Genomic DNA, 60,948 nt, shown 5'->3' on the forward strand with positions numbered 1-60,948 from the left:
CTGCACAGGATTGTGCTGTGAGTTTCATAACTTCAGGCAGTATCTATGTTGCTTAGGTCATGTAATATCATTGCATTATTGTGTTGAGACTGGATTTCACAGCTGGCTAGCGGAAATAAGCACTTGGCTATCAGGATCCACTCAGCAGGCTTCCTTATCATAAATACTTGGCCATATATATACACCCATCTCATTAATCTGAAAACTGAGAAGTAATTCGTCTCCAAATTCTCTACAATTTTCAGTAACCAGTGTGATAAATATAACCCACATGCTGTAATGCACCAATTGCCACCATTATACAGAATGAAAGGGACAAAAAGGCCATCTCCAACCGCCCCAGCTTTCTATCAGCCACAGTCCAAACACCAGCATGTCACAAACAGAGACCAGGTGCTCTGCAGGAAGCCGCCAGCAAATATGTAGCTAGGGAAGACTCAAGAGAGTGAGCCCAGCAAGACCTACGAAAGGCGCAAAGTAATTGTAACCTGCTGGGACAGGTTACACCGACCTGGAAGAAAAATCATACAGAGGTAGCAAGCTGCCTTATACGGAGTCAGACGATTGGTCCAAGCAGCCCAGTTTTGCCGACAGCGGCTCTCCAGAGTTTGAGGCAGGGATATTTCCAGCCTTACCTGGGGATGTCGGGGATCGAACCTGGGACTTTCAGGCATGCAAAGCAGGTGCCCTGCCACTGAGCTACAGCCGCATCCTGCCACGCCGGTCTTTGCTCGCTTCCATCTCCGACAGCCGAGAACTCGCCGCTCTCCAGTCCTCCCCCCACCCCCTCCACGCCCGATCCGCCTGAGGCGAACTCCGCCTTCGGGGATGGGCAGGAGCGCAAACGCCTTCTTCCCAGGCTCCGGATTCTCCGGATGCGACGCCCTGAAGACCGCATTTGCGCCCGCCCGGCACGGGACTGCTGCAACGAGCATGCCATTACCCACGCTCTCGCCGCCCTTGCAGAGCGCGCTGCGCCTTCGCCGCCGCCGCCGCGTCCCCCGCTGGCTGCGTCCGGAGAGGCCAGGTCGAAGCAGCCCGGCGGCGGGCGAGGGCGGGCGAGGCGGCGGCCCCCTGCCTCCCGCCGCCCCGAAGCACCTGCCCGCAGGCACCTCCCGCCGCCCAGCCCTGCGCGCTCGGGCTCGCCCAAGCCCTCGCGGGCGCCCGGGCGCTCGGGCTCGCGTGGCGGCGGCTGTGGCAGCCCACGCGCGGGAATAGCCGCCGGCTGAGCCCGCTTGCCACAGCGTGAAGCCCCCGCCTCACCTTCTTCCTCCCCGCTGACACCGCTCTGCGGGTCCCGAGCCGGCGGAGGCGGCGGCGGCGGCTTCCCCTCCCGCTCCCGCTCGAGAAGCATGCCCGCGCACTGAGCACAGCCGCAGCCCGGGAGCGCCTTCCCGCTCGAGCGCGGGGAAAGACTGCTGGGTTGCTGCCGCCGCCGAGGTTCGGCGCGGAGCAACCTGCGCGAGACCAGAGCCCTCGCCTGGCTCGGCAGCCCTTGTCCGCCCGCCCACCAACCCCCGTGCCGCTGATGGCCATCCCTCGGCGCCTCCTGCTGGCCCGGCTCGGGAAGCGCGGCGCTAGCCCGTGAAGGGGGAGACCTGGAAAGACCGGCACCTGCGGAGGCAGAGGAGGTGCATTTCTCCCCTTGGGGAGGAGGCGGGAGGATCCGGGGAGGGGGGCGCTCGCTCGCTCAGCCATCCGGACTCAAGGCTTGGAGATGGGGGGGGGGGAGGGTAGAGATGAAGAACAGGGCTGGCCCCTTCATGGTCTCTGGATGTAGACAAGGGAGACAAAGTTTGGGAGTCCAGACTGACAGACAAGCAGCGAAACTTCCAAGTCCTGTTGTGCTGCTTCTTTATGGCCTGCAAGCAAGGGGGTTGTTTTCTTGCAGACAAGTGGCTCTGTATCTGATGGTAAGAGGCCATAATGAAGACTGAAAAAAATGGGTACAGCAAAGTACAATCCTGGTTTGCCAACTCTGGTTGCTGAAGGAGGTTCCCATGCTGGTTTGTTGCATTGATGGGAGAAGTTTTTCAGGTATCACTTCACAATACTGTGATGGTCAAATTGCTGCGCAGTATATCTCTAAAAACAGATATTGGGGATAGGGATGTCAGAGAATTTCGCCACGAATCTCGGGGAGGCCGAATGCCAGCACATTCAGCCCCCCGAAATTGGTGGCAAAACGGTCTGCCCCCCCTGCCCCCCCGGGACGGGACTTACCTTGGGCGAATCCTCCTGGTGGCGGCAGCTCCGGCGGCGGTGGTTGCGGTGGCTGGTCTTCCGACCGGCTACTGCCGCCGCCATTTCCAGTAAAAACAACAACGACAACAAAACGTGGTAGGCTACGTAAAGATTTACGTAGCCTATTATGGCTAGATTTTTAAAAAATACCGTGATAGGCTATGTAAATGTTTACGTAGCCTATCACGGCTGAGTAAAAAACAACAACCGCGCATACACAAATGGCGGCGCCCATGGGCGCCACCATTAGCGTTCCTTATTTTGGCACGTCTAGTCTACGTTAACATTTACGTGGACTACGGCGAAAATAAGGGGGACGCAAATAGTGTAGTGTCTACACTATTTGCATTCCCCTTATTTTCGCCGTAGTCTACGTAAATGTTTATGTAGACTAGACATGCCAAAATAAGGAACGCAAATGGCGGCGCCCATGGGCACCGCCATTTGCATATGCGCTGTTCTTTTTTTTTTTTTACTCAGCCGTGATAGGCTACGTAAACATTTACGTAGCCCATCACGGCTGACTGCAGGGACGCAAACGGTGGCGGCTACAGCCGCCGCCATTTGCGGGCCGGCCGGCCAGGATTCAGGGGTGGAGGGACGGAGCGCCTCCCCCCCACCGCAAATCAAATTTCATTACAGGTAAGTGACTTTCGTACATCCCTAATTGGGGAGTCTGAGATCAGGAGCTGTCAATCCATCCTAGCTTGTCTTAGGGCAACTTAGCATTTGTGCTTTGGGGCTTTGCTTCCTCTGTGTGTTGGGGAGCACTGTGCAGAAAGCAGGGTATTATTCGTGACCACTTTTACCAACACACTTCTTTGGCTGCCTTTAACTACTGCTATAAACAGAAAACAGTTGATAAAATTAGTCATGGTGTCCCTCTTTGCACATGCAAAGCTGCCTTCCTTTTTAACTGATAAAATGAAGTATAATTTTTCTCTCTTGTAAGTTTGAGACTAGGACTCACCTTTATTTATTACATTTCTATACTGCCCAATAGCCGACGCTGTCTGGGCAGCTCACAACAAATAAAATACAAAATGATAAAACATAATATACAACTTTTAACAGTTTAAAAGTACCATGTCAAACCAAAGGAAAACCCAGCAGCAGCAGTTACAGCCCAAGGAAAGCCTGGGCGTAACGGTGTGTTTTCAGGAGGTATTTAAAAGATGTCACATTTTCTGGCTCCCAAATTGCACGAGGGAGGGTTTTCCAGAGGGTGAGCGCTGCTGCAGAGAAGGCCCGCTGTCAGGGTTCTTCGTGGCGACATTCCTTTTATTTTGGAATGACCAGCAAGGCCTCCTCTGATGATTTAAATGTCATCTGGGTACATATAAGGGAAGGCAGTGTGCTAGGTATCCTGGTCCCAAGCTGAATATATACCTTAAGGGCACAATCCTATGCATGTTTGGATAGAAAAAAGTCATATAAGATGCATAGGATTGCACGCTTATCATACTAACTAGTATGATCTAATGTTCATTTCTTGGCACTATGTATCTTGCCTGGTAAGCTCAGGCTAAGTGACCTCTTTTATCTATTCTGTGTCATAAATCATGATCAACTGGGCTTAGATCCAAGAAATGGAGTGCAAGTACTAGAACATCTAGGGCTTGCCCTGTAATTAATACTTCTTAGTACTTAATTAATGGGAGAAATCAGCGTAGCTACATCTATTAAAAAGGAACAAAGTTTCACAAAGGCTGTAGTTGAAAGAAAATGGAATAAATACTTTGGTAAAGAAAGATTTAATGTGTAGAAAAGATTCATGGGCTGAAAGGTACAACAGTTATAACTTAACTATAGGTGTACGTGGGCTCCTTTACCCACTTGATATTCTTACAGTTAGAGCTTAATGTTTAATTCCATTAAAATAGGTATTTTCCTGTTCGGTCTTGCTCAATTAGCTTTTACATCACTGCTAGCTCACATGCCTTGTAGATTCAATGCAAAACTGTTGAGGCATTTAGAGAATTCTGTATTATTAGCAAAGCACCTACTACTTACAGGTAATGTCAGGTTGGGAGGCAGGAAGGTCTTTGCCATGGCTGACTACAGCAAGGATAATCACAAGAAGCCCTTATGATGTCAAGTAACTGCTATCTTGAGAGCTTACAGGGCTAGGCCAATCCAAGCTTATTTATTTATAGAACTTTCTGTGTAAGTTTGTAAATAAATTTGCCAGATTTCTCATAGAGAGGACGTCAGTCTTCCTGAAATGGAACAGCTGCTCAACATTTACCCGAAAATGATACATATGCTTTTAACTCCTCATAGAAAGTACCACGATCATGTGATTTCATCTTTAGGTGCTGGCACAGCCAAATGAAGAATTTTATAGGCTCCATTTTAAAATGTGAAAATACAAAACAGGTATAATGGCAAGGCTCAATTTCAAAAACATAGTAGTGCGCCATTAAGTTAATCAGATATATTTAAATATTTTGATTTTTAAAATTGCACATAATTAGGAAACAGATTTTGATTAAAACTGTTAACAATTTTTAATTACTAAAAGTATGGGTATCTTCTGACAAGAAGCATTTCTCCTGAATGCTTCTTCTAAGATGGTGCCTGCTATGACAATGTATCATCTAAAGGTAGCGGGATAATGCTTCTTCATAACTATTTTCTTCATAACTTTTGTTTCCTCCATACTCAAATATATACCGATGTTGAACATTAATCCCGATTAATCATCTTAATCAAGTGACTGTGACACCTCTGCTAAAAACTGCAGTGGCTCAGGTCCCCCCAAAAAGTTAGCCTCTGAAAGCCACACCATCTGCCCAAAGAAGCTTACGGCTGCAATCATATACATGCTTATCTGAAAATATGCCCCACTGAAATCAGTGGCACTTCCTTCTGAGTAGACATGCATAGAATTGCTCCATAAGCATGTGCAGATGAGTGGTGGAAGACACTGCACAGGCTCAGAGGAGCTTTTCTTTGTTGTTACTTCAAATATCCTTATCAGCTTAGGCTGGTATACCAACGACGCCCTTATCTGGACAGAGATAGCCCAGCTACAGTCATCCATGCTCTGAGAACTTCTCGTCTGGATTACTGCAATGCATTATACGTGGGGCTGCCTTTGAAAACGGTCCGGAAACTTCAGCTGGTCCAAAATAGGGCAGCAAGATTGTTAACAGGGACTGGCCTGTGAGCTCATATTATGCCAGTACTTTTCCAGCTGCACTGGCTGCCAGTCCATTTCCAGGCCTGATTCAAAGTGCTGGTGTTAACATTCAAAGCCCTTAACAGCTTGGGGCCAGGTTACCTGAAGGATCGCCTCCTCCCATATGTGCCTGCCCGGACCTTAAGTTCATCATCAGCGGCCCTTCTCCGTGAGCCCCTGCCAAAGGAAGTGAGGCAGGTGGCTACTAGGAGGAGGGCTTTTTCTGTTGTGGCACCCCGGCTCTGGAATGAGCTCCCTAGTGAGGTTCACCTGGCGCCTACATTGTATTCCTTTCTGCACCAGGTGAAGACCTTTTTATTTTCCCAGGCATTTTAGCTTTCTGAACTTTTAGCTTTGCTGTTTTAAATCTGTATTTTAAACTCCTGCACTGCCGCTAGGTTTTATGGTGGTTGCATTGTTATATTCCCCTTCATGGATCACTGCCTTGTTGTGGCGAAGGGGCTTGCGTAACTCAGTGAAGCCATAAGCTATGCCGTGCAGGGCCACCCAAGAAGGACAGGTCATGGCAGAGAGTTCTGACAAAATGTGGTCCACTGGAGAAGGAAATGGCAACCCACTCCAGTATTCTTGCCAAGAAAACCCCATGGAACGTATCACAAGGCTAAAAGATATGGCGCTGGAAGATGAGCCCCTCAGGTCGGAAGGTGTCCAATATGCTACTGGGGAAGAGCAGAGGGTATTTCCAAGTAGCGCCAGAAAGAGTGAAGCAGCTGGGCCAAAGCCGAAAGGACACTCAGCTGTGGATGTGTCTGGTGGTGAAAAGAAAATCCGATGCTGTAAAGAACAATATTGTTTAGGAACCTGGAATGTCAGATCAATGAATCAAGGTAAGCTGGAGGTGGTCAAACATGAGATGGCAAGATTGAACATCGACATCTTGGGAATCAGCGAACTCAAATGGACAGGCATGGGCGAATTTAATTCAGGTGACCATCATATCTACTATTGTGGGCAAGAATCCCTTAGAAGTAATGGAGTAGCACTCATAGTCAACAAAAGGGTGGGAAAAGCAGTACTGGGGTACAATCTTAAAAATGATAGAATGATCTCAGTACGAATCCAAGGCAAACCATTCAACATCACAGTAATTCAAGTCTTTGCCCCAACCACTGAGGCCGAAGAAGCTGAGGTTGATCGGTTCTATGAAGACCTACAACACCTTCTAGAACTAACACCAAAAAAAGATGTCCTCTTCATCATAGGGGATTGGAATGCTAAAGTAGGAAGTCAAGAAATCACCGGGATAACAGGCAGGCATGGCCTTGGTGTACAAAATGAAGCAGGACAAAAGCTAATAGAGTTTTGCCAAGAGAACATGCTGATCATAGCAAACACTCTTTTCCAACAGCACAAGAGGCGACTCTACACATGGACATCACCAGATGGTCAATATCGAAATCAGATTGATTATGTCCTTTGCAGCCAAAGATGGAGAAGCTCCATACAGTCAGTAAAAACAAGACCTGGAGCTGACTGTGGCTCAGATCATGAGCTGCTTCTTGCAAAATTTCGGCTTAAATTGAAGAACGTCGGGGAAACCACTAAACCGTTCAGGTATGACCTAAATCATATCCCTGATGAATATACAGTGGAGGTGAGGAATAGATTTCAGGGATTAGACCTGATAGACAGAGTGCCTGAGGAACTATGGACGGAGGTCCGTAACATTGTTCAGGAGGCAGCAACGAAATCCATCCCAAAGAAAAAGAAATGCAAGAAAGCAAAGTGGCTGTCTGATGAGGCTTTACAAGTAGCTCACGAAAGAAGGGAAGCGAAAAGCAAGGGAGAAAGGGGAAGATATACCCAACTGAATGCAGAGTTCCAGAGAATAGCAAGGAGAGACAAGAAGGCCTTCTTAAATGAACAATGCAAAGAAATCGAGGAAAACAACAGAATGGGAAAGACGAGAGATCTCTTCAAGAAAATTGGAGATCTCAAGGGAACGTTTTGTTGAAAGACGGGCATGATAAAGGACAAAGAAGGCAGGGACCTAACAGAAGCAGATGAGATTAAGAAGAGGTGGCAAGAATACACAGAAGAACTATACAGGAAAGATCTGAATGTCCCTGATAGCCATGATAGTGCGGTCACTGAACTTGAGCCGGACATCCTAGAGAGTGAAGTCAAGTGGGCCTTAGGAAGCATTAGTAACAACAAAGCTTGCGGAGATGACAGTATTCCAGCCGAGTTATTTAAAATCCTAAAAGATGATGCTGTTAAAGTGCTGCATTCAATATGACAACAAATCTGGAACACTCAACAGTGGCCACAAGACTCGAAAAGGTCAGTTTACATTCCAATTCCAAAGAAGGGCAACGCCAAAGAGTGTTCAAACTACCGCACAATTGCGCTCATTTCACATGCCAGCAAGGTGATGCTCAAAATCCTACAAGCTAGGCTTCAGCAGTATGCGAACCGAGAACTACCGGAAGTACAAGCTGGGTTTAGAAGAGGCAGAGGAACTAGAGATCAAATCGCCAACATTCGCTGCATCATGGAGAAAGCAAGAGAATTCCAGAAAAACGTCTATTTCTGCTTCATTGACTACGCTAAAGCCTTTGATTGTGTGGATCACAACAAACTGTGGCAAATTCTTAAAGTGATGGGAGTACCAGACCACCTTACCTGTCTCCTGAGAAACCTGTACGAGGGTCAAGAAGCAACAGTAAGAACCAGACATGGAACAACCGATTGGTTCAAAATTGGGAAAGGAGTACGACAAGGCTGTATATTGTCACCCTGCTTATTTAACTTATATGCAGAGTACATCATGAGAAATGCCAGGTTGGATGAATCAGAGGTCGGAATTAAGATTGCCGGGAGAATTATCAACAACCTCCGATATGCAGACGATACCACCCTAATGGCAGAAAGCGAAAAGGATCTCAAGAGCCTCTTGTTGAGGGTGAAAGAGAGTGCAAAAGCTGGTTTGAAACTCAACATTAAAAAAACTAAGATCATGTCATCTGGCCCTATCACTTCCTGTCATATAGAAGGGGAAGAAATGGAAGCAGTGACAGATTTTACTTTCTTGGGCTCCAAGATCACCGCAGACGGTGACTGTAGCCATGAAATTAAAAGACGCTTGCTCCTTGGGAGGAAAGCTATGGCAAACCTAGACAGCATAGTAAGAAGCAGAGACATCACCTTGCCGACAAAGGTCCATCTAATCAAAGCTATGGTTTTCCCAGTAGTAATGTATGGCTGTGAGAGCTGGACTATAAGGAAGGCTGAGCGCCGAAGAATTGATGCTTTCGAACTGTGGTGCTGGAGAAGACTCTTACGAGTCCCCTGGACTGCAAGGAGGTCAAATCAGTCCATCCGAAAGGAAATCAACCCTGAGTGCTCATTGGAAGGACAGATAATGAAGCTGAAGCTCCAATATTTTGGCCACCTAATGCGAAGAGAAAACTCCCTGGAAAAGACCCTGATGCTGGGAAAGACTGAAGGCAAAAGGAGAAGGGGACGGCAGAGGATGAGATGGCTAGATAGCATCACGGATGCAATGAATATGAACTTGAGCACGCTCCGGGAGAGCGCAGGACAGGAAGGCCTGGCGTGCTATGGTCCATGGGGTCACGAAGAGTCGGACACGACTGAACGACTGAACAACAACAATTGTTATATTGTGGTTTTGATGTTCTATATATTTTAAATTGCTTTATTGTGTGCTGCTCGGTTTCAATTTTTGTGAACCGCCCAGAGAGCTTCGGCTGTTGGGCGGTACAGAAATGAAATGAATAAATAATAAGATAAATAAAATAAAATACTCCAGCGCTCGGCCTGGATGGCGAAGAAGGGATTCTTCCGAGGATGCCCCGCGGCGCCAAAGCGAAGGGGAGTCTCAGGCGGCAGAGGGAGCTGCGGAAGGAGGCGCCATCCCGCCCCGGGGCCGGGAGAAGGCGGAGCTGCTGAGCAGAGCGAATACAAGGGCGAGGAACAGCAACGCCGCGGGAATAGGGAGGCCGCTGCAGCTGCCGAGGCCATGGAGGAGTTTCACCCGCATAACGACGAGGTAGTACGAGCTTTCCGCTCCCTCCCCGCTCAGAGAGCGAGCGGGCAAGCAGCGCTGCCCGGGAATCCCTCTCGTCTTCCCTCCCACCCGGCGGGAGGGAAGGAAAGAAGGGGCGTCCTCGTGGCTTTCCCTCAGCCCCGGGCCGGGCGGGCGGCAGTCGTCGGCGCGCTTTGGCCGACAAGGCCCGGAATCCCCCCGCCGAAGCGGTGCCTCTGAGCGGAGGCCGCGCCCGCCACCGGACGTGTTCCTGAGGCAGCTTCCCCCCTGCATATATCGGGTTCCCCCGGGACGCGTTGAACTACAACTCCCAGCGTCCTCCAGCCAGCCCTGGCTGGCTGGAGGACGCTGGGAGTTGTAGTTCAACGCCTCCCGGGGGAACCCGGCGCGGGGAGGCTGTCGCAGGGCCTCTGAGGCGCGTGAGCGCTGGCTCCCGCTCGGCAGCCACCCGCCTCAAAGCCAGGGGAAAGAGGGCACCCTGGACCCAACAGCGTGGCTTCCAGCCCCGCTCGCCCAACCCAAGCTGTGGTGCGGGCCTCGATGCAACGTCAGCTGCCGGTTTATTGCTTTATTTGGGCGTGAGGCTGGATCCGCCCAGAATACTGTCGTTCTCCCCCTCATAATCTCCCCGAGAGTCACGAAGGCTGCGTCGTTGAACTCGTACTGTTGCAGCCACAGCCCGGGGCGGGGAGGGAGGGGAAGAATGTCCTTCTGTAGTGCAAAGGAAATGTCAGTACTTGAGGCCGGGTTGATGCCTGCGGCAGGATCAAATTATAACGCTGTTGAGAGGGGGTGAAAGGGGAGGCTGGTGGATCCAGTTTTGGTGGAGCGGAGATTCCGTTCTGGGTTTTACTTGCAACCAGCCAGAAGTCTAAAGGAGCTACCCAAGGTGCAGAGCCCGATCCCCAAAATGGGTCCAGCACCTAGGATAGCTCCTTCGGGCTTCTGGCAGGTTATAACTAAAACCCAGAATGGAATCTCCACCCCACCGAAACCGGATCCACCAGTCTCCCCTGGAGGTCGCTGTAACGCTTCAGCTTGCACATGAGAGAAATTACGGGTTGTTTGAATGCTCCCCTACCAACAAAACCTTCTCGCAGGTAAAAAAGCGATGGTGTCAAAAAGGAGCCTTCAGTCTAGCATTCTCCCCGGCCTGCTGGGGTGAGCCCAAACAGATATGACTTTGAATCTGTGTCAAGCAACTTTTTTTGTTTCTCATTTTTCTTCTAGAGTAGGCACAGGAACTCCAACTTGGTTTTAAAAGCCCCCACATATCCTCTGTGCTAGGGTCCAGATTGGGGCCTCTGCGCTTCATCTAGAGTGAAAATGGAAAAAAAAGTCATAGCTGTTCGACAGGTTTAAAGTCACATCTGTTTTGCCCTGTGTCTATGCATGTGTGCAGGGAATCTCTTTAATGTGGCAGTATTCAGACATGTGATCCCCTCTCCTCCCTTACACACCTGCAGTCCAGGAGGAAACACCGATTGATTCTGTATAAGCTGGGTCTAGTTTCTATTTTTAAATTGCTGGAGTTCACACTCTTGTACCTGGAAGCACTGCCTTCCACAGTTTCTCACGGGGGATCCCCCATCTCTTCCTTACGTTTTGTCTATCAACATGGCCTTTAGTAACCTTTCCAGTGAGCTCATGATATATCTACAGACACAGAATATCGACCAATTCTGGTCATGCCACAAAGCCCGCAGACAGTGGACCCTCGCTTGGATAATGTGGTTTGGTAGATTGGATGTAGGCCACAGATTCTGAAGTGTGATTTTCAGGATACAATCAGAAATAGTAGATTTTATATATATATATATATAGAGAGAGAGAGAGAGAGAGAGAGTGTTAAATTATGCATTGGGGAGATTTAACAAGTAGTTCATTTTTTGGTAGATACAATAACTTTTATCCAGTTGCAGTATGCATCAAATTAATGATCTGGTGATAACAGCAGAATTGATGGAGATTATGAATATATTGATTTTGCATTTGGGAGATTTGTGTGTTTTTTGAGGCGGGTTATCTATCCCAATTCATTTTTTTTCTTCCCAAACCAGTGTGATATTCTGTAATGTTCTTGTTTATAGTTTGCATTTTAAATTCTATTTTGTAAACTACCCTGGAATCCAATTTTCTGAAGGGGGGTATCAGAAGTGTTTTAAATAAAAAAAAATCTTTTATATTATTATTACAGATGATCTTCAACACTGAAGAAGCCCACAATATTATTAAAGATGTAAGTTACAAATTTTAGTATATTTATATGTTTTGGCGACAAAATGCATTTTGAGGTGAGCATTGTGTTTTTTCCTGTTTCCATACTAAAAGTAGGAATGATAGCTTTATGCTGCAATTTGCCTGAGAGCAAGTCTCATTAAACTCAATAGACATGTATAGGTTGCACTAAAAAGTAACCTATATGTACTGAATTTTGGGCATTTAAGGTTTTTAACATCTTCAGGCCAAGTCAATGGCTTGGATCTTAAATTCCCATGACCAGAACTCCACTCACAGGACACGCCTGTTGGAAGATGATGGTTTTTGTTGATTCCTAGCCTGGGCCCTCCAAAAACCTGCTTCAGAGGCTGGGGGTACCCTCCAGATCCATATGGGATGTGGTGCTGGGGGCTACAGAGAGAAGGGTGAATCTGTGAAAATTGCCTTCTCCCAATTAACCTGTAGGAGGCTCTGCTTGATCAGAGTCCCTTCCTTGAATGGAAGGAAACCTTCCATTCACAGAAAGGCAACTCAGAATCCAAGGCGAGTTGTTTTAATAGTATTGCAGTGCTAAATAGTAATACACGTTCCATGAATTAAGCTCAGGACATTTGTAACGGAGGCTGAGGTTGAAATCCTGCATGGTTCTGCTGCTTAAGCTGCACTGAAGTTACTGAATAGGATTTGTTTCTGCAGTTGTAGTGATGTGCCTCTGCTGTTGTTTGAGCATAGGGCTGCAGCTGTGTTACATTGGGATTACACCTGGCATAGTAGCTGCCCCAGCAGGCCAAGGCAATAGGATCACTGTCTGAACTTCAGTTTAGCAACAACTCAGAACTGTAGTGTTAACAACACCATATCCAATATAGTGGGACATGTTAGTCATGCTGGGACACAAACTCAGATTATTTCCTGATTTTCTTCTGTGGTTTTTTTCTATTAATGTTTGCTATTTAATTTTTACTACTAAGAGGGAACAGTATAGGTAGCTCACTGTAACTGAATTATGTTTCCCAATTTAGGAGCTCCAGGCAAGGAAGAGAGACACATGAGAACCTTGGGTTACTTGGCAAACCATTGTGAGACTGAATTAGAAGTGTTTGTATTTATACTTCTCTCAGTATTTGAAATATTTATTCAGATTTTTTAAAACATGCATTTTGTTCATTTTCAGTGCATCGAAGGTGTTCTGGGCAAGGCGGATTACAGTCATGAACATGTCAATCAGTGGACTGCAGCTATAGTAGAACAATCTTTAACTCATCTGGTTAAACTGGGGAAAACCTACAAGTACATTGGTAAGAGTCAGTGCGTATACACAGTTCTATTATTATATTTGTTTAAATAAAAATATAAGTAATTGATGGGAGAAATTAATTCCAGGCCTAGTTTTATGTGGTAGAATGAGTTACCATAGAGGTAATAAACAAGGTTCCATGCACTTTCTTCCATGCACCTTGGCACTCTCCTGATGTTTAGGGCTACAACTCCCATGATTACTGGCCATGCTGGTAATCTGGCCATGATGGGTGTTGTAGTCCAAAACATACAAAGGGTACCACGTTGCCTACCCCTGTGTATTGTTTTGATCCATTTTTAATTTTTACTATAATAAAATGGGATACAGTGGATAGAATCCTGTATTCAAACCAAGGAGGCCGTAGCTGAAATTTCAGCTTCCTATAGACCAGGATCTGTAAAAAACAATAAAAGGATTACAGATAAGTTCAGGTGAAATCAAGGAGACTTGCTTCAGTTAATGGAGGATCAGGATATAAAATGCATTTAAATTTTAAGGAAACAATTATGTACTTCATGGGACAGACTCAAAGATAGCAGATAGAGAACAGGAGAAAGGGCACACATAAGTTGCAAAGATCACTAAATCTGTCTGGCTGATATTATGCCATTGTAGAAAAGAATGGTTTCCAGCCAACATGGATACCAGATTCTCCAGTGACTGTAAGTTCAGGTCAGTGATAGTCTGTGGAATGCTTAATTTTATTGACATTCCTGTTACAGCTCAATCCTATAAATGTCTACTCAGGAGTAAGTCCCACTGAGTTCAATAGGACTCACTCCTAGATAAGAATATATAGAATTGCAGCCTTAGAAATCATTGTGTCTACTTTAAGTATAGCAATGTCCACAGTGTAACTTATCCTATCTCTTGCTTGGCTGCTGTGCCTTCCAGATGCAATAAAGTTGTGATTATTTTGAAAGGAATTGAACACTACCAGGAAGATCTCTTTACCCGGAAGCTGTTGATTACCCTATCAGAAAATGCTACTGATCATCCACATCAAAAGATTAACCACACAGTGGATTTTGAACAGACTCTGGATAGGCCTAGACTCTCAGAGTTGCTAAAGGAAACATTCCACCTGTTTTTAAGAAGGAAGAATGCATTTCATTGATTGCATATTCTTGGACAAAGGACAATTTAAAGAAGAAAGCTTACAGTTTGCAGCTCAAATATTATAGCATAATTGAACAGATTTAGTTGTTGGGGAAAAGGTGGGAATTCTTTACACATACTCTGCCACAGGATGACTGTGGCTTGTCTCTCTCCCCAACTACCACACAGCCCTTTCAGTTCTATAACACCTTCATTAGGAAAGTCTACAGGTTTGAATTATATATCTGCTTCTTGCTTCATTAATGAGCACTGGATTTTGTTTCATCAGTAACCTGTGCAGTGATGCAGAAGTGTGGAGCTGGTCTACATACAGCAAGTTCATGTTTTTGGGATACTACGACTGATGGTAAGTGGCAACTCACAGAAGTGAAGTAAATTGTTCCATGAAAAAAGCAGCACCTTTTCACTTGTTATTATTGTAAAACATTATGTAGCAGTTGAAAGGCTGTTTGACTTGGCAACTCTAATAGAGCCACCGGGTTGTAATCAGTATTGCCAGAAGTTAGGATAATTTGAGCTACACTGCATTACATATAGTCACATGTACATTTCCTCTGACTTTTTTTTTTATGACAAGTAGATGCAGGATGCCATACTTGGAAGTAGAGAAAGATATGCACATGGGAAAGAAGTAATTAATCCTTTCCCTGATGGCTCTGTTTCAACTCAAAATCACATACATTCCTGCTGCTTGTCACTAAAATAAGTTATTGGAAAGTTATATGCAAGTGTGTGTAATATGTCATTTGGCCCTTGGTGTTGTGCCAGAAATGTGTTTGAATAGCAGTGGAGATACCTGCTCTTTGAAACAAATATGTCCCCTTCCCATTTGGAAATTTCTGTAGATTTAGGGGAATTCACAGGTAGTAATTATTTTATAATTTGCAGCATATCTGTCTCTTATCCTGTTATAAAGAGACTGATCAGGTAAAGCAAGGAAAAGTGAACAAATAGTAGTATTCTTGTAAAAGTAGAATAAGTTGCCTTGCAGTGCAGTCCTGTACCCATGCGAGGTTTGGATCCAATACAACAAGACCAGAACTCATCTTGTGCTATGCTGTGCAGTGGCAGCAGAACACTGGGTTGCATGCAGAGCTCCCAGCATTGGTTGTATTTATTTATTTTTATTGTATTTGGGCAATAAATAAATTGATATGATAAAATCAGACTCAAGGCCGCTTACAAATTAAACTGGTAAATCACAGCAAAAACTAAAAACAAACCTAAACATAAAACAAACAGTTTTGGTGCACTGAGCTGCCCCTGGTGAGTTGGTGACAACAATCACCAGCACAAGAGGTGGGGGGTGGGGGGAGCTCTGTGATGCTTGAGTTGGTCACCAAGGGACTTTTCTGTAGCAAGGAGCTGGAGAGGATAGCAAGAGTTGCCTGTGGCCCTAAGAAAGCAGCCCTGTCAACTCATAATTAGCACAAGAAGTACTGTAGGGAGGAGGCTCTCAAGTACCTCCAGTACCTGCAGCGGTGTGCCTATGTACACCAGTTGCTGGGGAACATGGGTGGGAGGGTGCTGTTATACTTGTGTCTTGCTTGTGGTTTCCTGGTCGACAGCTGGTTGGCCACTGTGCGAACAGAATGCTGGACTAGATGGAGCCTTGGTCTGATCCAGCATGGCTCTTATGTCCTTAGTAGGGAAACCTTTAAATAAATTACAGGAGTGGACAACTTGGACTAGGTCACATGGTCACTGACAGACGCAAGTTCAGTTTATGAACAGAATCCAGGCTCTAGTGTGCTTTTAATACTATTTGATCATGTTTTCTATTAATAAAGCACTTTTTCCTGAATCTCAGCTTTCTAATGTGCACCATAACACTTAAATTGGGACCAAGAGCCTGATCTTAAAGGTGTTTACTCAAAAGTAAGTCCCAAAGAGTTCAAAGCCATTTACTTCCTAGTAAGCAGGCTTAGGATTGTAGCTCAAATCTGCCCGCAAATCAACATATGCCAGTTTCTAATAGGGGTTATATTCTGTGGGACATTTTTTCAAATGAGTCTTGGTCAGTAAATTGTAATCTTAAGAATGAAAAGAGAGCATGACCACTTTTTCTTCTTATTCCATTATAGGTACCTGCACCGTCAGATGGGAAAACCGAACTATGAACTGCGTCGTCAATGTCTTTGCTGTAGCCATTATCTTGTAGCAAACAGGATGAGCCACACTAAGTTACGCCAAAGCCTTTAAGATCAGAAACTATCAAATACTCAGAGCACATTGTGAGGATTATTAGATAATAATACATTTATGCACTAGAGAAAGAGACGGAAAATGTGCTTTTAAAAGGTTCCTGAACAACCTGTATATATTAGAGCAAATCATAATATTCAGTTTAGCCTTCTAGCAACTTGCTAAAGACAGCTGGAAAAAAAGACAAAGTTTTAAGTGTTCCAGAACAGTGAGTCTGTCTCTCTCTCGGCCCGCCCCCCATGCACACACCCACGCACACCTGGAAGAAGTGATATAATAAGAATATGCACGTTTGCACCAAATTACCATTGGCACTTAATACACGGGGAGTTAAAAGAAATGTAATAAGTAGGGGGAAGCAAATATAAGAAACTGACAGTGCACCTTGTGTTGAGTAACAAGTTAATGTTTTTGAAATGGAGGTTTTCAAATTGTGTTCCAGGGAACCCTTGGAAGCTTATTAGTCATTCCTCAATATAATGGCAGATAAGTTTCAGCTTGCCCCCTGAAATCTGGAGTTGCAAGGGAGTGTTGTGTGTTCTAAGGCACACACTTGGTTGATCCAGGTTGATAGTGAAGCTCAGCTGGGACACTGGACAGTGCCTCATGTGTACTGAATGAACACACTAGAACACATCCCAGCATGAAGGGATTCCATGGCAGTTGCCCAAGGCTCTTCAGTAGAAAACCTGATGTGAGAAAAGTTCCCTGAAGGCAGTGAGTTTGAAAACCACAGCTTTATTTAATAGTTCTTGTAGTATATAATTTATTTAATTATGCTTGCAATATATATCAAGCAGGGTAAAAGAGAAGAAAAATGGACAAGTTTTAAAACTATGTTTTCTATTTTATGCGCACAAAACATTTAGCGGTTTCGAAGTTTGAAAACCACTGCTTTATTTAATTGTGCTTGTGATATATAGTATATTCAGTAGTGCTTGTGATATATAATATCAAACAGGGTAAAAGAGCAGAAAAAGTTTTAAAACTGGATTTCCTGCTCTAGAAGCCAAAGTATCTATTTTACTCATAGAGGGCATGAATGTTCTGCAAGCGAATGTAGTTGTCATGCTGGAATCTACTGCCAGCAGTGCTTAATTTTGTACAATGGCATAGTTCTTAAGGCATATTCACCAAACTGGGGAAACCTGCAATGTTTGATTCAGTGGCTGGAAGCTCAGTCCTAAAATGTGGTGCACCAACAAATGTGTGGTAAGGATGACAAGTACCTCCTGCTGCGTCAGCACAAAATCACAAACCATGGGAGCAATATAATAATGTTATGGTGCCTTTACAGGCAGGTCCGCATACACAGTTATATAGGACTGGAATATAAAAGTTAAGGAAAGTTCTCATGATATCAGGTTGTTACATATCTTCAAGGCAGTCGTTTTCAGTTAAGGGCCAGCTTTTGACCTTAGACATTCTTGAGTAGGATTGTGCCTTAGTCATTCAAATCTATATAAAAGTCATCTTAATAGATACAGCTTGGAAATACATACATGGGGTGGGGGTGGGGGTGGGGTGGGGTGGAATTGTTTATACACATAGGAAGCTGCCTTATGGTGAGTCGGACCACTGGTCTACCTAGCTCAGTATTGTCTACACTGATTGGTAGTGGCTTTTCCAGGCAGGTGTTTTTTCCAGCCCTGCCTGTTGATGCCAGGGATTGAACCTGGGACCTCCTGTGTGCAAAGCAGGTGCTCTGCCACTGAGCTGTGCCCCCTCCCCAATATCTTAAGGTGCACTTAGAGTATAACTGTGTATTATTTACAGATTAACCGTGGCTACAATAATATGAACACTTACTTGGGAGTAAGTCCCACTGAAATTAGTGGGACTTGATTTCACGTAACATGAATAGGGTTACATTATACATCCTTGCTTATGCCTGGGGTTTTTGACCTATGTTGTTGGTTAAAATAAGGCTACAATGCTATGGCTATTCAAGAGTAAATTCCATTGCACATAGCAGAACCTACTTCTGAATAAAATATGCATAGAATCAGCAGTATGTCTAAGGTTTCCAAGTTGTACAAAAATTAGAAAATGTCAGTAAAATTGATAATTCTGTTAATCTGAAATATAAGCACCTCTGCAATGTATTTGGGTTTCAGGGTCTTAGTTTTTCAACAGTTCATACAAAAATTGTGTCATTTTAAGTCTTTTACTAGAACTTGAAACCTATACTGTTGCATTTGGGGCGCAATCCTATGCATGTTTAGACAACAAAAAGTCTAAACATACATAGACTCGCATGCCCCAGCCAGCCATGCTAGGAGTTGTAGGACTTTTTGCCATCTAAACATGCATAGGATTGTGCCCTAAGCTTAATAAGAAACTGCTATATGCTGTTTTGAGTTGTGGTATATGTTTAGAAATGGTTTTGGCCATTGGAATGGATTTGCTTGAATTACCGTACCATTATAATATTTAAAGCACCAAAGGCTTAGTTGGTTTTGTTGTTGCATAGTTAATCAAATAGCAAGTATATATCAAATTATTATAGTATAAACAAATATATTTCTGTACTCCTGAAGTGAATACACATATCTGCAACTAAAATGGTTCCATGTGAAGTTTGATCACAGTTCTGGATTCAGAATTTGTTCTTTTTCTAGGCATAGCCTATTCATCTTTTTTTTCCTGAAGCAGCAAAAGGCAATCTTGAGGACAAAGTGTTTTATGGGGGGTGGGAACACAGTGGAATAATAATTGCATGGGTTAGAGAGAATTGGACAAATGCAATTTTCAGAAACTCTATAACCAGAAAATAGAGAGAAAGTGACAATCTCTTTTTCTCTCTGTCTTGGTAAACGTTTGTTGTATAAACGAAACTATATGTTATTATTAGCCACTGTATTTCAAGATAAGTTATTCTGAGAAAACATTTCTTTACGCAGAGGTTCAAAAATATACCACTATGCTAAGATTGCACTAGAAATTATGCTGATACTAATTTGTTTTAAAATAGCTACATTTTGTTTTTATAAAGAAAAATTAAGATGTCTGCCTGAGCTGTATTCTGGTTTTTGTACAAATTGACTGCTGAAGTTCTTAAATATGGTATTTTATCTTCTCAAATTATCCTCTAGTCTTTTCTTGACGAAGGATCAGGCCTTCATCATTCCACTGGCCTGGTTCAGACAATCATCGTAGGCTAAACAAGCCACCATAGCTTGTTTCAGTTGCAACACAGTTTGTCCCGGGCCTGATTTGCGTAATCACCCACCTGGCCACAGCTTGTGTCATCTGAAATCAGGTGGTATGGCTTATTTGAGGGCAAAACAACCCTCAAATAATCCATGGGCTGTAGTTGGGTTATTTGATGTGTTTTTCCCCCTCAAACCACGCTGCCTGTGTTTGGAAGACATGACAAGTTTCAGCCGGGCAGGTGATCATGCAAATCGTGCCTGGCATGCACTGCAGCTTAAACAAGCCACAGTGGCTTATTTAGCCTACAGTGATCATGCAAACCAGCCCACTGTGTTAAAGCAATTCCTCATTTAAAATATTCCTGACCCTTTTTGGGCACAAACTCTGGGAAGTTCTCCTGTACAGGCCTCACTGAAGTGAGTAGGAGCCTTGTGACAATGCTACCATGGTGTTAATTAGCTCCCATTCATTTCCGTGAAACTTGCACAAGAGAATATCCCAGTAGATTGTACCCTATATATTTAGCACATGGCTCATATATTAGTACAGACTGTTTCGTACTTAGTGCAGAAACAACAAAAGAGCTCTGATTCTCAACCTTTCTGAAGCTGGTGCCACTTCCATGCTTCCCGGAGATGCTTACTTTAGTTCTGTACCATCAGAGTGGAGCTAAAATAAACATTTCCTCATACCAGAAGAGAATGTAAGTCTGTTTTTCAGGCGTTCAGCTTTGTCATAAGGAGCCTCCTTAAGGTTTGAAATCAACAGTTTTCTCACCAGCAGATGAATCCCAAGTTTGACAGTGATAAGAACTTTGCCAAGCAGCACTCATTTGTATCCTTGGAATCTGGATAAGCTCACATGAAACGTGAGGGGACAGAACCACACGAGCCCAGTGCAGGGAATAAGGCTCCTACTGAAGTGAATTGCTTGCTGTGAATATCCCTACCGCTGGACATTAGCCACAAAGCTTGATACACAGAACCTCTTGTTTGCATTGTAGAAAAGGTTTCCACTCTGCCTTCTGGTTTGATTGAGATGCTTATTGAGCATGAACAGGGAAACTCTTATGCCTCCTCAGAACTCGCCACCACTCCCACTTTTGGGAGAATTACCAATCTGAAGATTGCCCAAGTTGCCTTGAAGTCAAAGTCAGCCTGTGACACCCTGACCTAGTAGGTCTGCTACTACCTCTCAATTCAGCCTAACTCCTGAAAGAAAGGAACTCCCTAGAGGTGCAGGTTAATTTTCATCCAAGGAGGCAGAAACTCCCAACTAACTTGCTGTTTTCCCCTTGGTCAAAGTGAATAGCGTGAAAGTGCGCTCTGGCATGCAGGAGAAAGATGTGGGAGGGATTTCCAGTCTACCCCTTGGCAGACAGAACCATCAGAGGAGAATTCCTCTCTCTGCATATAGAGCGTGCTTGAAACAAGACAGATTGCTATGTAATGGGAAAGCTAGGTCATTCTGCCAGCTACAGTATTTTTTATTTTTTTTTAAGAGATGGCCATTTTATTCCTGGGCCTTTCTCTACAATAATTTTGTGGCTGCTTATATAGTTAATTTCTTATGCAAACAAGGAATGTTAAAGGAGAAGAGCAGTAAAGAATAACAACTGCATTGTCACCATGATTGAGATGATCATTTCTTCAAGTCACGTCATTAACTACGTCATAACAGCAAGCGTCCCTCCTCCATCTGGGCAGTCTGTGTCATGGTGCACATTTGACATAAGAATATATTTTAGGATATTGCTACTGGCATTGAAATGCACAACTCCTTGTATTTCAGTGGAGCACTTCCTATGAATGCACTGATCATAAAATACAGGTTTAAGTAAAAAAGAATTGACAGCACAATCCTAGGCATGTCTACCCAAAAGTAAGCTGCATTGTGTTGGATGGAATTTGCTCCCACATAAATGGAATTTGCTCCCACATAAGTGTGCATAGGATCGCAGCTTAAATAGTGTATGTTGCTTTCAATATCTTTTCCTGCAGAATATAGAAAAGAAAAAATATTTTCAGATGCTTCTGCTGAAGACCTGCAGAGTTGTAAAGTTTGATAATGTGTGTAGGAAAGGTTTCACGGTACAAATCAAGAGCATACAGTAGCCCATAATTATTAGTTGTGATTCAATGCTAGACATTTCATCTGAAAGATGTTAACTACTGGGCTTTTAATAATCAAACCCAGAAAAAATTTCCATTCACTTAAGTATTCTGGACTGAGAGAAACTTTTCTCTTAAGTCATGTAAATTCTCATCAATTGAGGTAATATAGATGTATTAATATGGAGAAATACAGTTACATTTTTTTTCATAGAAATTAGACTTCGGGGTCTCATTACCGCAGTATTTGCACCCTAGTTTCCAATGGGAACAGGATGGAAAGAATTTTGTCCTGTTTCCCTCTAACAAATGAACATGACTTTTTCTTGCCAACCAGCAGGTGGCATCAACTGTTAATTGTTCCTGTTGTTACCCTAGCAAGCCCATCCTTGATCTGGGGCAGGCTGTTAAACAACAACAACAAAGGGCGCATGGATTTGTTGCATGTGGGTTAGGAATTGTACCTTTCATATCTACGTTCTTTGAAGCATATTGTAAACCTAGGTGATATAGGCTAAAGTTACACGGTTATTTGCATACAGAGGAGTCAAAGGCCCTATCTTACAGTTGTTGTTGTTAACATTTTTATCCTAACCTTCCTCCAAAGAGCATACAAGATTCTTCCCACACTGTTTTATCCTTGCAACAACCCTGTGAGATAGGTTAGGCTAAGAGTAACTGGCCCAAGATCCCTGGGAAGTGTCACAGCTGAGTGGGGACTTGAACTCAGGTCTCCCCAGCCCTATTCCAACACATTAATCACTACACCATGCTGACCAGCTGAATGTTATCCACTCCAAGACTTTGTACTGGAGACTTTCAGGGGCCTTCTGGTTCTAAGGTAGAATGCTCCTGCCCCAACTCCTAGTAATCAAGGCTGTATTTGGGGATCGATCTTAATACTCTCCAGAGCAAGAAGAAGAGCATTAGGGATAATCCCTGCTGCCAGTCCTGGCTCTGAGAAAATACAGGCAGTGGAGGATCACTCCTGGCACTTGCATGAGGGCATTAGGGCCGCCTTGTGTCCCACTGATCAGGACAGGCAGCATTTATGAATCACCAAAAAAGAGGGCATCAATTTGCATAAGCTAATTTATATACATATAAATTAAATATAGATGCAAATTTGCATAAAATACGCATATGCTTGTTTATATACTTCATTATACATTTGCATGTGCTCATGTAATTTATTATGAATCGTGTAGATGGAAGTTTAGAAATAATTATTATAATTTAAATGGGAATACAGAGCATCTCACCATAGCATGGAAGACTATGATCAGGTAACCTGTGTGCCTGCCTGTTCTGGCTACTGCCCTAGTGCTAACTGTTGATGAGTGTTGGTTATTAGTAGGGATGCACGAAAGCCACTTACCTGGTCTCGCAGCTTGCTTCGCAGTGGGGGGGAGGCGCTTCGCTGCTCCCCCCGAAGTTCAGGCCGGGGGGGGCTTCCCGCCTCGCCAGGCCAAAATTCAGGCCAGGGAGAAGCGCCCTGTCTCCCCGGCCGCGAACTTCAAAAGAATTTTAAAAAAAACCGCCCCTGTGATAGGCTACGTAACGATTAATGTAGCCTATCACGGCTAGATCTGCAAAGTCAGCCGTGATAGGCTACGTTAATCGTCACGTAGCCTATCACGGGTGACTTTGAAAAAAAAAAAGGCATACGCAAATGGTGGCCCCCATAGGGAGCCGCCATTCGCGTTCCTTATTTGGTCCCTGTAGTCTACGTAAAGATTTACGCAGACTACGGCGAAAATAAGGGCAACGCTATTTGCGTTGTCCTTATTTTCGCCATAGTCTACGTAAATCTTTACGTAGACTACAGGGACCAAATAAGGAACGCGAATGGCGGCTCCCTATGGGGGCCGCCATTAGCCATACGCGCTTTTTTTTTTTTAAGTCACCCGTGATAGGCTACGTGACGATTAACGTAGCCTATCACGGCTGACTTTGCAAATCTAGCCGTGATAGGCTACGTTAATCGTTACGTAGCCTATCATAGGGGCGTGTTTGTTTGTTTTTACTTTTCTTGTAATGGCGGCGGCAGCAGCCGGTCGAAAGACCGGCTGCCGCCCCCGCCCCTGACAAAGACCTGCCGAACTGCCGCCGGGACCCGCCGCCGGGAGGGACATTCGTGAAAGGTAAGTCCCATCCCGGGGGGGGGGGGGGCGGGGGGGCGGAGAATTTCTCCCCGAACAACCTTCGGAGGACCGAATGCGTTGGCACTCGGCCCCCCGAAGTTTCGGGGAGAAATTCTCCCCCATCCCTAGTTATTAGGGGTCTTTACCTTCAAACTGGAATTGGGGTAGGACAGCCCTTAAAACAGATGACTATCCTCTGTAAAAGGGGACACATGGCTACCCTACCATATGGCACAAATGTACTCCTGTGATGCAGACAATTCCTCGGTGAATTTCTTTAATGTAGGAGCTAATTTGTTGCTGTCCCTTGATAGGTAGTATAAGCACACCTAGTGATACAAGAGGTCCAGGTGGGAAAGGAAAACTTTAAGGAAAAAAATGGCCTTTTTTTCCTTAAAAAAACTGATGGAGAAAATGTGGGCCCTGCAGTGAAGCAAGGAAACACCTGCTGCTGCTGCTTTGGGGAAGTGGTTGCTCTACAAAATTACAGATTGGAAATGATCACACCAACAGGAGGCCTTTCATCACTCTTTTGGTTTCATCGCTCCTCTTGCAAGCAGAAAGAGGAAATATATCAGCAACTAGAAGGGTTACGCCCTTCACTGCCCCACTGACATCAGAGCCACCAGCCTCCACTAGGCCTCTGTGGATCCAAAGCTACTCCCAATCCATCCTCGATATGCCCCAACGCATTCCCCTTTCGCCTCTACCCATGCCAGTGCTTCACTGCTTCGGAGGGGCACAGAGGCTTCTTCAGGGTCTGGGAAGGGGCATCCAAGGCCAGATCCCCTCCTCTGATGGCAGAACTCTGCCCGCTGCGGGGAAAGTTTTGAACTATCCAATGTTCCTTGGCACACCCTCCCAAGGATCATAGGATTAAAGCCTAAAACAATAACTCAATAAAATAACACCACAATTAAAATATCAAACCACAGAGTGAAAACTTCATTTCCAGTTTTGAACATCTGGCATATGAGTACTTAATATACAAACGATTAAAATGTCTGATACTAGGAAAATATCTTTTCATTTGCCCTGTCTTTAGGTTCTGCTGAATTTTATGGTTTGTTTTTAACAGCTGCTTTGGCTTCTCTAGTTTACTGTTCTTGTTTGTTTATTGTTACATTGTATGCGTGCACGCATGGTGTTACTCTGTTGTAAACCACCCTAGAAGTTTTACCGAAAGGCAACATAGAAATATTTTAAATAAATTAGTATGAATAAAATAAAAACTAGACATGGTGATGACAGACCTACTCCAATCCTACATAAAGCAGAGGGGCAAAGTCCATGGGCAGTATCAAATGCTGCGGCTGCCCTAGTGAGAACAGCTGCTAGCACAATGGGAAGCTAGTGCTTGCTAGCACAACCCAGGACACCGCCCCAAACTGCCGCTTCTGGAATTGGGCAGATCAGCAGAGCTCACGGAAGAGAGCTCTGCTGACTTGTCCTGTTCCGAAAACAGTTGCTTCGAGTAGTTTCCTGGGGTGCTCTTTCAAGCGCTATCTTCTCGATACACTAGCAGTAGTTCCCGCTAGCGCAACATGCTTAGCACTGGCAGATTGCCAGCACTGGGTAAGGGCCCATGTCTTAGAGCCAAAAGAATGCACTGGCGGTGCTAAAACGTCCGTCCGTCTGTCCCCCGCTTGTATCTTACTTCCCTGTGGCATGTCCCCCAGGTGAGTCAGCTCCAGTAACTGAAATTAGCTTGGCTGAGAGTAAAGTGCTGGAGGAGAGAAGGCTAAAGGGAGGTAAGTAGCGGGCTAGGGGCAAGGGTAGTTCCCCTCTCCCACATGCCAGTTTTGTTCTAACAATCATCCCCCCCACTCCTGTATTGTATGAGATTGGGGCAGACCTGTGTATAAACAAATGGGTCTCCTTCCATCTAGACCGTCCCTACGCTAGCAGCCAACACCATTTCTTGCATTCCATAAGTTAATCATGCACTGCATGAAAAAAGTTGCCAGAAACGCACATATTTTTGCAAGATTTCTTCCTGCATTTTCCACTTAGCAAGAAAGTGCTGACACAGAAAGGCAATCATGCAGACAGCTCCTGGGCGAGGCACTTCCAACAGTGTCCTGAAGTCACACTAATCCAATTCTGGACCATTGCAGTGAAGCTTGCATTGCCTGTTACATGATTATTAGATCTTTAGTCCCTTGATTACCATGCTTAGTGCCATTGTCTCTGGTTGTAGAGGGAGCAAATGGAATTGGATAGCATTCTATTTTTAAATGCAAAGCAACATTTTCGTACTACCATAAGCTCAAATTCCCGCACTAAAGTAAGACAAATGCATTTAATTTGTTTGTTTGTTGAGATGACACATTTCAAGGATTTCTTTAACCAGAAGTAAAGCGCTTTCATATCCAACATCATGTGGAAGAAACAGCCTCCATTTTTGTGCAAGTAGAATATAGCTTGATCCAGACAAGAGATATCATGAAGTTTGCGTGGGGGAAGGCAGCTTGTTCCTCAGTCATTTTACAACTCAATCCTATGCATTTACTCACAAGAAATATCATTGAATTCAATGGGACTAAGGCTGCAATCCCAAACACAATAGGTTATATGATGGAACTTACTTCTGAATAAACATGCATATGATTGCTCTTAATGTGTATCAAGGATTGCAGCCTCAGTGAATGTTTTGCTTCTTTTTTTCCTGTTTGCTGGCAGATGAACAAGCCCTACACTGTCAAGTTTAGATTTGTTTGTTGTATTTAGAAAGGCCCCTATACTTGAAGTGTCTTCTGTAGGGAAGGTTTGCCGCCCTCTGTGATGAGCTTGTGGTCCTGCCTGTTCATTTGTCATATGCCAGTTCATAGGGCCTTGCTCATTTGGGAAAGTTGCATATATGAGGGAGTATTAAGGGACTGAAAGGAGGAACCACTACTCTCCAACAGATGTGGTTCCTGTCACCAGTTTGCCATGACTAAACAAAGAAAGCATGCACTTTTCTTTTTTTACAGTTTATGGAGAAACTATTTTAAGCTTTGATTATCAAGCCTGTAATTCTACGGACCTGGGACAGTGTCCTGGGGGCCATAGGAGAGATCAGGTTCCCCCTTTCAGCCCCCACGGAGCTTTCCATGGCTGTTGCTTCTCCAATGCTGCAGAGGATCAGGGGTGTGACATGGTTGGAGTTGGGAGGTTTGATAGCGAGCCTTGCCAATGTACTTCTCTTTAGAGTTTCCAACAGACTTTAAAGACTGCGCATTCAGATCAAGTTTTGAGTGGCCACTTCCCAACACCTTAGCCTCATTTCTTGATCATCTCCCTTGGGCTCAAAGATGACAACTCAAATGGAGGTTGCAGGGTGCTTGCATGGCCTTGCCGATCAAACTATGTTTCTGCGCATATGGAACCTGGCTTTGGAACTCAATGGGCACTTTAACTAGCGTGACCATTCCTGGTATGTATGTATGTATGTATGTATGTATGTATTTATAATAGTCCTATGCCACCTCTCAGGGCAGAAGCAAGGCAGCTTACAACATTAAAATTCTTATAATAAAAACCCAATACAGTAATAAGGCAGCAGACATTCATAAAACAACGGACACCAGCAATAAAACATTACTAAACACCTAAGAATAACTGCAACTACAGAGCAGAACAGTCCAGTAAACATAGTCAGGGGAAGGCCAGAATAAACAAAATAACGGATCTCTCTGGGCAAACACGGCAATAAGGTGGTTCAATCAGAAAGCACAAAGGGAATACCAGGGTCCTGGAAACGTGGTATAGGCACTGGAGTAGAACAGAGAATTGTGTTAGGAAAGGTTCACCAGATATATTAAAGGCAATTGGATATTCCCAGCCCTGACTCACCAGCCTGCAGGATGCCCGAGCAAAAGGAATTAACAGTGACCTGGTTTGCACAATATAACAACCCACTGGCTGCTGAACACCAAGGCAGTTCCCTATAACCCTAGTAGTTTCAAACCCTAATTCGAAACAAAGGGAACACAGAGCTCAATGGCTCAGAGGCTGTACCAAAAATGGTCAAAACAAAGGGAACAATAGTTTGGTTCCTGCAAATGAAAAGAAACTCAGGGAGGCTCCCTGCCCTTCAATTAATTTACCACTAGCTGGCAATACAGAGTAGCACAATATTTAAAACAAAAGGTGTCAACAGGAGTGCTTAGGTAGTGCTTGACCTGGCTGGGAGGTGGGGATGCTTCAGGATTGGATCTTTTTTCTCACCAGGGTTTTGACCATTCAAAGGTATCCCATGGGTTATTCAGCTGAGTGGTGGTGGTATGGCAATCAAGGCAGACTTTTTCATGTTTTCCACAGTCATAGGAAACAAGTCCTCTTACATCTAAGCAGGTCTATTCTGTGGCTTCTGTGCTTCTATGGTGGTTCAAGCCTTAATGTTGTTCCTGGCAGTTTTTCCGACAGTGCCTTCCGAAACCAAAATGCATTCTTGAGCCAAGGTGTCAGGGTAATGTCAGTGAAGTTCATTGCGCACAATACAGAGACAGCAATTCTGAACTTCCTCTGAAACGCTATTAAAGATGAACCAAGTAAGGATACTGTCACTTGTTGCAACGATCACCACAGTGCACCAGGGTTTATTAGCCACGGTGGGTGGTTGCACCTATGGGCGCCAGGTTGCCAATCCAAGCTCCCATCACCGCAGCTATTCATGTCATCTGAACCCAGCAAGAGTGGCTTGTTGGGATGGTTAACAAACCACCCCACAACCCTACACAGAGGCTGAGGATTCTGGGTGGTTTGTTAACCACCCAAACAACCCATCCTTGCCAGGTTCGGATGACAGGAGAAGCTGTGCCTGGTGAGGGTAATTATGCAAATCAGCCAACATGCGACCAGCACACAACTGGCATGTGCAAGGTGGTTAACAAGCCATTGTGGTTCAACCACCCCTATAATCATGCAAACTGGGCCTGTGTCTTTACTAATAAGTTCCAGAGGGGCAGCCATGTTAGTCTGTTGCAGATGATGAAGTTGACAGCCTCCACAAAAGCTGATGCCAGAATAAATCTGTAAGTTTTTAAGGTGCCACAAGACTCTTTGCTATTTTTACTAATAAGGACACACTTAACATATCTGTTTCAAACATGTAGGATCCACAAAAGTGCAAACCACAGATGACATCAGCATAATGACTTATTAAAAAATAAATAAAATTGAAATAAAAGAGTATGACTGTATCACACAAATTACAAAGCCCCTTTATGGAACCCACCACACTGTAGTTAAATGGAGGGAAGGCAGCAGCACCAGAGGAAAGTACCCCTTCAGGTGTGGTTAAGAGAGGTTTAGAGTAAGCAGGCACCATAATTATCTTTTATCAATGTGGAATTACCCTTGGAGATTTGTTAAACATGATGTTTATTTTCATTTAAATTTGTACATGACGAATCAGAAGGCTGAGAAGCAAAAGGAAGTTAGTTGGGTGGGACTTTTTCTTGTAGTGGCTTAATAATAAGTAACTTCAGTCAAATGGAACTCCTGGCATTTTTTTTAAATGGCATCTAACTCGCCATGGAAAGGCTTCTAACTCTCCGTCAGGTTTGGCATGAGAGGCCAAAATGGAAATATGTTATGAGCTTATGAACCATGCCTAATTTTCCTTTTCATTTTATGTGTAATGGCTAAACCAGCCTTCCCCAATCCTCCAGGTGTTCAGGACTACAGCCTCCATACTTCTTGTCCAGCCTCAGCTGACTGAGGTTGATGGGTGTCGAAGTCCAAAACATCTGGAGGACACCAAGATGCGGAAGGCTGGGCTAAACAATAAAAAGCAAAACTGGAATGTTAATTATTACTTTAATTATTTAACATAATTTGCATATCAGTTATGTAAACTTTTTGAGGTTCAGGCTGCAATGCCATATCCATCTAACTGGGAGTTAGCCCCAGGGAACTCATTGTGGCTTACCTCTGAGTAGATATGCATAAAATTGCATTGTAAGTACCACACCACAAGTGTTCTCTTGTCCTGTGATGTTCTGGAATCATTAACCTCAAATATTCCGGCCAGCTACAGTTAAGCACATCGAAGAGACATTGATTTTAGTGGATGGGCTAAGCAGTTGCTCAACTGTCTCCCATTGAAATCACCAGAAGATCATGCCCACTGAATTAGTGCCTGAATAATTTTTAAATGAGTCTGGAAATAATTACGTTTGAAAGAATAACTTAATAACAATTTTGCCTCCTAATTTACTATTCATTATGGCAAGTTACCACATTTTTCAAAATTATTTATTATGAGTGAGGGATAGAAAACTAAAACAACAACACACAAAATCTCAGTATTCAACCATAAGCCTAAAGGCCCCGGAAAAAGAGGATAAACTGAACCACATGGTCGCCGTTCCATGCACGAAGGTGTTTGCGTGAAGCTTTTTCTCATATGACTTAACTGCTTTCAATTATACAACCCTTTTCCGCTGCCAGTGTAATAAATGAACCGGACCCCAGATTTAATTGAAAACTGACAATCTAATGCTTTTAATCTGTTGTAGATGCAAAGCACTCAAACAGTGGCTGCTTCCCCGCTGCCTCTGGGGAAAGGTCCTGTTTTTGGCATCAAAACTTCCATTGAGAAACTTGAGATCTTGCAGGTTTTTTTAAACAAGCTGCCTTTTGGGGGTCAGACAGGGGGGAAATAGGATGGAATAATTAGTTGAGCTCTTGAGGTGGGGCAGGTTAGAAGTCCAATAAATAAGGGGTGCCTGTTGGGGAGCACGGGGCACACTCCCCCTCCCCTTTTAAGACTACAGGTACAAGACTTGGAAAGCACCTATATGAAGTATAAAACATAACCACAACAAATACTTAAACTACTCCAGAGGGTTTTTTTTTTTACAATTTAATCCTGATTGCATTCAACAGCAGGCCTCTGAACTTGGTTGTGAATCTTGTTTCCACCGTCACCCTGAAATGAGCTTGCCTGTTCCCTATTAAAACCTGAAATGCCCCAGCCCCTGCTAAGAGGCCCAGGCAGCTGTGTCAACACACAGCTTCCTTGGACCCAGGCAGGGCTCACCTATGGCGCCTGTCCTGCCCTCTCTCTATGTTTAAACAATTTCCCTTTGTGGGCAGTTCGGTCTTGGAGCTACCATTTAAATTTCCCACAGTGCTCCTGATGTAGCATTGGGCACTGTGGGAAATTTAAATGCTGGGCCCCATGGGGGGCCTGGGAGCTGCCATTTTAATTTCTGACAATTCCCTGGAACAATGTCACATCAGGAGCATTGTGGGGCATTTGAATGGTGGCTCCAAGACTCAGCCACCTCTGCTCATTACAGCAGCACACTGCTACTACCACCCCAGCTGCCGCCTAACCCCACAGGAGAGCCCTGTGATGTAGAAAGGGCCCGCCAGAGGGCGTGTTGTTGAGGGCCCCTTTCAATCCTGTAGCTGCTAAAGTTAGGGCCTGCATAAGGGTAGACGCTAATAACAATAAAGACCATTAGCGTGAAAATATCATATTAAGAGAAGGATAAACACAGACACAGACTCAAAATACTTAATGTGCTCATTTAATGCACGTAAATACAAAGCATTCTATATCACATTAGTGCAATTATTCACCATTTCTTATGAACAACTGAAGGGCCTGGAAAATCCCTTTTAGATAACAAATTAGGAAGTCAGATGGGGAGGGTGCAATTTTCTGCACACAAAGCTGCTAGTAACTTTCCTGCTGGACTGAGCAGGTTTGTTTATCCCTACATCCATCTCCTCTTCCTTCTCGCCTTCTCCCTGCAACAACATAAACCGCATCTTAAGCAATTGGTTTCATTTTGGAACTATTTTCTTTAATAGCATTGGGTGGATTTTAAATGTGGCACTAAAAGTGCTTTTGAGCTTCTCTTCTGCTGCTGGTAATCATGTATGAAAGACAGAAATGTGGTTTTAAATGTGTTTGTATCATGATTTATTTATTTTTTAAATTGATGGTTATTCACTAAAGTGGATTTACAACTGCATTTCATCCTCCCTGTGTATTTTGTGGAATCTGTGGACAGTTGCATTCTATCTGAAGCTCATTTTCAGTCCAGCACCCACCATGTTGTCTGTGGAGTTGTGCACATTTGGGAATGGTTTTTTTTTTCCCCACATCTCCTCTCCCTACATGGAAGTGTCTCTTTGGCAGCTATTGGCAGGCACGCATGGCTTCTTTACTTGATTCTTCCTCCTTTTCCAAGGCATCTGCCACATACCAGTGAAACTGACAAGACTGGGGCAAGCCTTGCCAATCTCACTGATGCCAGTCAGGTGTTCATCACTATGTGCTTGTGCTGGTGTACATATAAATGGCATTCTAAAGAAAAACACATACTGGTGAGAATGACAAACATTTTCCTGACCTCAGCAGTTGCACTGGAGAATGAAGGCGTGGGGGATGGACTGTGAAGAAACTGGCAGGTAATGCAGACAAGAGGTTACACACTGTCAGACTTACCAACCATGTTATGAGAGGAATGCATATCAGTCCCGTCTTAGAGCAGTACGGGCCACTCTCCGAGGCAGACCAATGGAAAAGTGTCTTCTTCTGCACTAGCTAGAGAGAGTGTGGTGGCACTGAAGGCAGGGGAATATTCCTGAGTGGTCATTAAAGCGTTTGAACATGCACATCAGATTTCAGCCTCTAGCTATGACCCTAGAGGTGGTTTTGTACACCCAAACGAATCATGCTGAAGGCGTAAGGATAGAACTTCCCAATTAAGAGTTCAGTCCTATGCATGCCCACTATTTTAAGTCCTATTGAGTTCAGTGATGCTTATTCATTGTATTAGGATTGCAGCCTATGATAGTCTAACATGAGGAATGAGGTTTTGGCAAAATTATACAGAATGCAGAAGCCAATGCAAGCAGACCTGGAACCTTTAGCAGAATTCCAGTGAGAAAGGAATTTACTGTAGCAAAATTCAGATCCATAGTGCCCAAACCCAGAACAAAAAGAAAAAAAATGCAGGTTTGCTATTTTCTTTCTTTCTTTTTCTTTCTTTCATGGTACATGTATGTTCAAAAATTTTCCTTGTTGAATATGAAGTGTACTCCTCGTGGGTCAGCATCTGAGTTGTTAATACACATCTTATTTAAGGTTTCACCCAAGGCTTCAGGTCCACACAGGAACACACCAATCCTGGAACTGATGGCAGAAGAAATTACAACGTTACAGGTGCCTAAGATGGTATATAATTTAAGTAAGGCCACTGTGGGAATTTAACTGCCCTGGAAATATTACATATAACACTACCAAATGTTACCACACTTTAAAACCGGAGACTCCCATGCCCGCAAGGAGTATTAGTGCTTTTGTAATATACAGTAATGCATACTGGCAACAATAGAAGCATTCTCTAGTCTTCAGTGAGACCAGGATTTGATTTAGTGAAGTTAGAAAGCTAGGAGCTTACTCACACATGCATTCACATCATTCAGTCTCTCATCATTCAACAAAGTCACTTTATGGCTAAGAGCTGGTAGCATGAAGTACCTTAGCTGATAAGTTTGTCTGAAGCAATTCTGGTTGTAGGAAAACATATTGCTTCAAATATACAAGTTGTCACATGGTGTTGAGGTGCTATAGCTCAGTGGCAGAGCACGGGGTTTGCATACAGAAGGTTCCAAGTTCAATCCCAGGCATCTCCAGGTAAGACTGGAGAGCAACTGCCAGGCAGGGTCGAGTCAAAAACCCTGGGCTAGATGGCCAATGGTCTGACTCAGCATTAGTGAGCTTCCTATTTTCCTAACTGCACAAAAAAGTAAGTTGATGGGGAATGCAATAGTAAATTGTCATGATCTCTACATGGCTTGGAAAATATTTTCCAGTATCAGATGCAGTTGATTTCTCTAGGGGGTGGGGTTTGGAATCCAAGCTTCACCCCATGGAGGAATCCAAGGAGGCTCCACAGGCCGGGGATTTCACATCCCTGATCAATGGGTGATTCTGCTTTTCAAACATTCATTGGAGAATGTGGATTCAGATGATCCTATAGCTCACTGCAAGGAGATCAATGCTTGATTTTTCAGGCTTGCAAGTAGTCAGCAAAGAACCAAGTATGAACTGGACCCATCCATTACTGGGCCCATGTCAAGACAAAGATAGCGACCCACTCATAGAATAATATATAAGTCGCACAAGTGAGGCCACTCTTCATGGGCACTATAGAACAAAATTACCTTGGATGCTGACTTGAGATGGTTTTGAACTCATTCTCCCAATTTGGTCTCCCATACAGGGTTTTCTGTTTCAAGCCTGTGATCACATCTTTCTCTTCATCATGACGTATTGCAATATTAGTAGCCTGGAAGAAGGAAGACAAAGAATGTCCTTAATTAGAAAGATGTCAGGTCAGTAGGTGGCAAAAAGAAAGAGAAAAATTGTTCTCAGGGATACTCCCAAATTAACATAGAAGTGACCAACAAATGAACACAGTAGAGCTCCAGCAAATAAACTCTTCCAAATGAGACTGGAAGAACTGAGGAAGGGGCCAACATTTGATTGATTGATTGATTACATTTCTATACCACGCAATAGCCAAAGCTCTCTAGGCAGTTCAACAGGAATGACCTTTAATGCCTTGCATCCCCAACTGGATGTATTAATTGTATCTCAGTCACCATCACACGGATCCCTTTCAATACCCTATCCAATCCATAACTTTCAAAGAATAGCCTGAAAACCTTGTGATCGCAGCCATGGACTGAAGAGATTTCATTTAAAAAAGTGAGATGTCCACCCTCTCTTTGTGAACTGCAGTTTTTTCCCCTAGTTATTTTGCAGCTGTCATGCATAAGCCTGCATTCCAAGTTCATATGTTTCTTCTCCCAGGAAAAGACAAGCCTCATTACAGTGCTCAGAAGGAAGTGTGGCATATATCTCCCAAAATATTAAATATTACAAGTCTTAGATGAGGGAGGAAAACTAAAAAATGGATCTGACACCGTGTTAAGGAAGATAACATTAATAACAATCTCAGGTAAAAAATATACTATGCCTGTTTTCCTAATTCTGATGGGACAGGGGTTAATGGGAAAGAGACAAGAAGTGGAGTGCATCTCCTCCTGATGTTCGGAAAGTGTCTATTTTCCTTTTTATGACAATATACCCTTTTGTAGTGCACACTCACAAACATACACTGTGCACTGCTTCCACAGGATAAATATGCTAACCTTTTCCCCACTCATGGCAATGGTGCCTGTTTACACCATCTCCTTTATTTGTACTATTTCAGGCTGTGGGTTCTCTCGGTGCCCTGCCCTCTCAATGCCCTACCCTGGATTGCAGGGTTCTGCTATGGGTAGGATCTTTAGCAGGGGTCAGCTTGAGTCAAGTTTCACAGGGAAGCAACAGAAGAAGAAATCAGTACCACAGAAAGCTCTGAGCAGTACTGGAGCGAGGAACTAGACAGGGTTGTCTGTATGTTGCTCTAACAAGAAGCAGCGCAAGAGTGAGCTTTATATAAGAGTTTGGCCACATTATTATATGCTTGGCTCCTCCTTCACACTGACTGAGGTTTTGTCTCTTAAAGGAACCTGGCCTGTTTTAGCAGCCTCAAGCTGCGAGCACATGGGAGTGGCTGTGGCATGCTAGCACCCTCATGGCCAGAGTTGTAATGCAAGGGAGCTGACCCCAGGGATCTTTCCTGGGAACTGGCTCCAGTCTTGTGATGCCTTTCTGAGACTGAATCCTTTTCCTGAACTGTTAACTCTGGAGCCCCATCTTCTGAGGACAAGGGACCCTATGAGGTTGAGGGGTCAGGGTGCTAGTGCATGACAGTATTCTGAAGAGCAAGGGCTTATTCTCAGAGCCGTACAATATTCTGTTTTTGATAAATCACTGCGAGAGTGCCTTCTCCCCAGCCGTTATGTGCCAACTGTTCCATGGTTTATTGATATTCACTTGTTTGTGGTGCGAAGGAGTGTCATGCCCCCACTGGAGGAATCCTCATGGGAGAAAGAGCCTGAACTCCCAGAAATGGACAGTACCCCACTTCACCAGACCAGGAGGAGCCTGGACCCTCAGGGGAGATGGCTGCAGGTCCATCCCCATCAGGGGGAGGGACTCTGTCTCTGAGTCAGAGGCTTAGCAACCCCCTGCCTCCAGGAGCATCGTTGCCTCAAGCAACAGGCCAGTGACTCCTCATGAGTAGGGCTCTGACCAGAGAACTCTAATGTACTGCAGGTGAGCCCTGGGTGAGGCTCAGCGGGCTTTGGGGTTAAAAGCCTTCTGTGTCTCCCTAGCCAGTGTTGGAAACAACACTGTTCTTCCAGCTCCTGTGCCTTCTATTGTGCCTCCTGGACTGTGCCCTGTGATTGATGCTCTATGTTACTGATCCTGGGACTCCTTCTTGACTCTGCTTCTGGACTGTGTAACATATCTGACTGCCTAACTGTGTTTTGACCTCTGCCTGCTATCTTGACCACTCCTGCCTTAGGCTGAACCCTATGGGACTGAAACCTGTGTGCTTGCACATTTGCTTGCTTTATTGCCTTGCTTCTTGTTTAGCCCTTATCATAGATCAGAGAATCATAGGCTTAGAAGGGGCCTACAAGACTATCAAGTCCAACCCCCTGTTCAGTGCACGAAGCCTGCAGTCAAAGTCTGCCACAGTCAATGCAGGGAGACTTTCTCCATTGGGGCGCCCACCATGTGAAATTATCTGCCCACTGAAATGAGGCAAGATCCTAGTGTGGAGAGTTTCCACTGACAATGAACGTCACATCCGTTTACTCAGGCATTCTCTTGATCAGAGCAATACAACAATGGAACCGATTACCTAGGGAGGTAGTCGGCTCTCCCACACTGGAGGCATTCAAGATGAAGCTGGACAGCCATCTGTCAGGGATGCTTTGACTTAGATTCCTGCACTGAGCAGGGGGTGGACTCGATGGTCTTGTAGGCCCCTTCCAACCCTACAATTCTATGATTCTATGATTATTAGTACTGCCACCTGCCCCCAGTTATTGTAGTTGACATATTTTATTTGTTTTATTGACTGATTTTATATTATTTTGTTATGCTTTTATGTTGTGGATTGCTCTGGGATTTTTGTGTGAAAATGAAAAGTAGTATATAAATGTTCTTAAATATAATAATAATACTGAGACAAATGGCCATGGGGGAAAGCTTGCCTATTTTGGCTCTGGGCCTGCTGCAAGCTGGTCATGTGACCTGCTTCCACATGCATGATTTTGCTTTTGGTGTGCCTCTGTAAATGTCCCTTTCAAATATTTGTAGTGGCATCTCTCAAATAGGATCCAATAAGTGGTAGCCAGTAAAAGGGTGCATTCGCTTGATCACGGGAGAAGGGTGGGTAACGGAGCCACACTACGGGGAGAGGTAAGGGAACCATGATGTAACTGCCTGCCATACAATTGCAGAAACACACACGGCAGCATGGTTCCCTTACCCATCCCTTCTACGTGGTTCTGTTGTTGTCCTCCTACTGCTGTGGCTGCATATCTCAGTGGCCACAACGGTGGGAATAGGGTTGTGCTGGCTGCTCCAGACATCGCTACGTGACTGTGACCATAAAGTTCAGCCATGTGGGCTAGAGCATCACCAGAACGTCTGGACACTCTAGGAAGCTGTGTCTATGGTTGCCTGGATTTATCAATGGAAAGCCTGACACATGACATGGTAAACCACCCCGGGACCCCATACCCACTCTGCAGAGAGTGGGTAATGAGGGTGGGTAACTTACCGATTGTGGACAGGCAACTCCCCCTCCCAACATGCTAATCCATTGTGGGTCACTCCCAAATGCGACCCTCAATGGGTTAGCATGTCATCTGAACCCAGCCAAAGTGACCAGGTGACTATGGACTGGGAGCAAGCTGGATCTCACATGGTCACCATATGCTGAAGTCATTGCGAGAATGGGGCCCTGTTCATACATATGGGAGGTATGCAATAGCTGCTTTATCTGGTCAAAGATCCAACTGCATTGAGAAGGCTCCAGCAAGTGCTTACCACAGCTTCATCCCAGCCGGTAAGATAGATGTTGTAGCTGAGGAATTCTGGATTATTCTTTTCCTGCATTTGAGTTTCTAATGATTGCAAGAGGTCAGCAAACCATTCAAATGCATGTGTGTCTCTGCAGAGCCAGTAAAAATAGATCTGGAAGGGACAAGATTGACTATGATCATAGTATTACATCATGTTTAGTTGGGTGATTAATCCTTGTTTTCTTCCTAAACCCTGAAGACTTCAAAGATACTACTCTCGATTATCTGTGATGATCACTAGCTATAACAATGGCCAAGTTTCATTGGCTAGGAATGACAGGTATCCCTCAAATGTGAGCCGATTTCATATGCACCATGAAACGGTGATGATGAGTAGACATTCCTCTCATGCAGCATGAAGGATAACTCCCAGGCAAAGTAAGGGTGAAGCTGACCTGAGGGATAGTAAGCACTTCCCTAAAATATTTCATGCCACTAGGGACGTATGGATTGTGTAAAATCTGTTCCATCTGTGTTTCACAGATTGTCAGGCACCTTTCATTCCGTCATACGCCCATCGACAGAATCAGATTTTTTTAGTTTCCAAATTTGTGCAAATTTGCACATGCAAAAATGTGCAAATTCCCCAGAAATGTGCGTTGTCATGCTTTAGCCTATAGGGAAAACACATTTTTGGCTGCTTTTTAAATTTTTGTGTATTTTTCTATGATGAAATTTGCACAAAATTCCCAAAGGTTAAAAAACTGGTCCACAAGTCCACAGAATCTGCCCAACAGGGGAAATACTAATCCGCTGCAGAATCCACAGGTCGGATTAATAAAAATATGAACTCATTTGGTTCCGTTGTGGATTTCTCACACATCCCTACATACTAACCCATTTGCTCCTTTGGCTTTCAATTGCAGTGTATTAAGGTCCTATATAGCATGAATTCAATCCTTGTTCTCCTAGGAATGTTCTTTGCTATCCCTTTGCTCCCACAAACTAGTTTTTCTACAGTAACCTCTGGCAAAGCTCAAGCTGTATAATTCGCTTTATAGAAGCAACAAATGGGAAACTGAGATAAGTTTAACTTCTGGCTGTCACTCTCTGATCTGAAGTATTTGATGACCAATATGCTGATTTGTCCCAATGCAGCAGTCTGATGCACCAATAGATCTTACTGCTATTAGATCAGCCCTCCATGTCCATGTGCATATAAGATGATACAGGATGCTGCTGTGTGTGAGCAAATGGGACAAATGCTGCAGGCAGAGTGGGAAAATGGCTACATCTCTGCTGTCAGTTTTACATAAATATGAAGGTGCATCCACATCAAATAACAGCATGAAGTCTTAGTTGTTCACAGCACTTTTTTGCACAGAGGTACATCTGGATTAAGCCCAGAGTTTGTCTTTATATACGTACTTCTCAATCCCTCTTCTTATGCACTGTTTAGTGCTAGGAAACAAGTGTTGAATTCTTGGGGACATGTCAGGGACATACCTTCTTGAGTTTTAGGTTAATGGTATCATTGCAGTATTTGTACCACACAGATTTGAGAATTGATGCAAAAGGGGTAACCCCAATGCCAGCTCCAACCAACACCACGGTGTCGTAACTGAATACATCTTCGCTAGCGGTGCCAAATGGGCCGTCTACAGCTATCCTAGAACAGTAAGAGTATAGTTGATAATAACTGTGATTGGTTCATACATGCTCTAATGATGCAATAGTCATCCAGGCCAAAGCCAACCTTACAGTATCTATTCAGGGGCTAGTTCTACCTGGTGGACCTGGTCCATGAATATCTGGTATGCACAGACAGGGTGTAGTCTGCTTTGAGGACTCACTGGATTAGGAGTCAGAGCACCTACTAAATTAAGCCAAGGGATGTTGGGGAGGCTTGTGCTAGTCAGAGCCCACCTTGCAAGAGTGCCCTGTTTGGTGAGCTGAGTTTTATAAACAGGCAAGGACCAAAAATAACTGTGATGTAAAGAACTAAGGCAGGGAAACAGAATCATTTTGGGCCTGAGGGCTGAATTGCTGTCTTGGAAGGGTTCCAGGGGGCACATTCCTGAGGCGGGTGGAGCCTAAAGCAACGGGGGCCAAGCCAGAGGGCTGATAATTTTTTTTAATTAATTAGGTAGAATGGGGAATGTTTCTATCTATTTTTGGCATTCATAACTTTACAGTAGCATTAGAAGTCTGCTGGGTATGGCCTCCCCCTGTCCTCCATTGCTAATTTGTAGTCTGCTGTGATGGCTGTGCTCTCTTCTCCTTAACAGACCTACCACTAAGCCTAGTCATCTGATGGACCGCTCCAATGGGCTTCTGTGCTAACACTGTGGCTTACAAAATCTTGGGTAAGGATCCAAGCACTGTTGCACTCATCTCCTTTTGTCAGTACTAGAACTCAACCTCAGTAATAGGACACATCTGGGCCACGTAAGGCTGATTGTGCCATTCTGACAGTGGTGGCCAGCTGGTAAGAACCGTTTTTAACTCCTAGGGGCTATGTGGGTCAGCACAACCACACATGACCCTCTATGGTAAAGCTGATGCCACTACTTGCATAATGTCATTTTAAGCCAATCCACAGGGTTCTCAGGATAACATCTGACATTTTGCAAAATTGACCTTATATATTCTGTACATACTTGGGCAGTTTCCAGGCTTCCTGGATTTCTTGCTTGTCACATCCACAGGCATTAAACAAGCCTTCTGTCCAGTCCCCTACGACACGAATGTGAATGCTGAGGTAGTCCTCTTCAGGGGCAGACGTCAGGGTGAAGGGGTGCCACTCCAGCATGGACACTGCAGGACATTGGACAAAAATGTACTGCCCAACTTCCATCTTAAATCCCTTCTTCTTCATCTGGAGTTCATACGTTTGGAAAGGATGAGTGACAACCTATGACACAAGAAGGATGGCTCTGAGAACACCATAAAACCAGCTGGGATGGTCAAGATTTGCATTGGCCTGTGCACATGTAGCAAAGGACGGAATTAATAAAAAGGCTCTTAAAATCCTAAGTCTGTTTACGTGGTATTAATTGCATCCAGAAAGGAATTACTTGAACAAAAATATTTGGAACATGGGTGGGCAACATGCAGCCCCCCATTGCTGCCACCACATCCCAAAATGAATATATATAAACAAAATGGCACTCCGTAGCCCCTACAGAACCCTAAAATGGCAAAGTCAGCTTGCAAACAAGATAAATGTGTCTGTTTTAGCACAACTAAGCACTATGGGGTGGTTTGCCAGTGAATTTTGGCAGCAAACTAGCAATTTTTTATTTTATTTCTTCCTCTCCTCAGGGGTTCCAATGGATAAAAATGGCCCCTGGACTGCCTAGAGTTGCCCACCTCTGATCTGGAGGAACTTGTTTTGAGAAATGCTTTATATACAGGATTGGATCTAGGATCTGCTGTCTGCAAGAGGAAGGGCTCCACTCACAGAAGGTCACTCCGTCCAATTTTGGGGAGATCTACCCTCCACCTCACAGCTCACCCCTCTTCCCCCCAACCCCAAATATAACTCACCCCATTCAGCAGGGTCTCCTGACTCTCTGTATAGCATTTTCAGGGGGCTGGAGGGGCTACTGTGGGAAGGACAGGGTGGAGAAGTCCACTTCTGCCAGAGCAGCTGATCCAGCTCAAATCTGGATTCAGCCCATGACTATTAATTTCACTGATGGTTGGTGACATTTTAATTCATTTAACAGCTTCAGCCCAGCGTTGGGACTCAGGTCCTCCAGGGAATACTAACCACAAGGTAATTGCTGATGAGTACCATTTTGAGTGAGACGAAACAAGCAAGCTGCTTTTGTGACTCCTACCTTTGTGATAACAACCTTTTGTTGCGATCGCCAAAACCGCACCAGCCTCTCACAGACGTATAGAATCATAGGCCCCACTACCCATTTCCATGTCTGTCAACAGAAAAAGAAGAATAAGCAGTCAAGGATATTGAGCTTCATCACATGGAGCGTTTATCCTGTGATAGATTACTCCTTCACAGAAGTTTGCGGGCTCTTTACATAACGCAGTGACCCTGCCATGACCGTCCTGCACTAAATGCCCTTTGTTCCATTTTTAAATGGATCTCAGATAATGAGCTACCAAATTACCCCATTGTGTTCGGCTTCAGTTTCCTCCGTGAAAAGAGTTAAAGCGGCAAGAAGAGGAGCAAGATCAATGAAAGAGAATGGAAGACTCAGATGGGTGGGGGTGGGGGGAAGCACATGTAAAGGGAGTCAGTTGTGATCCTGCATTTAAAATGGAAGCAGAAAGCCCCGTTTTAAATGCAGGATTTTAGGCTGGTGCAGAAATGCCCATTCTGTAAAATAAATCTATGGTTTCATTGTGTATTCGGGAATTGGTTTCAACACTGAATTCAGAGGGCTCATTACACCACACCCAGTGTTAAAAAGAGAACTTCTTCTTTTGTGAGTGTTTCATCAGTTTAAGAAGTTACTTCAACCACAACTGGCTAATTTCTAAAGTCTATTCCTGTTAAGAGAGGTCTTGCCCTGTGTCTAACATTCGGAGTTACTGTTGAAAATACATACCATTTGTTTGTTTGTTTATCTATCTTTCAACAAGTCTTCATCTGGCTCTGGACCCTCAGTTGTTGGGGTTACCTCATGAAGCTGAGTGGTGGGAGATTCAGGATGGATAAAAGGAAGTACTTCTTCACACTGCACATGGTCAAATGCTGGAATTCACTACCACAAGATGTAGTGATGGCCACCAACTTAGATGGCTTTAAAAGGAGATTAGACGAATTCATGGAAGATAAGCAGTATGCCTCTGAATAACAGTTGCTAGGAAACACAAGTAGGAGGATGGTATTGCATTCATGCCCTACTTGTGGACTTCCCATAGGCATGTGGTTGGCCACTGTGGAACAGAATGCTGGACTAGACAGGTAATTGGTCTGATTCAGCAGGGTTGTCCTTATCTTCTTATTACATTAGTCCTACCCTTTCTAGTAGTAATCTGGCTACTTAGCATCAAGATCTTCAATAGTCTTAATGGCTGTATTTTTAAAAACAAACAATAGATCATACCATAGGAGGATTTCCAGAAAACTGTGGTACAGGACATAAAGGTGATTCCCCCCACTCGGTGTATTTGTCGGAACAGTTCTTTGGATCATGAACACGCAAACTAGCAGGTGTCTGTCCACGTACAATTTGTCTGGGAATAACAGTAAGTATCAATATCAATAATAATAAATGTATAATAATAAACATTAACAGCAATTAAATTGATATCATAACATCAATGTCTTCAGCGTATTGTATAGCAGGGGTGCCCCCCGAAAAAGAAAAGGGCCACATGCGGCCCACCAAATCATTTCTGGTGGCCGCCCACCAGACCCCACCGTGGAGGCACTATCTGGGGTTTTCCTTACTAGCTCTAGCAAGATGAAGCCTAGGATTTCCTTACTAGCACCAGCAAGGGAAACCACAGGCTTGTGTGTGTGTGACTGCTGCCCAATGCACCCCCTAGGGCCAAAAAGGTTGTGTACCCCTGTTCTACATACATGGAATGTATGGACAATATCCAATGGTAGTCCTATGTAAATTAGACCCATTCACTTCAATGGGGCTACTCTGTGTAAGAGTACCATTGGATACTCCCCTCTGTTCTGCTTTGGATAATGGCTCATTTCAAGAAAGCCAATATCTCGTTATCACACTGACCTCTTTTCCCATTGTAGTCTCCCTGCAACATGAAACCAGCTCTAGTCATCATCAGATATATTGTTTATTGCTATCAAAGCTTCAGCAATTTCTTCCCAATCTACAATATCTCAAAGGATGCTAGATTTATTTCTGCCTTGTAGATCTGACCACTCCTAATTGACAAGCATGAAATGCATATAGCCAGTATTCATTTTCAAGATATGTACTCCAGAAATTGAGGTAGTGACATAATAGATAGGGTCATGTGGACAGGCAGCTAGAGCCGGACTAATTATAATCCTCTTCTGCTGTTTTGGGAACAGTTGCAAGTCCTTGATATGTGTATAACTTGACTAGCTGGGTGTACTGACATGAGCCCATCTGATCTCCCTTGCAAGTTCTGTTCTCCATCATGTGTGCTCTCATTCTCATAGGCTGTTGGCCCGAGAATATAAATCAAAATGTAGCATTTTGGGGGAAAAGGTACCATACCCTAACATGGATTTCAACTAATCCTCTATTCAGAACTGCCAGTTTTGGTCCTTGAGTCTCCTTTTTGCTTTCTGGCATAATTACCCACAGATTTGATAAAAGGGAAACTAGCATGTAAGGTGTTTTGTTCATGACAAAGGAGAAATACCTGATAGTCCATGAGCTGAACCTGTCCTGCAAAACAATGTTATCTGCCTCCCTTTCCAAGCGTTATTCAAGGTTTGGTGAAAATTTGGCCACTGTTGCATTCATTTGGAATAGCCATACATTTGTTTTCTAAAGATGTGTATGAGATAGCGACACTTTTCTGTCTGGATTTTGTGGATAATGCCCTGCCCATGCCCAAATATATATGTTCTATAACTCTCAAGCTCCTTCTAACAGGTGGTGGTACTGGAGCACTTCTGAAAGAGCAGAGGTATGTGGCAAAATGCTTTATGGACCCCAAGAAAACAGAAGCTGGCCATCCCTACTCTCGACAATTGTTATTCTGCTCATTCAAGATAATTAGAGCTGCAAAGGGGTATAATCCCCTGTTGGTCCATTGCCTACAATAAAAGAAATTTCTAAGTGATACACAAGCTTTTCCAGAATGGTGATTTTGTCTTTTTCCTTGCTGTCATGCTACTGTCTCTTCTACGTTTTATAAACTATTTTATTTTATATTATATTTTTTTAAATACTGTATAAAATGTAGAAGAGACAGTGGGAGCCATCACACGAGGCTTTTATTGTGCATTCGTGGTGGGTCACAATGGAAGTTTGCGGGTCCTTTTCATGTCGTTGTCATCCTCTGGTGCCACTCCTGAGGTTTTTTAGGTTTATCCTGCAATGATTTAACTCGCTGATAATGTAGTCATAAATTACAGCACCATTAAAGCGGATGTGTAATTCCGGGAACACACGCGATATCGCCGCAATGTCACAGTGCCATCTAATGGCTGTATAAACGGAACATAGGGAACTTCCGCACAAGGGAAATGGCCAAAAAAAAGAAAAAACAGAAGGGGGCGGCAAGTGTAGTTGTGATGCTGGAAAGACTGGCAGAAGAAAGCCCACTGGGGGTGCAGGATTTCTGCCTCATGTGATGACACCCAGTAGCATGACTGCAAGGAAAAAGACAAAATTACCATTCTGGAAAAGCTTGTTGCAACAAGTTTTCAATAGGTGCCAAAAACTCAGAAGGGTTGGTCCCTGTCTATTATGTCCTGGTAGGAGGTTCCTGGGAGTGGGCACTGTGACATTCCCTGGAACCCCCTATTCTGAGCCATGGTGGACTGGATCTCTGGTATCTTAGGCACCACCACGAGGGTATCTCCTGATGGGTGCAGCATTCAAACAGGCAGGTCAGATGATCTCTGAAGTATCCTGGTCCTGAGTTGCTTAGGGCTTTGTTCGAAAGTACTTAACTCAAACCTGGCCTGATAGCATATAGGCAGCCAGTGCAGTTCCCTCTGCATAGATGTAATATGCTGGCAATAAAGAGCTCCCATTGCAACCTAGTTGCGCCATTCTGCACCAACTGAAGCTTCGGAGCCAACCTTAAGGGCAGGCCCACATAAAGGGCATTGCAGTCATCCAATGTAGAGGTTACTAATGCACGGACCACAGCAGTCGAGCTAACAATGGCCAGGAATGGCCAGAGGAGTCTTACCAGCCAAAGCTGGTAAAAGGCACTCCTAGCCTTCGACGACACCTGTGCCTCCAGTGATAGTGCTGGATCAAGGAGCGCCACCAGAGAGCTTCAGCTATCGGGTGGTATAGAAATGTAAGAAATAAAGACCATGCACCTGCTCCTTCAGGGGGAGGACAACCCCATCCAGAACAGGTGACTGACCCAGTTCTCGGATACAGTAACCACTCTAAAGATTTAGTGGTGTATTTGAATCAATACAGACACTTACCCAGCTCCATGAATGACAAGCCCAGCAAAAAAGATAACAAACAGATGGTGGGTGAACCAAAATACTTCAAAGTATGACCTTCGAATGGTTTTAGTGGAAGATGTGATAATTAATATTAGACACAGTGTGATGACAACACCAGTGAGGCCTGCCAAGGTTGTGAATGCTACATAGAAGCCACCTTCAGGGTTCTGTCGAAGGAAAAACATGGCAATAGAATCAAATCTATCACAACTGAATTGCATAGCTTCCCATTCGTAAAACACATCTAAGGCAGGTATTGGTGGATACCTGCCACCTCCCACCACCACTAATGATTGGCCAGGCTGGCTGGGGCTGATGGGAGTTGGAGTCTAACAATACCTGGTGGGCGCCACCTCTGAGCTAAGGGAATAAAATCCCATAAGAAAAAGCATCATAATGGGCCCCCAGCAATTGCAGAGGAAAATTAATTTCTCTCTCTCTCTCTCTCTCTCTCTGAAAACAATCACTATTTGACTATTTGTCCAAGAATGCAGCTGCTTACCGGAAGTTTCTTTCGGGCAAAATTCAGGTAGGTTTCATGTTCGTGATCTCCCAAATCAGACAGCACCATCTTAATGTTTTTGTTATTTTCATTACGTGCATCCACCAACCTTTCTACATTAAACAGATGTGCAATTGTGTGGATGGCTAAAAAAAAAGTGTAGAAAATATGTTAATGTAATGTATGAGCTAAATCACACTTGAAAAGCAGGATTGTTGTTTTTTCAAACTTACAACACTCCTTCCTTCATTTTTGAGCACAGAGGCCTCCCCATAAAATGTAAAATTGAATTTTTGTTGACATGTGTGGCTTACAGACATAGCTCCATATTCTATGGCTCTTAAACTGTATCCATCATTCTTTCTCTTTCAACCGTTGTTAACCACAGCTGTCAGCAATGGCTTTACCTACACCTCAGTCCTCAATATCCATACTTAGAAGTTCCATTTGCTTCCACTGGACTTTCATGAATGATTGAGTGTTTGGAGGAAATGAGAAAAAAGAACTTTCAGAGACTGACTGCACAAGTGCATTTAGAGGTGAAGGCATATGACAGGGCAAGAAAAAAAAAACCCACCTCCGATATAACTCAGATTTAGCACTAAAGCATTGAAACAGTAGAATAAACCCCAATAAGAACTTATATTCAGATGCTTTTTTCCCTCCCTTTTTCTTTTTAATTTTTTACTTTTTCTTTTAATTGTAAGTCTGCAGACTTATATTCTTGTCCAGTGTTTTTAATGTTTTATACAGGTCCTGGTGAAATGAGGCCTTCAAGAAAGAAATGTCATCATCATTATAAAATGCACACTTCTCTTCATCCCAGCCCCTATATTTTGAGAAATTGATCCCCATATAGATTGCTCGTTCCCCTTCACTTTCTGAACCCTTCCTGCAAATGCTTTGTACTCATATGAGCCTTGCGTTCATTGAAACCAATGAGACTTTGTCCTAAATGTAAAGTTTCAAAGCACCCACCAGTATGGAGGGCAATCATCCAGGCCACCAATTTGTGAAACGTGAGGTTCCTATCCAACTGTCTTCTGACACGCACCGAGCAGCACTATTGAATCAAAAGAGAAAGTGTGAACAAATTTGACATATCAAAGTTTCAGTATGTATTCAATAATGGAATAACAGAGATCTTCAACAGAGAAACTGCTTAGATATATTTTTAAATAATGAGTTTCCGCCACGCATTGAAAACTTGGTTGTTCGGGCAGGCATTTGGGGTGGCTTAGCGTATTTTTAGAACATGATATTTTAATGCTTAATTTTACTGTTTTAGACTGTTTGTACTACTGTGCATTGCCCAGAGGGGCTGGGTGACCGGCCAACTGGGTGATTAAGAAATTTAATAAATAAACAAACAAACAAACAAATAAAATATGGTCAGCAGTATATAAATCTATTACATAAAATAAATACTATATGTTAAGCTTGCTGAAACTGGCATATTTAATGATGGTGTACATTGTGGTTTTCAACTTCATAGAATCATAGAATAGTAGGGTTGGAAGGGGCCTACAAGGCCATCGAGTCCAACCCCCTGCTCAATGCAGGAATCCAAGTCAGAGCATCCCTGACAAATGGCTGTCCAGCCTCGTCTTGAAGGCCTCCAGTGTGGGAGAGCCCACCACCTCCCCAGGTAATTGGTTCCATTGTCGTATTGCTCTTACAGTCAGGATGTTTTTCCTGATGTTCAGCCGGAATCTGGCTTCCTGTAACTTGAGCCCATTATTCCGTGTCCTGCACTCTGGGATGATCAAGAAGAGATCCTGGCCTTCTTCTCTGTGACAACCTTTCAAGTACTTGAAGAGTGCTATCATATCTCCCCTCAGTCTTCTCTTCTCAAGGCTAAACATGTCCAGTTCTTTCAGTCTCTCTTCATAGGGCTTTGTTTCCAGTCCCCTGATCATCTTTGTTGCCCTACTCTGAACCCTCTCCAGTTTGTCTGCATCCTTCTTAAAGTGTGGTGCCCAGAACTGGACACAGTACTCCAGATGAGGCCTAACCAGTGCTGAGTAGAGGGGAACTAGTACTTCCTGGGATTTGGAAGTGATTCTTCTATAAATGCAGCCCAAAATAGCATTTTCCTTTTTTGCAGCCACATCACATTGTTGGCTCATATTCAGCTTGTGATTGACAACAATTCCAAGATCCTTCTCGCTTGTAGTGTGGTTGAGCCACATATCCCCCATCTTGTAACTGTGCATTTGGTTTCTTTTTCCTAGGTGCAGAACTTGGCATTTGTCCCTATTAAATGTCATTCCGTTGTTTTCTGCCCAGTGCTCCAGTCTATCCAGATCACTTTGAATTTTGTTTCTGTCTTCCAAAGTATTAGCTATCCCTCCCAATTTGGTGTCATCTGCAAATTTGATCAGCATTCCCTGCACCTCCTCCTCCATGTCATTAATAAAAATGTTGAAGAGCACTGGGCCCAGGACTGAGCCCTGCGGTACCCCACTCGTTACCTCTCCCCAGTTGGAGAAGGTCCCATTGATAAGCACTCTTTGAGTCCGATTCTGTAGCCAACTGTGGATCCACCGGATCGTTGTTTCATCTAACCCACTTGGAGCTAGTTTGCTCATCAGGATATCATGGGGCACTTTGTCGAAAGCTTTGCTGAAGTCAAGGTATATGATGTCTACAGCATTCCCACGGTCTACAAGGGAGGTTACTTGATCAAAAAATGAGATCAGATTTGTCTGTCAGGACTTGTTTTTGACAAATCATGCTATACACAAGATCCATCTGAGACCATATAATACCAGATAAATTAAATCACATTGCAATGAGAAATTATACAGAACTATGCAACTATGTAAATTATGCATAAGCAAAATGGTGCAGAGGACAGCAGTGGGGAGCAGAGAGGGAGAAATCCCATCATGCTAGTAGACTTCTGCTAGTGCAATGTGGGATTTAATCCTCAGTAAGTAAATACATACATACATACATACACGCATACATACATACATACATACATACATAAACAAAGTTAAAAGACACATATTTGTTCATCCCTGTGCTGTAAGGATTGAGGAACAGCCACAGGAAGATTTGTGTGTGTGTGAGGGTACTCTTTGGTGCTGACCCAGTCACTATTGCTGCTCCTATTCTGCTCAGTAATGAAATACATGTCAGAAACAGCACCTGTTCATAAAAGTAGAAGTGAAATTAACCTCAAAATGGAGAGTTCAACACGCAATAATAGAAGCACGAGCCATCCCCCACACACACACACAGTTTAGGGAAGCTCTTGCCAGTTAAGGAAGTTCATATTTTAGCTTGGATGGATCTGGTATAAGTCCATTTGTGCATAAAACCCTTGGGACCAACAGTATTTCAATTTACTTCACTAAAATTAAGGGGACTCTTCTTCCAGGCAACTCTACTAATTAAATTACATACTGCATCCCTTCAAATTCAAGTTGATGCTCAAAATGTGAAAATTAAAAAAAGAAAAATATGGTGCATCACCTTTTCTTTCCTTTGCTATACCATCTTAGCAAGAATACCAAATAAGACACATGGGGGTGAATCCATGGTTATCCTTCCATCTACAGAAGACTACCGATTTAGAGGAGCATTTCTGCTGATGGAATGCAAGAGGAGGATGTCTTCATCGATTCACTTCTCCCACTGCAGTCTCCCCTGAAAATCTGCTCCGGAGGGTTGGGCGAACCACCAGAACTGTGGGAAAGGTAGCACTGGAGGCTGCAAAGGGAGGGGGAACCAGCAAAGGTCATGCAATGCTCTCTTGGGTGGACAAGAACCTGGATCCAAGCCACTTGCCCCAATCCAGTGATTTCTTGTGGCTAATTCCTTAATTCTACAAGTGCATTCCTCTTCATAGGCAGATTTACTCCCACCACCAAAGTGAATGGGGAAGCTCACTTATGCTGGAGCTCCATGGAGAACTCTTGCTACTGTTTATCTATGTGATCATCTGTATGGATAGTATGGTTTTCCCTGTTCTACTGATTTTTGTGATAATGATGTAATTTTTGCTGTACTGAGAAAGTTTGCTTTCTTGAATATGGCTTCTTGATTGATATGTCATGGCTTTAGTTTGGTTATAGATTTAACAAATTCAAAAGTAATAAAAACATTTTAAAAATAAAGCTACGTCAAGATAATGAGGCTGGAATGGTATCTCCTAGCCAGAACCACCATGGCTGGATTCCCATTACGTCCTGGGTCCATATGACATTACATTACAGACAAATGCTGCCATGGACAGCACTACAGACAATAATCAGCCATGGAGTTCCTTTTGCCAAAGAAAAGAATTCATTAAAACACATGACCCATCTTGTATTGTGGAAGCATTTAGTCAAAGCAGTCCAACATAGTTTTCTTAGATACATACATATTTCTGAATATAAAGCCACCCTTGACATTCCAAAATAATATCTCAGATAAATATCATCTGAGGACCATTTCACATTGTAATGAAGGCTCAAACTCCCTGTTCCCTTCAAAATCCCCCTTTCTTGCCCAAAGACATCTCCATCCATAATCCTCAAGGCAAGCCCCCATATAGCCACAGTGTACATAGAGCGCTTGAGAGCAGAGGAAGAAAAACATTTCTCTCCATACCACCAACACTATGAATTCAACAATGAGTTAAGAATCACTATTATGTACATGCCAAATCTGACCCAGAAAGAGTCCTCTTTGATTGGATCCTTGTCTTCCTGCTCCCAGCAAGCCAACACCCGGTTTCCAAGACAAGTGCCACATTGGGTGTGTGCCAAGCTGAAGATACTTGCCCTCAACAAGCACAATGCAGGTTACCAACTAGATTATAGAATTAAAGTCAAACACGATCAGCATAGGATGACTGTTACTTTTCTCTAACAATGGAAAACACTCCTGCATCTTACCGCACTCGAGCCTCTGAGGAAGGAGAGCAGATTTCGGCAGACTGGAAGTAGAACCAACATGCAGTTGAAATTCAGACATGCTGCAGGAGCCCGAGCCAGTGCCAGGTAAGGCTAAACATAAGACAGTGGGATTATCATTAGCCAAACAGCATTTGCTGAAGGATGCCTTGGAACCAAAGTAGAAGACCAATGGATCTGAATCTCATGTACAGAGTACACCAACACTGAGGCTACGCACAGGATGCCACAATGTATGTATGTGCATGCACATGACAAAAAAAGGGAATCGGGCTGAATGGATTGATAGAGCACTGAATGCAAACTGTCTTATGCCAGTTCACACAAGAAGGTTTGACACAGGATAATGCAACTCAGGTATAATGGATACAGCTTTATCATGTGAATATAGTACCTCTAATGGGGGCAAGAATATTCTTTGATAATTGTTACCTCAACTGGTTGGGTGAATCAATTTTAAGTGAGTCCATGAATGAAACCTTTTCTTACACTGGTCAGCTCCACCTTCTGGGCCAGAAGAAGGGTGAGTATTAATAGCTGTGGGAGGAAGAAGAGCACAAAGCAGTGGGGCTGGTGGCTCCGATGTCAGTGGGGTGCTGAATCCGCTCCAGGTTTCAGTCAGAACCAGTCAGAACTCTAAGGGAGCTATCCAAAGGGCCACCAGCCCCACTGCCACAAAGACTTGCCTAAGCAGCATGGGGGTGGGTAGGAGGGTGGGTGCACACCCAGGGAGAAGAGGCAAGGTTTACCCTAAGGATCCGGCTGTTCTTGATATTGGTCTCATTGCTGCCCCTTCACTTTCTCTTTGCTTCCTCCATGCCATCTCTGCAAGGCTAGCACCCACCGTGTGTGCCCATCATCCTTGGCCATGCACTGCTGCTGCCAAACATCTTTCTCCACCTTCCTTCCTATCACCATAATGTACCCCTATTCTGAAATTATCCCCACACACATGCAGAGTTCAGTTTAAAAGTAAAAGTTTTGTCACAAGTTTTGGAATGAGCAAGTATGCTTTCAGGATTTTCCTCCCTTTTGTGTGTAGTCTCTTTTTGTCACATGTGGGGAACTTAAAGGAGTTTTAATTGCACATGCAGATGGGCAAGGTAGATTTTATATTCCAGCTGTGTTACCCTCGCTTTGTTTATTTGCTAATAAACTGTTTGAGAAGGGGGGAACAAATAATTACTCTCTCTACACCCTACCCTGCTTTATATCATAACCCCTTTGGCTCTACATGTCCCTGGATCACATGCTTAGTACTTCCCTCCATTTCTTCCTCCCTCATCCCTGCTGCTCCCATCACTGTTGCAGCTTTGCTTCAGCCTCCTACACAACTCAGGAAGCATCAAGTTGTAGTTGGGAAATGACAGAAGCAAAGCCTAAGCCGACAATTTGCCTTGGGCCTCAAAATGTTGTTTTATGGGAGGCTCTCACCAGGTCACTCTGCTTCTTTGGCTTCTTATGCTGTCTAATCTCTAGAACAGGGGTGGGCAACTTGTGTCCCACCAGATGTCACTGGGCTGCAACTCCCATCATCACTCACCATTGACTATGCTGGGAGTAGTACTCCAACAACATCTGGAAGGCCACATTACCCACTCCTGCTCTAGAACTGAGCAGAATGAAGAGGGAAGAATGAGAAGAATGAAGAGTTCCCATGTCCAGGGGGGTGTCTCCATGAGTGATTTACTGTAAGTTTACTGCATTTGAAGGTCATTCAGGGCTCATGACATCATGGCCATCCTGCAGCCACTCCAGAGTTTTGGGCCAAAAAACTTTTTTTTCTGAGACTACTTTTAGTCCGATTGTTTTCCTTAATTCAGCTTGTCTGCGCTTTTGTTGCGGTGTGTACCAACCCTCTGCATTTACTCTGGCATGATAGCCCTGCCCAGGGGTGTGTCTTTCACCTGGCCATAACCTCACTGACCCCAGTCAAGGGGTGTTTCCCCAATGTTTTCCCCACCTGTGTCTCCCCGATGTTTTTGCCATTTCGCTGCTCGCCATCAGTGTTCTGAGCTACCCCACGGTACTTAGTTCACCTTGCCTAACACTGAACTCTGGTGGCCATCCCTGCAAAGTATAGGTGTGCTCTGGGCAGCCTCTAACTTTATTTTTAAGTAAAGCATAAAAGCGCAACACTGAAATAGTGCATTAGCACGACATTGTGAACCTGAAGTAAGCACTCCAGGTTCACCGACCACAGCCACCTGTGGACTGTAAACTGTATCGATCTTGGACATTCAAAGTCATTACTGCATCAGAGACTAAGGCTTACACTGCTAAAAATGCCATGGGGTGAGGAATACATATACTTGGCAAGATCACAATTCTGGAGGTAGTTATTGGGGAACCTGCAATTGAGCATTTAAAAGAAGTCCCTATCACACTATAGCGAAATAGTGCATTTGTGTAGCAATACCTATACCCCCTATAGCATTATAGCACTATTGCAAAATAGCGCATTTGAACAGGAGTAGCTCTACCCCTATAGCGCTATTGCAAAATAGCACATTTGTACAGAGGTGCCTATACTTGCTATTGTGCTACTTTAGAGGGAGAATAATTTAAAAAAATGGGAGGGGGGATCGGGCATAGGTTGCAGAGGCAGGAGCTAACATACACTGGCCAGAGAAAGCAGAAAAGACAGAACAAGGCAAGAGTGGGAGGGAGTGGGTGGGAGGAAACAGGCTCTCTAGGTGATGACATGGATGAGACTCCACCCAAACAATTCTTGGTAAACTGCCGTGTGAGCTGCTGAGAGCCCCAGGTTAGCTTTGGGATAATCCAGGCTTTCAAGCCCTGTGTGTCCCCATATAGAGCAGATTCGACTCCAACAAAAGCTGCAGCAAAGTGGAGAGTGAACTAAACCTGACACCGTGGAGATCCCCCCTTGGTCTGGGGACCTGGTCATATTACCATTATCATTTTCAAATAATAAAGAGCTTTCTAAGTGGCTGACTTGACAGCTGGTGTTGAGAAGAAGTGGGAGAAGAAAAAGGGAAATGGAATCAATTAAGGGAAGTCTCAGGACTTCTAGGATTGCTTAAAAACATACTGGCCAGCTGTATTCTATAATAGTCAATTTGAAACCAAGTTACAGCATTTCAAGGGATACACTATTTGTTAGGTAGGAGTTTTTCTGTTACAACAGGAGAAGACCACTAAGACTGGGCAACAGGTATTTATGTATCTGTTTGTGTTCAGTTTTGTAAATTTTGCCCTGCTTAGGTCTGTGTGTAACATTGGCTGGATCTACACTTACCGCCTTTTTTTGCTTCCAATGAGGTTACACCGCCCGCCTTTCACACTACGCAGTACCCGCCTCGAACTGGAACCGGAATTTCCCACTTCCATGCTTCCGCTTTCAATACCCTAATATCCCGATATTTCCCCTTAATGTGCTCTGATTTTCCGCCTTTGCTACCATATCCGGTCATAGCCCCATGTCTTCTTCCGGCTACCGATCGCATAGCTTCCTCAGCAGCCCCCGTTTCCTCAGCCACAAGCAAAGGGCTGGATGTGCACGCGCTTGTCTGATCTCGGAAGCTAAGAGGGGTCGGTCCTGGTCAGTGCTTGGATGGGAGACCGCCTGGGAATCAGGCTTCCTACACTAAGCAGGGAGTTGTTGTATCCCTTCAAATGAGATTAAGTTTTACCCCCTCCTATCCCCGGCTCTGGATGTTTGTTTTTTTAATTAAGGCGTTATCCTCGCAGAATCGGAGCTTCTCTGTGATTTTTTTTCCTAATTCAGGCATGATCTTCGAAGATTCGAAGTTGTGAAGCTTCACAACTTTGAAGCTTCTAAGATCATGCCTCAATCAGAAAAAAAACATCGCGGAGAAGCCCCGATTCTGCGAGGATAATGCCTTAATTAAAAAAAAACATCTGGAGCGGGGGATAGGAGGGGGTAAAACTTAGTCTCATTTGAAGAGATACAACAACCCCCTGCTCAATGCAGGAAGCCTGATTCCCAGGCGGTTGCCCATCCAACTACTGACCTGGGCTGACCCCGCTTAGCATCCAAGATCAGACAAGCGTGCGCAGGAAAACAGCACAGCGCTCGATTGTGAACCGAGTTCGTGCATTCGATGAAGCACTGCAATGGGGAAAATGGGTGAGTGTGAATAATCACATTTTAATGTGAGAGTGTTTAACTTGACAGGACACCGAATTCATTGCAATGGTGGGTGCAATGTAGATTGGCCCATTTACTTCACTGCAATATTTATTGCATGATGCTATTTCAGACAACAGCAACTAATGGATAACCTAAACAAATAAAAGCACTGCTCATTATGTACAAGGGAGAGCAAAATGCAAAATAAATTCAAATGGAAAAATGGGACTCACTTCCAAGTGGCTCTGATTAGAATGGGAGATTTAGTTCATATTGTCTATTAAAGCGAGGTTGAAGGGCTGGGTTTGAACCTCATTCAGCCCAAGGGTCAAATTCCATTTCGGGGAAGCTCCCCGGGGCTGCATTCCAGTGGTGGGCAAGGCTGAAGGTAAAAGGGGTGTGGCCAAAATCCCCCAAACACCAGCATACTGTAGCATAAAGCTCCTCCTGCCAGTAAGGAGAGGCATTTCAACCTTTTAGAATGGGGTAAAAACTGCGCAAAAGCTGGGAAAACGCCAAATGATCAGTGGTTGGGGGGAAGGGGGTGGGGGTTCCTGTAGGGAACCCTGGAGGGCCAGATTTGGTTCCTGGTCCTGAGGGTTTGCACCCCTGCTTTACAGTATACAGTAAATACATATCCAGTACTTACCCCAAGAAGTTCTCTTGTATAGTAGAATTGTGGCCCAAGGTCATATACGAAGTAGTAGTGCTGGAAGAGGAAGATGTTTAAACCCAACCACACTATCTGTAGGAAGAAATATATAGTCTGAAATTATTTCCAGTCCTCTGTCACAGGGGTGGGGAGACTTCAGGCTTGTGGGATCTAGTTCATTTTACAGAACCCTGACTACACCACCCTGCGGTCCAGTAATCAGTGCCAGTTGCAAAATTGGGGTGGGGGGTTGGAGTGAATTGCCAGCTGCACTCCGTGAGCCATATGCTGTACATACAAATACACATCCACATCTGAGCTAATGCACCCCAGGGATTGTAACACAAAACTCAATGTGGCTAGTAGAGCAGCACAGAGACAACCAATTAATACTCATATTTTACAGAGGAGGAAACTGAGCCTAAAAGATAAGCAATTAGCACAAGGGCAGCCATGGCAGAAAACCTTGTGATGTACTGCAAATCACCCAGACATTTACAGCTGTGCCCAGACCTACTTTCTGCCCACCCCTGCTTTGTGATCCTGTAGTAAAACCATTCTGTTGTTGGGGAACCAAGGGTTTATGGTGGTACATAACAACGTTTAAATAAGGGAGGTATAGACTGTGTGAGTTCTTTGCATGGTGTTTTTGTGCCATTGATATTGGAAGACTTTGAGTCTTCTACCTATGACTACAGGTCGCACTATATTCTGTGAAATATAAATAACTTGAAGAGAGCTGATGAATATGAGGCAACCACACTTAAGTCGGTGCCCTAGGGGATACTGAGGTAATCAGAGTCAAATGGGCTATGACCCCCATGTGGAAAAATAAAGAAGAAACATGGAATCTATTATCAACAGACCACTTATGTCTGCAGTCTTTAAACCACCTTAATTCTATTGAGTTTAAGGAGACTCAGCAAGGTTAAGTAAACAGTGCATTTAAGTGCCTAGTAGCAGCCTCAAACTACTGCACTACATATTATGGTCCCTGTGGGGACTGGCACCCAAAATCTAATGCGTGCATGCTTTCAAAACAGTGACTGGATGACTATTTTTTTTTATGAGGCGACGATCAGTTCCCAAAAGGGAAGAACCCCCACCACCACCACTCTGCCCCCCAGGCTGAAAAATAAACCAGGAAGTTCCTTCCCCAGATAATGAGGTGTGTTGACCATTGCTATGATTTCATTCACTGGAAAAAACAAACAAACACTGAAAGGCAGAAGTAAGCTAGTTTCTCACACAATGAATGGGCAGAATAGAGGCTGCACATTTTGCCTCATATCTTGGGTTCTACAGGCTTTTCTACATGAGGATTTTAATCTGCCACTTTACTGAGGTTTCTGCTTCTAGAGTCTTTGTGGGATCTGCCCCTTTACATGTGTTTTTTTTTCCGTGTGTGTGTGTGTGTGTGTGTTTCTTTCTCTGCCTTTTGATGTGTTCCATTGCACAACCACTAGCTGGTGCTGTGGTATAGCCAAATTGCACAAATACACAAGCTGCCATTGACAGAAATACCAGACTTTCTTCCTTGGGAAAAAACACACACTATAATGGTTGCAAAGCACGGGAGACGTCCTGGAGGATGATAATGTCATGTAAAGCACCTGCAAACTACTGTGAGTGAGGAATCATGAGTGCACAATAAATACCTCATGTGGAAATGCTCTTCAACGGCTAAAGTCTTGCTTTTTAAAATTAAAAAAGAGAGAAAGCTAGGAATCCGGAGACTGTGGTTCATGCTGCCCCTTGCCTGCCCTGCCCCCCCCCCCACTCTGGATGCCTATGCACAGTGTAACCATGTTGTGGTTATTCCTAGCCAGGCTTGGTGCCAGAAGGCAGCACTCTTGGGAAGCTCCTGGGGCCCCACCAGGGCCCACAGCTGCACTTACTGCCAGCCTCCTTCCATTCCAGGCAGCTGGGTCTGGTTGCAGCCTTTTGGATTTCCAACAATGCCCCCAACATAGTATTGCTATGTTGGGGGAAGTTGCATGACAGTTGCAAGCTGCCCCCCGCTCCAAACACTGACAGCAGCACTGTTGCCCCCGTCACTGCTGCCACTTTGCAGCTTCCAAATGAGCCTTCAGGGCCTTCCAAAGCAGGAGCAGGGCCACTGATGTAGGAAGATGCCCCCCCCCCCGGCACATTGCTGAGAGCCCCCTCAAACCCAGAGCAGGCCCTGTTCTTGACCCTTTCTCCATGTCCTTGTTAGCAGCAAAACATCCCATGTTCTGATAAACCCACCCTCCTTCCCCTGTCATAGCCATTTTAAAGCTGAAAGAAGGGCAGCTTCTTGCCAAAACTAGTTTCAAAATTTCGGGGGTTTTACATTTTATCTGTTCTTGTTTAACTCTAGTAGTTTAAATGGTCTGATAATGATCAATTGAAAGTGCTCAGCTTGTTTATTAACCAGGTAGATTTAATGTTATTTATACAGCAAATTCAAAAATATTATTATTATTATTATTATTATTATTATTATTATTATATTGAAGGTTAGTACAAATTTCTTGTGTGGTGTGTAATGCAGATTATGGAATTCCATTCGTTATTCCACTTCTTCAGAATCCAAGCCCCTGATGGTTGCTTTAGCAGCATGCCATACTTGGGTTCTCAGTTATGAAGGCGGGATCTTGTGCACAATCAGAACTTGGCAAGGCTTTCATATGCCATGGTCTCTGCTCCCAGCCTTGTTCCCTACCCATCCCAATGAAATCTTTTTGCCATTGTTTGATTTTGATGGGACTAAACCAGATAAATCTAACAAATACACATCTTATTAAATGCTCAGCTCATCTGTTCAAATATTAATCTACACGGGCCAATAATTCCTTCTGCATTCTTTTAAAGGCAGATCCAAACCTCTGACTTTCAGCAAGCCTGCTTTCTATCATATCCGTTTCCCCACTAAAAAAGGGCTTATTCCACAGTCAAGTTTGTGCAATTAATGGAACATGGGCTGCTTACATGTGCTGGTCTATGGCTGAAATAAACCATCTGAATCTGAATGGAACATTCTGAAAACCGTAAGGCTTTTCATGCTTAGACTTCATGCCTTTTTTAAACCATCTATTAAAGCACCTTCTGCAGCTGAACAGGTTTCCATGAAACTAAATCAATGGTAACAACACTAGTCTTTAAAATGTATTTTTATTGTACTTACAATGACAAATATGGAGAGTCCTTCATTCTCCACCCAGTTGCCCATCTTGATGGCTGCTTGAGTAAGAACAAACTGGCGTTGATCATTCAAGCTTTTTTTTACTCCAGCAGAAGGAAGTGAAAGCCACAGGCTTGCAATAACTGAGGGCTGTCTTCACAGGGGATTTCCTGAAGACTGGGAGTGTTTTGAGGTAGTTCACTCCACATGATGTTGTGGCCAGTGCACCTCCAACCAGCAGCTTCTGTCTTGAAAAGCTGCATTATCGGAAAGTAGTTTTATTCCATCTTTTTTCCAAGTTAAAGCGGCTCCCAGATGGTTCTGCTACAGAGTGTCACATTCCTCTGCATTAACTCCTGGGTATGCCTTTGTGACCTGAGTGTGACCTGGCAGTGACATGGTCAAGGGGTGAGGTCACCCCTTCCCTGCCCATTCACTCTTTTTTCCCATTGGCAATGGGAATGGCACTGGCACTATCCCCAGGGAAAGTAACTAGAGTAACTAGTCTGCCCTTCCAACTCATCAAACCACTATTGCGCTCTTTTGAGCCTTCAGAATTATGTTGCACTTCCTTTTCACCAGTGGGCTAAGTAGCATCCTTTTCCCCATTGAGAGCCATCATTATGTACTTCGCTGATGTTTGCATTACTTCACTTCTTAGATGTTTGCATTAATTTGCTTCTCTGATGTGTTAATTTGCTTCTCTGATGTTGTGTTAATTCACTTCTCTGGAGTTTGCTTTACTTCAGTGCTTGTCTGATCCTTGTGTTACTTCACCGTTTCTCTGATGCTTGCAGTAAAAATAGGTTGGAAGCTGTAACTCTGAGATAGTTTGATGAAATGGGGCAAAATTGGGGTGGTGGGGTGCTCTCAAGGGGAGCCTTCAGATGGTGTAGTGGATAATTTTGGATTTTGGCTTCTTCATGGAAAAGTGAATGAACAGGGAGCTTATACTCTTTCCTTTTACATTAAACAATGCGCTTCTGATGCGCTTCTCCTTCTGTTGTCATATAGATAGCCCCCTGGTTTCCCATTTCATTTTGCATGTAATCAGCTACATGCAAACATGTTTTAAATTTTCACTCTTTTCTCCAGACCCCTTCGCATATATAAAAGCCTCAGCAGTAATCAACAGTTAAATAAAAGGAACTGTAGAAATGAGTACATTTGTTTCCTCCTATAGTCAATGTTTGGATGTTGTTACTTCTCTGTTCACTTAAAGGGGGATATATCCTCCAAGTCCCCCTGTCATCTACACCGCCCCCCCTGCACCCCCCCACTAAACCGCACACCATTCCATAGGAATATGGAAAGCTTCCTTATACTGAGTCGGTCCATTGGTCCATCTAGTCCAGTACTGTCAACACTGACTGGCAGCAGCTCTCCAGGGTTTCAGGCAGTGATTTTTCCAGCCCTACCTGGAGATGCCGCGGATTGAACCTGGGACCTTCCACATGCAAAGCAGGTGCTCTGCCACTGAGCTATGGCCCTTCCCTTCCAAGATCAGCCAACCCCCAGGAAGAGATTGGGGGGGTGGGGCAAGAGCTTCAGAGGGAAAGAGGAAGTAAGATAGCCCTGTTCTATAAATGAGAATTCTGTTTGGTTTGTGGACTTAGGATTCAAGCATAAGAATTTAGTGAGGAAAATGGTAGATGCTATTACTGATAACTGGTCATATCAGTCAAAATCACCACTGCCCCCCACCCAAGTTTCAAAGCAATGGTGAGGCACCCTATAACTAAGCCTGCAATACCAATACCTATTTACCTCAGAGTAAGTTCCATGGAACTCAGTGGGACTTACTTTTGAGCAGATACAT

General features: G+C 44.1%; 3 protein-coding genes across 7 annotated transcripts in view; 1 reads left to right on the top strand and 2 right to left on the bottom strand.

Moving 5' to 3' along the window:
* SYTL5 (synaptotagmin like 5) overlaps positions 1–1,096 on the bottom strand; it is a 102,505-nt gene extending 101,409 nt beyond the window's left edge. For both annotated transcript variants that reach the window (XM_084843960.1, XM_084843958.1), the window contains exon 1: positions 636–1,096. The gene's annotated coding sequence lies outside the window, so the exon portion shown is untranslated. The remainder of the gene's footprint in view (positions 1–635) is intronic.
* An 8,257-nt stretch (positions 1,097–9,353) lies between these two features.
* On the top strand, positions 9,354–20,154 carry DYNLT3 (dynein light chain Tctex-type 3). 4 transcript variants are annotated; one of them, XR_014789149.1, is made up of 6 exons: positions 9,354–9,464; positions 11,659–11,700; positions 12,856–12,979; positions 14,369–14,446; positions 16,185–18,316; positions 18,621–19,387. XR_014789149.1 is itself a non-coding variant. In XM_084843962.1 (5 exons), the coding sequence occupies exons 1-5, from the start codon at positions 9,435–9,437 to the stop codon at positions 16,259–16,261; spliced, it is 351 nt and encodes a 116-aa protein (XP_084700088.1). In that variant the 5' UTR covers positions 9,354–9,434; the 3' UTR covers positions 16,262–20,154. The 4 variants fall into 4 exon arrangements, 1 of the variants encoding a protein (XP_084700088.1); XR_014789150.1 differs by having other exon boundaries at positions 16,185–17,744; positions 18,621–19,386; XR_014789151.1 differs by having other exon boundaries at positions 16,185–17,736; positions 18,621–19,385.
* An 11,067-nt stretch (positions 20,155–31,221) lies between these two features.
* Positions 31,222–59,201, bottom strand: CYBB (cytochrome b-245 beta chain). Its single transcript, XM_084843961.1, has 13 exons — positions 59,133–59,201; positions 55,961–56,056; positions 51,177–51,287; positions 47,263–47,347; positions 46,285–46,430; positions 45,759–45,949; positions 42,742–42,871; positions 41,509–41,601; positions 40,324–40,577; positions 39,170–39,332; positions 37,689–37,835; positions 33,893–34,017; positions 31,222–32,858 (listed from the first exon to the last, which is right to left on the bottom strand). The coding sequence occupies exons 1-13, from the start codon at positions 59,175–59,177 to the stop codon at positions 32,732–32,734; spliced, it is 1,713 nt and encodes a 570-aa protein (XP_084700087.1). The 5' UTR covers positions 59,178–59,201; the 3' UTR covers positions 31,222–32,731.
* Positions 59,202–60,948: the final 1,747 nt, after the last annotated feature.

The sequence above is a fragment of the Heloderma suspectum genome, chromosome 3 (assembly GCF_057233095.1).
Source record: "Heloderma suspectum isolate Gila_16-S chromosome 3, 16-S_ref, whole genome shotgun sequence".
NCBI lineage: Eukaryota > Metazoa > Chordata > Lepidosauria > Squamata > Helodermatidae > Heloderma > Heloderma suspectum.

Bases quoted from the DNA above. Each gene is read 5' to 3' on its own strand.
- CYBB (XM_084843961.1), bottom strand. From the start codon at position 59,177: ATGGGCAACTGGGTGGAGAATGAAGGACTCTCCATATTTGTCATT. The intron at 47,348-51,176 runs GTAAGATGCAGG...TTGATTCAATAG, and splicing joins TCCTCAGAGGCTCGAGTGCG to TGCTGCTCGGTGCGTGTCAG. The intron at 39,333-40,323 runs GTATGTACAGAA...TTACTGTTCTAG, and splicing joins GAAGCCTGGAAACTGCCCAA to GATAGCTGTAGACGGCCCAT.
- DYNLT3 (XM_084843962.1), top strand. From the start codon at position 9,435: ATGGAGGAGTTTCACCCGCATAACGACGAG. The intron at 11,701-12,855 runs GTAAGTTACAAA...GTTCATTTTCAG, and splicing joins CCCACAATATTATTAAAGAT to TGCATCGAAGGTGTTCTGGG. The intron at 14,447-16,184 runs GTAAGTGGCAAC...ATTCCATTATAG, and splicing joins TTGGGATACTACGACTGATG to GTACCTGCACCGTCAGATGG.